At 33.7% G+C, this 72,089-nt stretch overlaps 1 protein-coding gene across 1 annotated transcript; it reads right to left on the bottom strand.

Moving 5' to 3' along the window:
- Nucleotides 1-15,315: 15,315 nt before the first annotated feature.
- MS3_00001435 (uncharacterized protein) lies at nt 15,316-28,156 on the bottom strand (the record flags this gene model as incomplete). Its single annotated transcript, XM_012941995.2, has 5 exons — nt 15,316-17,475; nt 20,110-20,214; nt 23,944-24,048; nt 24,727-25,219; nt 27,812-28,156. The coding sequence occupies 5 exons, from the start codon at nt 28,154-28,156 to the stop codon at nt 15,782-15,784; spliced, it is 2,742 nt and encodes a 913-aa protein (XP_012797449.1). The 3' UTR covers nt 15,316-15,781.
- Nucleotides 28,157-72,089: the final 43,933 nt, after the last annotated feature.

Here is a 72,089-nt window from a genome sequence, read left to right as displayed (position 1 = left end):
TGAAATTTCGACTACACACATACGTTAAGAAACAGAATGAATAATGTATTGTAGTGTGTGTTACTTGTAGTGATATAAGTAGTATATGACGCGTGTTATAAACGTAATGTCTGGCAGCAGAAGATAGGGAAGATCAAGAAAGGAAGAGCGGGAACACAATGCAATTCGTAACATAAAAGCATGAAAAATGAAATGTGATACAATGGATTGATGTTTGCTACAGGAACAGTCCAGGTAGATATGATGGATTAATATTTTGCAAATTAACTATTCACTATATGGTTGTTTTATTTTACCGAATAACTCTGTTCTTGCGCTAAAGTGCATTCGATTGTTCCCATCCGTGTTCTGCTCACTGCATTTAGTGTCGCTACCAACCAGAAGAGGGTGAGGGTCTTGTTCTGCGGATGCCGTTGCGGGCCTGGGGCTGAGGTGCTAGTTGAGGCAGTCTGGTCTGGAGAGGTGGCGTCGAGTGGAGTGTTCTGGCGAGACGGCGTTGGCTGTAGCTGTGCTGTCGACGGAGAGAAGCGGTGGGACGTGCGGCTGCTGGGTGCGGAATTATCAGCGTCAACAATTCATAAGAGAATGAAATGATCATTGTGATAGGCGACATGGTTAATTTCCATGTCACGTGACTATGTTTGTATTATTGATCACGCAGCTTGATGAAGTTGTTTGAGAATCAGCATCATGTCAATTGAAACATGGATAACATGCACAGTTTTTTGTTGTTCACAGATGATCATTGGGTGAATTAATGTATGAGTGATGACTGCATGACCCTCCAAATACTACTTCGTTTAAAACAATATAGTATTGTCAGAATAGAGCTGTTTAATGAAATTTCGACTACACACATACGTTAAGAAACAGAATGAATAATGTATTGTAGTGTGTGTTACTTGTAGTGATATAAGTAGTATATGACGCGTGTTATAAACGTAATGTCTGGCAGCAGAAGATAGGGGAAGATCAAGAAAGGAAGAGCGGGAACACAATGCAATTCGTAACATAAAAGCATGAAAAATGAAATGTGATACAATGGATTGATGTTTGCTACAGGAACAGTCCAGGTAGATATGATGGATTAATATTTTGCAAATTAACTATTCACTATATGGTTGTTTTATTTTACCGAATAACTCTGTTCTTGCGCTAAAGTGCATTCGATTGTTCCCATCCGTGTTCTGCTCACTGCATTTAGTGTCGCTACCAACCAGAAGAGGGTGAGGGTCTTGTTCTGCGGATGCCGTTGCGGGCCTGGGGCTGAGGTGCTAGTTGAGGCAGTCTGGTCTGGAGAGGTGGCGTCGAGTGGAGTGTTCTGGCGAGACGGCGTTGGCTGTAGCTGTGCTGTCGACGGAGAGAAGCGGTGGGACGTGCGGCTGCTGGGTGGACATTGGATGTAGATGGCTCAGCAGGCCAGTGGAGCACGGGTGTTTAAGCGTCCCAGGTGCCGGGTGGATGCCGGATGTTGTTGCTCCGCTAGGTCGACGGAGCTATGGAAAAAGAATTTCCTTTATTCAAAAGTGTATTTATAAGAAAAATGGAATGGTTGAATGAATCAGTGAATCGAAACGTCGAAGGAAATATTGTGGATACTAATCGACGAATTTCATACGCTTATAATTCTTGTGTGCTCTTTACTAAATATGTGCTTATGAACTCATGGAATCGGTATTCTGAGAGGTTACAGGATGACAGGCATATGGTGTGCTTGATAATTCGGAAGATCTTATTTGCATTGTTTAACGTAGAATTGAAATGATCACATTAACACTACCATTGCGAATCGCATATGTATAGGTGTCCATAATGTGATGCGAGAAAGCTACTTTCGTCAAGAATGTGATGTGAAATAACACAACCATTCATTTCAGCACAGCCGTCCATTATCCAGTTACATTTGTTAGCCTACATTACCTATCTATAAATGTGTAGATTGATTGGTTTAGTAATACTCCAATGATCAAAAATGCTTCAAAGCACCAACTATACATTACGGTGTTTTAGAGATGACTGGTTGCTGAATATTTAGACGTACTCTGTCATAATACACAAAATTACCTAAGTAAGAAAATAACAAACACAGTATCAACCAGCTTATCAACTTATTCTCACATGTCATTTTTGACATTCAAACTGGTACTTTACTTACGCCTGTTAACCCTAATGGAGCATAGTCCGTCGACCAGCATTCTGCAATCCATTCTGTCCAGGCCTTTCCTTCCTAGTTCTATCCAATTGTTGTTCATTCTTCTCATGTCTGTCACCATTGCTCGACAAAATGTGTTCTTTAGTCTTCCTCTCCAGTTATTCATGACCATAAGCTGGAAAAAAATGGATTTATACAGAAACATTGATGAAGTAACTTGTCGTATTTCCTTATTCGTATTGTACGTAGGACCGTCGCATACAACTTCTAGTTGCTTTTCATATAGTTCATTTAGTTGTTGTATGACAATATCATTTCGATGGAGAATCACAAACTCTGGATAAATTCTCTCAATAACATATTCTGTCGTGACAAACTAAACAAGTCATACTGAGAACAGCCAATCTACTAATATTTAGTTATATATTGAATTTTAGGATCCTAGAATTCATTTTCTAGACATCACTGACATTGACGTTATTGTGAAAACCGTTCGTCGCATATTTGCTTACATCATCCAATGTTGACAGTTTTTGTACTGAGGAAGCTGTGTTTTCCTTCTCTTCATCTGTAATTTTCGAATGAATGGATCACATACCATAAATCGTATGGAACATAAATGTTTGTTCATCATCTCGAAAGACTATATCGCATAGTAACTTTTGCGTAAAGTAACTCAAAGCATAGATTCAAAACCGAGATATTTTGACCTACATTGTTAAACAATTACACATTCTTACAATTTTTAAATAATTCTGGAACTGCGTAAAGATCTCTCTATCCTTAACGTGGATTTAAAAACAATACATAAGTTCTTTCAAAGTCCAGTATGATTTTCCGCCTCACTGATGAATGAAGTAAGGGAACCTTATCTGTATTACTTACTTGTTGGAAATCGTTGAAGCCTTGTTTGATTTCTTTTTGATTGTAGGAAGTTTGATCAAGCAATTGATGTCGGGAAAGAATGTTCAGGCCTACAGAAGTTATATTAGAACTAATTTGTGCAATCGTACTACTACTATTAGCCATAGATTAGAAGCAACAAAAGCAATGCAGAAATTTTATTCAGTTCCTAAATGTAAACAGCAAACGGTAGTTCAAAGGATTCACCAACAAAATAAATTATACAAATTATTTGATGTTTACAAATGCACGAATACCATTAAAAACAAGGAAGAAAACAATCTAACAGGCCACATCTTGATATCAAATTGCTAAATGGCTGGAGTCACCTCAGTCCTTCAATATCAATGAATCTAAAGAGACGTCATTTTAATCAGGGAATTACTTAACTTATACCATATAAAGCATGTATTAAGTATAGTAAGTATTAGGTAGTTGCACAAGTTTTGAATTAATTAAGTATGATGTTCCATGTTTCACATAAGATAATTAATCACTATCATATAGGTTAAAATGAAGTTTATAATAAGAGGAATATAAATATACACAATCTAGTTATTGAATAGTTATACAATAAGAATACATATATATATATATATATATATATATATATATATATATATATATATATATATATATATATATATATAATATTAGTCCATTAATAGATCTCAGAAGTTACTCTTAATTTAATATTCACTAGGATATAACAGTTTATTTATTTACTTTGATGAAGTGGCTTACATTAAGTTACAAAAAATCAGGAGTACAGTTTTCTACTCATTGGGATATGAAAATGGTTATTAACGATTGAATAGTTTTACAGTTCACTTTTGTTTGAACTGAAGATACCAAGCAAGAGTTTTGCAGAAACAGCAGTATGTTTTGAGAATCTTCCTTATTATATTTAGTGTTCCGAATGATTTCTAATATTAATCATCATGAGCTCACTAGTGACTGACTTCAAGAGGTATTTCCTGGAGTTCTAGTGTGAAGCAGTGACCAGTGGAGTTCAACCAGGTCTGTTGTGAGATAGTAACTCACTGAAGACAATGGTGGACGGTGGCGCAATTTGGTGGATTGGTTGAAGTTAAACGTTAACACTGTTGGATGCTGTCTGACTCAGTGGTCTAGAAGTTAAACGTTCACACGCGAGACCAATAGGTCCTGATTCTAAATCCCACAAGCGAGCTCATGGATGCGTACTTCTGAAGAGTCCATTACTAGAATGAAACAGATGTCTAATGTTTCCAGGCTTCACATGGTGGTCTAGTTTCAATTGACTCATGAATTCAACTACCAAATTACTACAATCTCCACAAAAGCCCCTTCTCAAAACTATTTATTGACATTCAAAAGAAAATGAATATTTTCCAATTGAGTTATTCATGAAATTCAGTCACAATTTCTGTTTGTCACTAAAATCTATTAATGTTAGCAACATCAACAATTTCACACATTTTGTTTTACTTATAAGGTTAACTATTACTTGTGTTAATAGTGTATTTTTGTTCTATTGGCTACTGTTATATGATTTACTATTCTTAGTTTATTCCCAACATATTAGTTACAGTCTCTTATACTAACACCCACTATTGGCTTGGCTTGGTATAATATTATGTGTTCCATTTTATTCGTGTGATGTGGTCTAATCTGCTTGCACATAAGCCACGTATGCCTGAGATATACGATTCATATAGCGAGGGCTGATATTTATGTTCTGAAATGAGAATGCCAGACGAGAAGCTAATATACAGAGGACTACTAAGTATTCAGAGCTTACTCAGGGCTGATAGAGATTGACGTCATTGGTTATGCACAGGACAAGGTCATAGAAGTCGGTTTTCTGGTTATTGACCTTGTCATATGACATCTGTATAAGAAATATCACTACCCCACATGTACAACTGTAGTGAACAAGAACACCAGTGGGAACAATCTAACGTATTTAACACAAAATTACAGGACTTGTTAATAAAATCTAACAATCATAAAGTAAATGTTTAATTTGCAAAATGTCCATCGACTGTCTCGAAATGACTCAGACTTCATTGTTCTTGCATTTTCATACAAATTGCATTTTGTTTCCATTCTTGACTGTTCGTTCCTCTTGTCTCTCTGCTTCCATACCTTCTGTCTACGACTAACATCATATACTACTTATGTCAATATAAGTAGCACACACCACACAACTATCGCGTGCCTCTGATGTACTCGATTGTACACGAAAGCTTTCTCCAACAGATAATATCACTTCACTGAACTCATGAACCGATGAATATTAGACCACCACTGAAAACCCTACGAGCGGTAGACGGCCATCTTGTCCTAGTACGGTGCCACGACTACACAAGTGGATTCCGAACCCAGGACCCTCCGTCTCGCACGCGAACGCCCAGCTTTTAGACCACAGAAATGCTGTCAAAAAGTACTTGTGTTTAACTTCAACCAATCTACGATGCACAACATACATAATATTATGCCTGCTTCGTTGTGATTTTTGATTCTATCACCTCCAATATAGATGCGTCCTGCAATTATTGGAGAGCAATCTACATCTGCGATGAGCCCTGTTTTTGTGATAGCATGTATATCAGGACAAATTTATCCATCATGAGGCCTAGTTCAAACTTTTTATTTCTCAGACTAAGAGATTTTGCTTAGCACATGTTCAAGGTGTTTTAAGAAACACTTGTTCTTTACACACAGGCGTCGGAAATATTAGCTTCCAAGACTTCACTACCCAAAAACTTTGAATCTTGGGATTTGTCTCACCATTTTACTTTCGGGTATTTAACTCAATAATAGAATTTTTCCACTTTATTCGACCAATCTGATAAAATAAAAGTGTTTTACTACGTCTCTTGTATGAGTTATCTAGTATAAGGTCCCTTTTTTAAAAACTTTTGAGTACTAACTTCAAGATTCTTTTTGTTTGTGCCTGGCTACCAACCCACTTACCTAGTCTTTTAACTTCAGTAATACGTAATTTAAAACCTTTTCTGGCAGTACACTTCTGATGACCGATTCCACCAACTTGAGATCATGTGAATGTCTTTTAGCAGTGTCGTTTTCTCTTGATTCTTTCAAATTCTCAATAATAAAACTAGGAACAGATTTGACTTCTTTGAGGGTCGTGCTCACAGCTTTCATTTAGGTTATCATTTATTTCTTGTTAACTGCTGAAATTATCACCTTGGTTGCCCTCCTGGTTTCAACTTATGAACGAATCCGTTAATTTGTAATATCCAGTTGTTATTGTGAGAGAGGTTTCCTGTCTACACATCACATAGATGCATTCACCGTATCAGCAGTTTTTAGAAAATATTCGCTTTCGATGAATGGTTTTCTCCTTGTCTCGACAGTGCAGGACTTATTACGGTTACACTTTATGGTTATGACAAGAGTTGTCTCCTCTATAAATGTATCGACAATTGTCTAAAACTTTGCGTTATATTATCATGGCTGTATGAATGTGTAGTATCAGTTTCTATGTTAAATCCGCATAGCTTATTCTAGATTCCAGACAGGAGAATCTATCCATTCTTCTTGAATTATGTTTTGACCTTGTTAATTAATTATTCACCAACCTTGACTGTTTTTATATGAGCGTAAGTTAATTTAAAACGCTTAACTAGGTTAAGAGCTATTAGTTACCTGAATTTCGGTCGTTTATATACCTATCGATGGTTTGTAAACGTATTCGCAAAATATAAAGCACCAATTTCAAATCCGTTCGATCATTGTTTAATTGAAGCAAGTTTGGTCTCACTGAACTCTGAGAAAACCACAAAGATGGTAATCGCTTGTTGTGCAACTTTTGTAAATGCTGAGAAAAAAAAATCACAAGTCAAACGGGTTTTCCTCGATTCTGTTGATGAATATCTTAAATAACTAAATTTCTGTTTGCTTAACATTTGTTAGCGCTACAGATATCAATGTTTATAGGTTGACTATGAATGAAATGGTCAGTTTAACTGATCCTTCTCCTCTACATCTGTGATATTGTTATATCTTGTGACCGCCGATTAGTGGGCAGCGAATTATCGATCGGACCAAAGACGCGTAAAACACGTATGAACAGTTCTGATTGGCCCTGCTTTCTGCCTAGCCCAGCCAGTTAAGTCCAGAACGCAAGTCTCAGCCTCTGCGATATGAATCATTTATTTCAAACATACTCGGTTTATATATCAACCAGACAGACCACAACGTACCATAAAATAGAAAATAACATTTGTACAAGATTTGACCAACAGGAAAATGACACGTGAAATAAATATTGATCAATAAGAAAGTGATACCATTTCAAGTCCAAGGATAGCATTAGACTTAACAGGATAATTTTTTTGATATTTTTCTGAATATCCCAACAGATATGTGCTACTGATGTCGATAGATATAAGTAATATGTATCATCATTCTAAAGTGAAATACCTAGAGATACAAGGTTAAGAAGATCGAATAGAAGAGAACGAGAACAGAGCGTGATTGGTGTGGAAAATAAGAACCAGTCAAGTTTGTGACAATTAGTTGACATTTTGCAAATGAAGAATTTACCGTATGATTCTCAGATTTTACTAATGGTTTCCGTAATTTTGTCTTCAAATACATTCAGTTGTCCCAACTGTTGTTCTCATTCACTACACATCAATACAGAAAATAAATTTCCCATTCTGACTTTATTCTCAGAAATTGATAGTCCATACTTTTTATTTAATTATTATTAACAGTGTCTTACTGTTAGTTAACTAATTTCTTCTGAGTTTTCATCTAGTAGCATGGTGAAAGAATGTTGTACACATCATATGATCACCTGTTTGGAAAGCGGAAATTGTCGTAACATTTATTGTTAGTTATTTGCCAGTATTCTCTCAAAATTTGCCAACACAATGTGTGATATTTTTTTCACTTTTACTTCGAGAATTCTATCCTAAATATGTTAGATGTTTTTATGTATATCTTAGAAGTGGTGAGTGCTTTGATTAACGTAACAGACGATTGAGTTCATTATACATCGACAAGTGTAAATAAAGTATTCAACCAGTACGTACACAGATGAAATTAAGAGAATTCTTATGAATTTAATTTAAAAGAACAGTACGCTTTCATTTATCTTTTACTGTAAAAGCTTTTTAACGTCCTCTGTCCTTATACTCTACTCGTCGACTGTTTTTTGTATATTTTTTTATGCTACTTATTAATATTCAGTAAATAGTTGTTTCCCTTACAACTTCTATGTATATGTTGTAGCGCGAGTTTGTCGCGAAATTTTCTTTCAGATTTATGGGCTTTCTAAGCATCACAGATACTTCACGAGTCGAGGTTTGTAACTAATTGATGTTTATTCCCCAATGAAGAACCGCTAATTATACAAATCACTGCTTTATGAAATTTGATTTTGCGCAATTGTAATTAGACACGTCGATAGAGTTAACGGGTACTAGATATTTTTTTATTTTGATCAAGAAAACATGTTGGATAAATCCCAGTTCACTTCCAAAACTCTTATTTATTTACAAATAAATCTAAGTTCGTTGTTCAAAGTGGGCTACAATATTCATTAGTATGATGAAATATTAAGGTACTTCCTTTGAAGAATAATGGTAGAATCGACTGTTTCACCATGCTCAATTTTCCTTCGATTATAGTTTTTCATATGAGGTTGATAACCAAAGAACAAGCAGACACTTTACTTGAGTTCATGAACCGATCAATATAAGACCACCACTGGAAACTTGAGAGTAATGGAAGGCCACTCCGTCTCAGCGACGCTCACCAACGATGCCGCCTAAGGGACCCGAACCCTAGACCGTCAGCATCGAACTTATGCACCCAATCTCTAGACCATTTAGACAGCATGTGTGACTCAAGATGGTCCAAAACATTGCGTCACCATCTTCCATTGTCTTCGGTGCGTAACTAAGCTTGGACACAATGTTTTCTTACCATAGTAATAATAATGTTAGTACAAAGAAGAATAATTGTACAATAATAAGCGTGTCTATTCTAACTTCTAATTGTTGGTAGATTGATTACAATAGTAAGAAGTCATCTTAAAAGTTTCATTTTATATGACTCCCAGCGTACATTCCCTAGTGAGTCATCAGTATATTATTCTCAGCAGTTGAGTTATCAGCTATCAGAAGGCATAGTGTGTTGAACCATTTATCTTCGTTGGGCGTGTCAATATTCCGTTTTCTGGCACCAGTATCACCATATTGTGACCTCGTTTGTGGCTGTATCACGTAGGATCTGCATTTCGTAGTTGGAATCCCGAGTTAGCGAGAATACATAATGAAAGTTTCAGTTGTGATTGAGATCGTTCCAGTTGCTGAATAAACGGATTCATGTGCTACTGATCGTTCAATAGTTTTGGTTTCTCAGTTGACGATAGTTAATACACTGCATTTTATTGTCTTCAAAAACATCGACATTACAACCGCAACACAAGTAACGTAAACGCTGAGTAGTTTCATCCTTCCAAAGAACCCAACTTTTTTTGTTTAATTCACAAGTTGATATCTTTTCACAAGTCTTTGCTGAACAGTCATCTATGCTTAACATCCGTTATTAGTGCCTCAAGATAACAAAAGCCTGTGATGATTACTGAGTAAAACATGTGTGTTTAGTAAATCACGAATGAGAGTGGTTAAAGCTAGCAGCAATGACAGACCACTTTAAGTGTCTTGTATTTGTATGCAGTCTCCAATCTCTGAGGATGTTGATATCAAAACCAGAATTTTAAGTAAAATTAAACAGTGTTCGAACATAACTATACACGAAGTACCCATGACGTGCCAGAGAGTGATAATCTTGAAACATTATGCCTCCAAAGTTGAAAATAGTAGCCGGCCAATATGCGTTCATGTTGTAAGCGAAAAGAAAGATTTCGGCTGACGGAAATTGTCACTCACAGACAACCAGCCCTTATCTGCACGTGGAGTTCGGCAATGCAAGAGGTTCTGCTCATACAAAGAATATTGTTGCACTGTCATCGTAAGAGCCATAAAGAAACCAGCCGCAGAAAAAGAACCCAACGACGTCATTCATCAAAACCGTACTTCAAGAACTGCAGCCGAGAAGGAATTCACCGCCAAAGAAAATATGTAACTTTGGACATTATTAAATACTGTATTTGTTTTCAACTTGATATGGCGTCTGATATTAGAATACCCATAGTTCGCTCGTCGACGCAACTAGCACACATAGTGCATCTGGTGGAAAGCTAAATGTTATTGGAGACGTATCCCACATTGTTTTTAACGGTACTGCAACAACGAGTGCGACAGTATACCTTACAAAGTATCCAGCATTTGATCTATTGTGATCAGATCTGATAGAGGTACTAGAACTGGCAGATCATTCGATTAAAAGGAACTGCAGCCACGCCATAACTGATAAATCCGTTCGATAGAACAATGAGAAGACGAAGTTGATCTGAAAAATGTGATGTATTTGCGCTATACATTTCGAACAATCTGGTTACACATATACTTGTCAGGGCATTTTTATATGAAAATTAATAAAGGTCAAACAAATAAAAGTTCAATTAAAATAACTAAGGGGAGAGAATCCGTATTATGCTGCTCAGTTGGTAGTGATTGAAAAGTCTAAGGCCATGATTCCTAATAGACCCAAACAATGCACTAATGATTACATCACATCCCATTGTACTTACCAATTTGCATGTTTGTGTGGACACACATACATAGGGAGGAGTAATCGAACAATCCACTCAAGGGTCAATGAACATGTGTCTAGATGGCTTCAAAATAAATGTGTGTCAAATCATCCTATCAATGTAGGAGGTAGAAAACCAAGTTCATCGATAGCGAAACATATAATTGAGACGGGGCACAAAATTGACATTAATACAGCATTTAGAACGTTGTATAGAAATTGTCAAGATCGAATTCTTAAGTTTATCGAAGCCATAGCTATTCGTAAATTTAAACCCCCCTTAGGTGTACAAACACAATTTGTCGTAACCTTGAATTTACCTTGGTAATTCTTAAGTCATTCTACGGCCTAGGATAACTCGACAATTTCTTATTCTTTCTCTCCCCTTAGTTATTTTAATTGAACTTTTATTTGTTTGACCTTTATTAATTTTCATATAAAAATGCCCTGACAAGTATATGTGTGACCAGATTATTCGAAATGTATAGCGCAAATACATCACATTTTTCAGATCAACTCCGTCTTCTTATTGTTCTATCGAAATTTATAAAAGGGACTAATTGCTTTAAATTCTTCATAAATCCTTAGAGATGAACCAGAAAAACTCCATGTTACAAATGCACCACAACGTGTTTACAAAATTTACGAAAGTAAAGCATTACTAACCCCGAATCTGGAGCTGTCCCTATTTTTAGACCTAATAGAACTATGCATAATGCTGCCCTTCCAGAAGTTGAGCGGGAACTAGAACGGCTACAGAAAATGAATGTTATTGAACTTGTGAACTTCTCAGTTTGGGCTGCACCGATATTGGTTGTCAATAAATTAAACGGTAGCGTTCACTTATGTACAGATTACTCTGCCGGACTAAACGAAGCTCTAGAATCTTACCAGAATTCCTTAACTTAACTTGAAGATCTCTTCGCCAAGCTGAATAGTGGCCAGTATTTTGCAAAATTGGATTTGTCGAGCGGCTATTTGCAAATTCCTGTAGCGAGTGAAAGTAAGGATCTCCTAACGATCAACACACACAAGGGTCTGTTTTGATATAACCAACTGCCATTTATAGTAAAGATGGACTCCTCTATTTTCCAGTAAATTATGGATGTCAAGGTAAAAAATATTCCAGGAGCGGCGTCTTATTTGACTGATATCATAATCATGGGAGCAGACAAAAAAGGCTTGAGGAAGACTACTGACTATATGTTAGCACGTATAGTTGTGTATGGTTTTTACTTCTGCGATGAAAAGCATGATTATTTTGTGCAACAGATGCGATACCTTGGTATAATAGATAAAGATGGGATACGACCAGACTCAGAGAATATAGAAGATATAACAACTATGCCTACTCGACGGTCTTTTTATAGTTTGGTCAGTCATTACTGAACTCTTCTTCCTGATCTTCAACGTCTGTGTACCCAGCAGAATTGTTTACTAACAAAGAATACCAAGTGGATCTGGTCAACAGAATGTCAGGAATCATTCTTGAAACTAAAATAGCTCCTATCGTCAAATCTTCCATTTATACACTAGGATCCAGTCATTCTTATTGTGGTAGCAGTAAATGCATCAAATTATGGAATTGGGGCAGTGGTTCCATATATCTACCCTACTGGATCTGAGAAAGCAATTGCCCACGCCGCATGATCACTAACAAAGACAGGAAGGATTTGTAGTCAGATAGAGACGGAAGCCCTCTCCATTGTCTTTGCTGTAAAGACCTTTCACATGATGCAGTTCGGCAGATAGTCGTCGTTACTAACAGACCACAAGCATCTACTAGCAGTTTTTGGATCCAAGAAGGGTATACATGTTTATACAGCAAGCCGTCTACAACGATGGGCAACCACACCTCTGGGGTACGATTTTGAGATAAATTATCAACCGGCAACGGATTATGAACAGGCAGATGCTTTCTCGAGAATAATTGGCTCCGATTCATTTTCACTAAAATCTAGAAATACCTGAGCGTTTTGTATTGTTTGAAATACGATTCCTTCCAACTAGTATTCTGACCTGCGATTTGGAGGGGTTCAAGCGTTCAAGTGCTCAATTTGTAGGCGGTATAGCAAGAAATATTTAGGCTACAGACTTAACAGTTATTAATCAAATTCCTACTAATGTGCACTCTTTACAGAGCGTCACCTTGAGGTAGGTAAACTAATGAAGACACTTAGGAACAATAATGTTTTATAAATCAACAGAAAAAGTCATACTGAATATTAACTTGTTTCTCCTCAAAATCTTAAAAAACAATCACCATCTTAGGATAATTGCATTTTCATTAACTTTCTACTAAATCTTATCATCTTAATTTCGAAAATGTACTTAAAAATGCAGTCGTGATACTTAAGCATAGTGGGTAGTCAGAAATAACCTTTGAACCTAAATTTATTTGGTATTCATAAACAAGATATGCCATCAATTTTGAGCGAAATAATGAAGGGTGATGAAATTAAAATTGCTCTGTCCACTTCTCTAATCTCAGTGGTTGGTATCAGCTCTCATTCTTTAGTATCGAGATGTCCATGATAATTGGTCACTGTGTAGCGTTCAATGTCACACTTCACCATAACTTAATGTTGTACAAATAAAACAAACCAAGAGGTAACATCAGTGTTTTTTTAGCTGAAAAGTAAATTAGGAAAAACACTGACAGTGTATAGAATATAAACAGAAGAAATTGTCAAACTGTATTATAAAGGAAACCCTAAAATAGAATTCTGGAGGTAAAAGGAAAAGAAAATGAACAAAGAACACATTGATACAGGAATCGGAGGTAGACATCAAAGGAATGAATAGAAATTGAAAACAATAGAAAAGGTGAGCTCTGGACAGAGACCTGATTGGAAGCCTACACCCATCCACGAGGTGTAACAGGCGTAAGTTAAGTAAACGATAACGTCTCAGAATATGAACTTCGGGGAAGGTCGTTCGAATACAACACTGACAATCATCTCGCTCAAGATTGATGGTTCACAAGTTTTAGCCACCACAAAAGCTAGGTTCATGGTTACTTGATGAGAATCTTCAATCATCTAAGATTTTTAATCACTTAGACTAATAGGCATATTTTAACTAGATTGATAGTATTCGATAAGGATTAATAACTAAACTAGCGCAAATTCAGTTAATACTCCTTAACTATCTAATTTTTTATAAGTTGTTGGAGTTATAATGGTTTTATCTTAATACCTGATTAATATTATAAAAACATAGAAATGCTATATGTATATTCTTCAAATGTAATTCTGTTGTAGAGGCAATTACTCACTGAAAACGATGGTGCACGGTCGTTCAAAATCATGGATTGATTGAAGTTAGACATTAACACTGTAGGATGTCAACTCAATGGTCAAGAGGCGTTAGGCATTCGCTTGCGAAATCGAAAGTCTTGGCTTTGTGTCTCGTGTGTGAGATCATCTATACGCACTGCTGAAGAGTGCCATATTAGGATGAAACCTGACCGTTGTTGCTACCTTGACGTGGTGGTCGGGCTTGCCTATCGTGATGAAGCAACCGAGCTATACTGGCTGGAACAACCGCCCCTCAAGAGCCTACCATATCAGACAGGTCGGTTGAAGAGCGGTATGACTAAAAGCAACGAACTCAAGGTCCGAAGGCGAAGTCGTACTGCTAACCGTACAGAGATGTGACAGCAGTAAGGTGTTTCCTTCGGGCAACCAGCATGACAGCGATGCTGCCTTTCCACAAAGAGGGGTGGGGTTAGAAAAGGTCGACCCCAAAAATGCACACCTCGCTTTATCCCACGGATATCCGTCTCCGGCGGTAAGGTCTCAACAAGTACGGAGCTAACACAAAAATTACTCATAAAAAGGCCGTGTGTGACCGACCTCAATCAGTTGTCCCTTGGGCACTGCGGTCACGCTCTCAGGTCACCAAGGCCACCTCTAATCCTAGTTCCTTTTCAGGTACCTCCAGAAGAACCCTTCCACGGTGTGGGCAACCGGGAAGTGATAACCGCCCTCATACCTCTAACAGCACTCAAGACCACCTCTTAATGCTTTAATACAACAAAACCATGTTACCAAACAATTTGAATCAAGAACCATGATAACTGTTTTTTTCATAAAGAAACAAATAATTTATTTGGTTATTTGTTAGTTTATAACAAAGTATGAAATTCAGAAATTATTTTTTTGTTTAAACTTAAAAGAAACAACATTATAGTGACGTTTTGTCCACTTTTTTGTACGATTCATTATAAGTTAGTCATATAAATAAGAATTTGAATTGTTCAGATCATGAGTCAATCAAGGCTAGATCACTATGGAACATCACCTGGAAGCACTAGATAACCATTTCGTCCTATTGCACGACTCCACACCAGCGCACATCCACCAACCCACCTCATGAGATTCGAACCCAGGACCTATTAGTCTTGTACACTAACGTTTAACTTCTAAACCGCTAAACAATCCTATCATAAGACGAAACAGCTATCTAGTGTTTCCAAATTTTCCCTAATAGTCTAACTTCGATTGATTCATGATTTCAACTATTAAAGTTACTGTAATATCTACAAACGAACAAACAAAAAATCCCTTCTGATATAAATAAGAATTTATAAATAAAGTTATAATTACATATCAATCAAGAAATATAAGTTTAGGGGTTGTGCAGATTGTTACGTTCTTGATTGAGATCATGAACCGATTGGTGTTAGACCACCATTGAAAACCTGGAAGCACTAGACGGCCATTTCGTCCAATTGTGGGACTCCTCAGCAGTGCGCATCCACGATCCCGCCTGCGGGATTCAAACCCAGGGCCCTCAGTCTCGCGCGAGATTGCTTAACCTACTGGACCACTGAGCCGGCATCCAATGGTGTTAATGTCTAATCTCAACCAATCGTGGATGCACACTGCTGAGGAGGAGTCCCACAATAGGACGAAACGGCCGTCTAGTGCTTCCAGGTTTTCAATGATGGTCTAACATCAATCAGTTCATGATCTCAATCAACAAGAAATATAAGTTAATACAATACAATATAATATACATTAAAAGTTACATAGTTAGTTATTAATGCACCGGATATATAGTAGGATTAATATTTAATTCCTGAATATCATTTTGATTATGTAATCGATCATTAGAACTATCATTAAATTGATGAAATTCACAATTTCGATGTATATTATTATTATCATTATTATTATTATGTAATGAGGTTTGAATATTGATTATTTCTAATTTCTCATTCGATTTAATCAATGATGTTTCAGAATTAATCAATGAATTATTTGAATTTTTCGATGTATTTAATTTTTCATGATTATTATTATTATTATCGATTTCCAATGAAACCAAATGTTGATTAGTTTTAAATAATTGATTGGATTCAATAGAATTTTCTAATTTTAAATTACCCTCTAAATTACCTTGGATACAATTTGTATTGATTTTTATATTTGAATTTAATAATGTATCATTTTCTTTTAAATCAATATTTATTGATTTATGAATAGGATTAGAGATCATTGATAAACGATTTGATTGATGTGATGATAAACTATCCGTTTGATAATGTTCATTTATTGTTGTATGAGTTGGACAAAATAAAAATCCAGATTCACCAGATGGAAATCTAACTATTAATGGTGTAAGACATGATGATAATTGATTGATTGATTGATTAGTAGTATCCTGTGATAAAGAATCAATTGTAGAACTATTTCTAAATGTATAATTCGTTAAATCTTGATTAGTCCGTTTTTCTGTTATTAAATGACATGTTTCATTATTTTCAATATCATTTGAATGAGATAATTCAATAGTTGTACATGATTGACGGTCTTTTTGTTGAGTAGATTGTGAAGAACTATGTTGATATATACTATTGGTATTACTATTTGATTGTGTAAATGGATGATATTGTTTCGATTGTTGTTGAAGATCAACTTTTCTTGTTAATTTATCAGATTGTTCACCTGTACATAAATATTGCATACGATAAGTTGAATAAGGATTTGGTGATACAATGATATGATTTGGTATAATTACACCATTTCCATTTGTTGTATCAGTTAAACTTGTTGAATCATTTGAATATAATAATGATCCATTTAAACTACCATTTTGACCAGTAATAGTAATACTACCATTTTGAAAACAACATTCAGATAATAGAGGATGATTATGATGATGATGATAATTGGATTGTTTAGAATAATTAACCGATTGTGAATGAAATAAATTTGTTCGTTTTATTGAAGTTGGATCTGATTCTAATGAAACACCAGAACTACTTTGACCATTCTGTTTATGATATTTGAATAAATCATCTGGATTCATTGTTGATGAATTACTAATTAAATGATGAAATGTTGGAGTTGTTGATTTATATGAAACATTTGTATTATGTGTTGTTGATAATGGTAGAATGGATGTAGTTGGTTGAAATAGATTTGGTAACATCATATTACTATTCATAGGTGGTAATAAATGATTATTTTCATTCTGTGTATAATGTCCAGATTTATTATGATATAATAAGACAGATTCTGTTAAACTATCATCAATTTGTGTAGAATAATTCATGAATGTTGTATTAGGTTCAATGATTTGTCCAACATGACATGATGTCATTAATAATGGTTGATGATTCGATACATTCAATGATTTATTCATAGATGTTGACATGTTTAAATTAGATTTGGTTTGTATACATAATACACATTTTAAGTAGGAGTTTACTTTTCCATGTTGGGCATCATCTGAAAACATTTCAATGATTCAAGATAAATCTATTAATGTTTTAAAATTAAATTGGCGGTATTTTGACATGAAGTTATCAGTGAAATGATTACTTTGAACTGGTATATATTAATCTAGTTATATGAATTAGTTGAAGTTAAACATTAATATCGTTGGAAGCTAGCTGGTTCAATGGTCGAGACCGATAAGTCCTGGGTTCGAATCTCGTGAGGTGAGATCGTAGATGTACACTGCTGAGAAGTCTCATACTAGGATAAAACAGCCGTCCAGTGTTTCCAGGTGGTCTTCCATAATGGTCTAACCTCGATTGATTCATAAATTCAATGATTAAATTACTAGTTATTATATCTTCATGTACTTTCCAATTTGAGGTATCTCTACCTCTATTTATATAAATAATCAATAAATTGTGCCATATAAACTTAAAAACTCAAATCTTGAATAATGAAACTCCTTTGATGGCTAAAATAACTTTATTTTTCCGACACAGAGTTTAAACAAGAATGCACTGTGATATAACGTGTGATTTACAATACTTTTTTCCTCCCTTACACTTATATTAAGGTGATACTTTAATACGTTTATAAGACCAATCATGTTGTATTAGAGTCATGATTCGCGATCCGAAATAGACAATCGGTATAATACTAGAGATTACTTTAGTCAATCTGATTACAAGTAGTCGCACACAGTGAGTTCAGAATAAAAACCAATGACAAGAAGGAACATCACATATATTCACTGTTTGTTTGAGAATGAAGTCATATGAGTTTTGCTAAATCCAGTTATATTATTCGAAAAATTAACACAGCGAGATGTCTAAGCCGTGTTTGGGCTGATCAATCATTATCTGGTGAAGCCAGTTGACTTCTTTGGAAATAATTTTCATTTCATAAGACTCACAAATACACCACGTAGATGTGATTTTGTGAGAAAATCATTACTCCCATTTATTGGCGCACAAGCGTCGCAACATGGACAAACATAGTCTACATGCATACTGGTAACACATAAGTTTTCATCTATGGATGCCTTGGCGTACACATAAGTATACTGACCTTGTAAGAGAATATACGTTACATGCACCCTGGTATCACATAAGTTTCCCCTCATGAATCTCATAACATATGCATTTATATATTCACTCACTTGGGAGGATAGATAATCACCACTCTCTTTGGACGCATTTGCTACGCCTAGATGTTACTTATGCATCACATGTATATCATTGGTATAAAGACGGTTACTTCTTCACTTCTTGACATACATATAAGCATGAGCACTCTTTCAGGAAAGGTTGATAGTCACCTCTTTCTAGTATTTGTTACCATATTTTTTATTGTCTTTCACCTAAAAGATTAGGCCGCTGATTTTATTGGACATATGAGGACGGGGCAGCTTACGTCCTTAGTGCCAACCTAGACGCATACCCTTTGGATAAACCTTAACACATAAATCACATGAGCCAAAACTTGTGAAGTTCACAGATATAAGCATACACATCGAGCAGCTCGCAAGATTTCAGAGAACCTCTAGAATGAAACTCAATTAGTCTGGTTTACAGAAGAGTGGTGGATAAGTTCGATCTCTTCCAACCGCTCAGGTTAGTTAACAAGTTGCTCATACTACCCAGCAGCACCGTGGTAATACTTTAGATCAGATATCAGTGTAGTATTTTTGTCACAGGTTTCACTATTTAACATTGAATTATCTATCGAAAGCATATTATGTAGTGAAGCTTTATAAACTCATCGTTTACTACAGATGTCCAAGTTGTCCAATTGATCTTAGAAATACTATTTTCACATATATATTAGTTTGTTTTTAGGTTTAAAATTACAGAAAAATAAAGCTGCAGTTAAAATGTAACGTTTAATACTAGAAACTTTTTAGATGAAATCTTAAAAGAGAAACACACTAACCACATATAAAATACTTATGTTTTATATCCTATAAACATTGTGAACAGTTTGTTCTTTCAGACCTTAACTCCCCTAACAACCAATTAGAAATTACTGTTTGATTTTGTCCGGAAGCTTAAAAAATCCTAATGTTTGACATTAGCTTGTGAACACTATTTTATTCAAAAGTATGAGACGTCATATAATGTTTAGGATTTAATAGATCTGGATGATCAGTATAGGGTTGTGGAGATTATTAAGTTATTATTATTGAGATCTTGAACTGATTGATGCTAGACCACCATCGAAAACCTTGAAGCACTGAACGGCCGTCTCGTCCTACTGTGGGACTCCTCAGCAGTGCGCGTCCACGATACAATGGAAGATGGTCGCTCAGTTTTGTAGATTGGTTGGGGTTAGATATTAACACCGTTGGATGCCGGTTCAGTGGTTCAGTAGGTCTAGCGTTCGCGCGTGAGAATGAAGGCACTGGGTTCGAGTCACGTAAGCGAAGTCGTGGATGCACACTTCTAAGGAGTCCCACAATAAGAGGAAACGACCATCCAGTGCTCACAGGTTTTCAATTGCGGTCTAACACCAGTCGGTTCAAGATTTCAATCAAGATCTGAAAGGACACCAATACTCTGGGTATTTATTAACTGAAATTTTATTAAATGCCTTTTATTCACCTATATGTTTTTTGATGAATAAGTTAGTATGAAATTGATTTACCTAAATAACTCTTCAATAATAAACATCGAATTATTAAAATAATATTGACGATCAGAGAAATAGCCAATATTCCAATCAAACTGAGTACCAATTCAGGTCGGGTCACTATAAAGAGAGTAAAATATGAGATAAAAGTATAGGAAAACATGAATGACTTCATTATAAACACTTATCTATTATTTAAATTAAAGTACAAAGTAAGCATGTCTCAAACATAATTTGGCTTCCTATTCAGTAGAAAGTATTTGATGATAAATGTTCTTTCATTTAATTAACGTAACGTAGTGTAGAAGTGATGGGCCGCCTATGCTCTTTCATTAAAAGTAACAGGTGTAAGTGAACAAGTAAGTGTAGAAGCGATTTACAAATTAAAGTCATTAGTCGAAATGTAGTGTTCCAAAATAGATTAGACGGTATAATGAATTCCATTCAGTAAAGTACATTCTAAATACCGATTTGTTCTCTGAGAGATAATAAACTAAACCACTAAGTAACTTCAGTTTAATGTTATGGGAGAACTTGTGTTCACATTCTACCGTAGATTGGTTTAGTAAAACAAATATACTTCTAACTTGAAATGTGTACTTTTGAATATGTCTTTAGAATATATGTTCACCTCACACTAAAGTCATTGTATACGGCACTGTTAAAATGATACCATAGGGTATTAGATCCATCTAATGATGAACTAATACGAAGTTGATAAGAGAATATGTTTCTTTCTAATCTAACTAGGAATTATTATGTGGTATTATGAGGTAGATTTTGCAAATACTGTAAAAGTGGAATAGTACTAATTCACCGTATCCATAGTACTTGTGTCGGAGGTTCTAAAAGGTTAAAGTATGTATTTGAAAGTTTTATGTTTATAACAGTTGACTTGCTTACTGAGATATACTCAACCTTATATTCCAGTAAAAACAAAACAATCTATCATATTGAGATTTAGATGGTGGTTGGAGGTAGTCAACAGGACACCCTGAATCCGGTTTCGTGCTACTGGCACTGTCAGCAAGGTGTACCTGTAATCTTGAGGGAACTGGTGCTCCTGGCGGATTCGATCTCGTGTCACCCAGCTTCACAGTCAGAGACGTTACCATTGAGCTATCCGTGCCGTGGTAACGTCTCTGACTGTGAAGCTGGGTGACACGAGATCGAATCCGCCAGGGAGCACCAGTTCCCTCAAGATTACAGGTACACCTTGCTGACGAGTGCCAAGTAGCACGAAACCCGGGTCCAGGCTTTCCTGTTGACTACCTCCAACCACCATCTAAATCTCAATACATAGTGCCCGTAGTGTCGAGTAACCTAGACTGGTGGCCACACTGCAACATGATCGATAGCATTCGATCTGCACTAATAAGGACTAGACAAGCATGACATTGATCACCACCCAGTGATCAATCAATTGTGAATCTATCATATTACTATTCATAGATGTCCCAGCTCAGTTAACCAGAATTGTCTACACAGTATACTTCGATTATACTTCAGTATGATAAGTTTACTTTCTGATAAATTCCGTCATCGATTTCTGACTTCTATTAAACAGCATTATATTATTCACATTCTATTCAAACTTCATACTGAAAACATCAAGAACCATTTACATAAACTTCGAGATTTATTAGGTCAATCAAAAATCGATAAGTGAACGTGATTGTCCAAGAAATGACTTTAATTTCTGAAGAATAATGCTTTACAAAACTAAGCCACCGATAATATATAAGTTCACATCGTTGTTGATTCGCTTAAGGCAATAAACTCTATCTTTTCACGTGAGTAGCCAATTGATTCGTACATAGAAAGATTAAGTATCATATTCAACTCTCAAGGATTAGCAAAGCAAGGACAGTGTTCCTACAACTGAAGAATATGTGGAATGCAAGATAACTGTTACTCAAAATCAATGTCAGAATCTTCATTATAAGATTCAAGACAGTTCTACTGTACGGAGTTGAAACTTGGAGAGCTACTACAACTACCAAAAAAGTACAGGCATTTATCAACAATTGTCTACACAGAATACTTAATATCTGTTTGTTGGATAATATCAGCAACAACCTACTGTAGGAGAAAATAAACCAGCATTAACTGAAGAGAAAATTAGGAAAAGACGTTGACGGTGGATAGGACATACATTGTGGAAATTTTCAAACTGTATTACAAAGAAAACCTTAAAATCCAATTCTGGAGGTAAAAGGAAAAGAGAATGAACAAAGAACACATTGATAAGAGAATCAGAGCTAAACATCAAAGGAATAAATAGAATTCGAAAACAACAGGAAAGGAGAGCTCATAACGGAGTTGACTGAATAAACCTGATTAGTGGCCTATGCTCCTCGATTAGGTGTAACAGGGGTAAGAAAAATAAGTAAGTAGTCAAGTTACGGATACCGCACTTAATAACTATTAGAACTATAAAAGCCTAAAGCGATATATATAAGTCGTAAATGGAGATCATAGGTAGAAAGTAATATCAGCTATATTAAATTTGCATGACTATCTGATGTGTGGGCGATGATGATTTCTCAGCATATACATTTTTTCAGGGTCGTGTATAATGCCTTTGTTTCATCTTTGACCGTATCTAGAGAGCATACGGTCTTGATTGTATGATACAGTGTCTTAATAAGGTTCCATTTGTATTGCAGAGGAACAAAATTAAGAAGGTTTGCATATTGTTTATGTTTCTTCTTAGTTATCCGTCTTTTCTCCTTGCAAGTAGAACATATAGAAACGCTATTCTACCCCCATTTTTCTTCTCACATGTGAATTTTGTGGACTGGTGAACTGTATTGAATCGTTTGAGTGTTTCTATGAAGTCCGTATGGTCGTTACAAAGCATAAGTGTATAATCCATATATCGGCAGTAAAATGAAAAATTGTCGGTCTGTTGTGACAGTGGGTTGTTTTCTAGTTTAGATAGCAAAATGTTAGCCAATATGGGACCTAGAGGTGAACCCATAGCGACACCATCTATTTGCCTATAGATTTCACCACTGAATTTGAGATGTACATTCATAGTACATTTTAGTAGTAATTCTTTGATAATCACAGGAATTATAGTTTCTACTTCATGTTCTTTAAGCTGTTCACAAATATATTCTACAGTTTCTTTGAGTGAGACATTTGTAAACAATGACGTTACGTCAAAGGACATCATCGTTTGACCTGTCGTGTTTATGTTTTTAATCTTGTCAACGAACTGGGATAGATCCTTAATACTATGCTTTACTAGGTGTTTAATGAGGGGTTTTTTCAAACGGTTACTAACCACTTTGCTACAGTATGATAAGGGGAATCGTAAATGTCCAAAATTGGTCTCAACGGGATATCCGGTTTATGTACCTTCGGTAGTGCGTATAACCTAAGTAAATGGGTACCTATCGGCTTAATCAATTCATATTTGTCTGGTGGAATCATTTGTTGATCTCTGAGCTTTTTTAAGGAACTGCTCAGTTCATTCTTTATATTATTATTGACATCATTTTGGTTATTCAGTTTCTGAAATTTTTAGTGATCATTCAAGATGTTATTCATCTTGTCAATGTATTTTTTGTTAAGTAGGATAGTTTCTGCTCCTTTATCAGGTTTTGTGATAATCAATTGCTCCTATGTAGCAAGTTATATTGACAGATGTTCGAAGAATTTATACAGTCGGGCTCGTGAGCACCTCCCAATATGGTTAAGTTAAGGTGTAATCGAAACGGCTAACAGTTCCATTTTGATCCATTCAATTCAGACGGACATATGAATATTTATTCAATAAAGCTGAATTCTTTGAATATAAGATTTCAATTATAATAGTAACAATAATCTAAGTTAACTTACATTTAAAATCAAGTAGACGTTGACTTTCTTGTTTCTGTGCCAAACGAATATACTTTTTATCCATAGTGTCATTTTTCAATTCATCAGTTGAATTCATCAAATTATCTGGGTTTTTTTTAAAGAACAAACGGTAAATCTTTCATGCGATTTAAACAATTTGCTGTGTAATTCACAATTTAATAATGGGATTCATGAGTCAATTAAAGTTAGACTATCATGGAAGACCACCTGGAAGTACCGGATGGCCTTTTCATCCTAGTATGGGACTCTTCAGCAGTGCGCATTCATGATTCTGCCCGCGAGATTCGAACCCAGGACTTATCGGTCTTGCGCACAAACGCTTAACCGCTAGACTCATGAATTCAACTACTAAATTACTGTAATCTTCAAAAGAGTTTATGATTGACAGTCAATAAGCTTATAGACCTAAAATTTAACTTTAATCATGCTTTTTATAGAAGTAAATGATTATGGAGCTGTTATTTTTTATACTTATATTCATACATAATATCCCTTAAACAGATTAGTTTGTGTTAGAAATTCCTTGAAAGCGAATTTCTTAAAGACAGTTATTCCAATACCTTCATAAGTTGCATTAAGTTTTGAGTCCTCATTCATGAAGAGAACTTAACTACGACGAAGTATAATAACAGCTCTCTATAAGATATAATATGAGGTATTCAATTCTTAAATGAAATACATTGCTAACCGAATTCAGTTTATGTTAGTGGATGATGAAGAATGACCTCCAAATAACACAAAAGCTTTAGAAGGAAACCTTACTTTGATGCATTGTCTCCACGGTAGCTTCATCGAAATTATTCGGATTTTTCCTGTTTTCAGTCATTTCACTCTTCGTTGTAATTGAATTGATTTTATTGAATTTAGATTGACTTTTGATGTTTCTGTGAGACTGATTTATAATATCGGTTCTATTTTGTTTCAATAAGCCATTCTTAATCTGAATATCATTATTACTGCTGGTAATATTTTTATCAGGATTATTACTAGCATCACTGATATTTGTTGGAAAAGTTTCTGCAGCCTGTAATTCTAGCGATCTAACTGCCCGTTGTCCACGATATTCACAATTCCATAGGCCAGTATGATCAAGTTGTTCCATATTAATAATATATTGATATTGGAATGTGCTTGCATTGATCCTTTTAAATTGACATCCTTCAATAACTTGTGCTATACTACGTGGTATTGTACAACCATTTTCATTTAATAAACAGTTTGGACTACAGTCCATATAACATATGGAAGTTGAAAGCTGAAATACAAAAACGTAAACCGTAAGCAAATGCGTATTTAACTTTACTATTAAAATTACTATAATATCTACAAAAACCCCTTCTGATACTAATCAGTATATGCTCACCAGCGACTAAATTCAATAGCTATTTCCTGGAATTCTAGTGAGAAGCCATGACCAGTGGGGTTCAACCGGGTCTGTTGTGAGACAGTAACTCACCGAAGACAATGGTGGACGGTAGTGCAATTTGATGGATTGATTGAAGTAAGACATTAACACTGTTGGATGCCTGCTCAGTGGTGTAGATGTTAAGCATTGGCGCGCAATACTGATAGGTGCTGGGTTCAAATCTCGCGAGCGGGGTCGTGGACGCACACTTCTGAGGATTCCCGTACTACGACGAAACGGCTGTCCCTACTTACAAGTAAACGACGCAACGATAAAATCTTTTGTTTTTCATTTGATTACTTCTTCACAGTGTACAGAAATGGCAAATTTTAAGACCGAATTTTGTTGTCGGAAATATTTAACTCAAATTTTGATTAAAATTGGATGGTACCTAGCAGTGGAATCAACGATCACCGATTAGTTCTGTTTAAGACTAGTTAGTTGAATATACCTGCAATCCAGTGTTGATATCCATAGCGAAAATAAATCATAGTACCTTTCACTTTAGATGCCGACACGTTAACTACAGTTTTATCGAATTGAGATAAACGTTGGCTTATTTAGCTGAGCATGATTTCTATTTGTAAGAGCCTAAACACGAATACCTTTTTTATTATCAAACTGACATTAGCATCTTTAATTCAGTTGTGACAAAATCTTTGATCAGTGAAGTTAATCGTTGTAGAGTGTTAGGCATTTACCACTGAAGAGAATGAAAGATAGTCACCCAATGTCGTGGATTGGATGAAACTAGACATAAACATCCTTTGGTCCTGACTCATTAGTTTAAAGATTAAGCGTTTGCACGAAAGACAAAATGTTCTATGTTGGATTCCTAACTACGGGGTCATGAATGCTCACCGTCGAGTAGCCTCATAAAAAAAACGAGACCAGGATCCAATAATTTCAGGTTTTCAATGGCAGTTTAATCTGATCTCATCCTAACCAAAGTGAGTAGTCACTTTACTTTGATATTAACTGATAATTTAACATTTAATACAGTAGAAAAGTATAACTTGTTTCTAGTAATCATTAGGTTCATAAAAAGAAGTAAGCAAAAATAATGATCTAATAAGAGATCCATGTGAGGTAGAAATCATTTCAATGTACATCATTGAATAACATTTTGTTTAAAATAATTTCATGATCTGATTATAAGTGTTCGGATTTCAACATTTAAGAAAACGACAAGAATTGAACCCTTACCTATTTATACATATCATTTGCTCATTTACTAAATATTGAGGAGTTTATAAAGTATCCTAATAATTGAAATGTATTTGTTGAATACTTGAATGTTTTCCTACGTTTAACTTAGGATGAATAAATATTTATCAAGTTAAATGTATCCAGATTGAGAAGATAAAAACACATACGTCTTCTTGTTTCAGTGGGGGCTTTTCAAAATATGTACGCCTTAGAGGAGACAACTACCATCACTATTCAACAGGACGCTTCCTACCAGTTGCTATTCATCCTTTTCATATCTGCTTCCAATTCCGATGCAATATGTTCTTTAGCCTTCCTCTTTTCCGCTTCCCTTCAGGATTTCAAGTTGGGGATCGCCTCTTTATGCAGTTTGGTGATTTCTGTAATCTATGTCCTATCCATTTCCATCGTCGTTTCCTAATTTCCTTTTCAGCTGGAAGTTGGTTCGTTCTCTCCCACAATAAAGTGTTGCTGATGGTATCCGGCCAATGGATGTTGAGTATCTTGCTTTGACAATTGTTTATAAATACTTGCACCTTCTTGATGATGGTTGTAGTTGTTCTCCAAGTTTCAGCTCAGTACCGTAGAACTGTCTTGATGTTTGTATTTCAGTTTCTCACTATGATGTTGATTGACAGTTGTTTTGAGCTTCATATGTACTTTAATTGTAGGAGTGTGGCCGTTGCTTTGCCAATCGTCGCCTTCATTTCTGCATCTGATCCTCCTTGTTCATCGATGATACTTCTCAGATACGTTAAAGATTCCACATCTTTCAGAGTTTCGCCATCAAGTGTGATTGGATTGCTGATTACAACTAGCTTTTTAAAAAAAAAACGCAATGTCAGTATTCTTGACAAACGTAACGTATTAATTTTATAAATACAATTTAACTGATCATTATCCAAAGGAAAGTTTGGTGAGACTATATTTTATGGACGACCTATGAGTGACGCTAAAGTGACCTTGAGAATGTCCACCCAATAACTAGAACCAAATGATGTAAGGAATTATAATTATAATTTATAGTTGGTGATTAAGGTTAGGAATTAAATTTAAGGTTTTCATTACGAAATGACATCAGCTATAATGCCAAAAGTCTATTTATCCAAATGGATGAATGAATTTCACGCCGGAAATCCGAGACCTATTATCTCATACCTGATTAGTTTGTCTATAAATTATAGTCTCACCAAAAGTTTTTTTAAATTCTTGTTTAGTTTTAAAATAACTTACCTGTGGACAAATTAAATATACCGTACTTGTTGGTTTCATTTCAATCATTGATTCATTGATGAATTGTGTTTGATTATGTATATTTTTGTTACTATGGGAAAAATCAATTTCTTTTATGTTTACTTCACATGTCATTAAACCTTTTCTATCAGCACGAATTCGATAGAATATATTTATAATATTAGATAGAATAGAATGATCTAAATTAGAATTACTATAATCTATTATACGTTTTAATCGATTTAAAGGCATAGTGTTTCTAATCAACACATTGGTTTCATATGATAATATTGAATGATAATTTATAACATTTAATAATTGAATAATGATGATTACATAATACATGATGTAATCGATAATGATGAATCGATTCAAGTTACCAAGGAATGTTAATATTCAATTCAATGATGAGTTGGAATTTAAGTGTTCGATCAAATGAATTTTATTCAATCTGTAAAACAAGAAAAAAAATTGAGAAAAAGAGGCTAAATGATTAGACTCTCTTTTTTGTTTTATTTTTTATAATACTATTATATATCAGAAGGGGTTTTGTGAATATCATAGTAATTTTAATAGTTGAGATCATGAGTCGATTGAAGTTAGATCAACTTGGGAAACCTGGAAACACTGAACGGCCGTTTCGTCCTACTGTGGGACTCCTCTTTGGCAGTGCTCATCCACGATCCAACCTCGCAAGATTTGAACTCAGTAATTTAAAATGATTGAAATAGAATGGACAACAGTTAAAGTTACGTCATATTATAAATTGACATCAATAGGTAGCGTGGTGTGTGTTATTTAAATCGACATAAGTAGTATATAAGGCTAGTCAGGAATAGGATGTCTGACAGCCGAAGGTCAAGAAGATCGATTGGGTAAAATAAACGGTAACAAAGAATGATTGGTGTGGTAATGAAGGAACAGTGAAGTTTCAGACAATTAATTGACATTTTGCAAATGAAGTATTTGCTGTATAGTTCTTAGATTTTACTAAGAGATTCTGCGAATTTGTGTTCAAATACTTTCGATTGTCCCGATATGTGTTCTTGTTCCCTACAGTGGGACTGTTTAATGAGAATCAAACTGTGTACTTTTAGATTTTATAAAGTAGGTAACAAAATGTGTAAGTACTATTTCGCATCACTGAACAACATTGGTAACATGGTTGTGTAAATAATTAAGCATAAATTTATATGTTTTGATCTTTTCCATACGTTCATATTATTTTCTCCTTCAAGAAACATTAACGACCAAGTGAATTTTACCATAGCTCTCAATTAAACATACCACAAGTAATGAATCTGAGTATAGATGACTGGATATAATGAAACTGATTTCAGTGATGAACGAGTTTATTCATGTAACAAAACTGTAAACATGACAGAGAAAATATTATAGTTTTTGGTGGAGTTTTGTTCTCTGAGCTGGATGGTTCCTGTAGTGTGCATCCGTTATCATTAGGTGTACCATTTTTCTTCCACTTTGCTCGGCAATTCTCCATCCTAATGGGCAGTTGATTGGAGGTCTATATCTTACACTTGTTGGTAGAACATGCTGGCGAAGACACTTATGGAGAAAATATAGTTGTTCTCGAGTGGAAGCCTGCTCAGAGAACAAAACTCCACCAAAATCATCCACCTGAGCTACAAATCTTCTCCACCATCTCAAAATATTATAGTTTTATTGAGCAGCAGTGAGGCAATTAGGTACCTCAGATAATAAATGATTGTTACACAATGTCGAGAATTGATCTACATGTGATATATAAACCATTGGATGCCGGTTCAAAGATTTTAAGTTTAAGCTATTTCCAGCATATCTTAAGTTTTTAGGTTTAATCTATAATGGAATTGTGGTTGCACTTCACCGGGGAGCTTTATACTAGGATAAAAAATACTGTCTAATGCATCTTGATTTTCATTGGTTAACTAACCTAGGTAAATTCATTATCTCAGTATCATGGTTACTAATTTATTCTCCTTATTTTCATACAATATAGAATAAAATGCACCTTTATGACTGATACAAGTTTAGTTAGATTATTGATTTCAGTAACCAGTTATGACTAGTTTTTATTGATTATTTCAAATGTCAATGTTCTACTAGTTACGGTTACTTATTGAAAATAAAGGCTGTACCAGAAACAAAAAAAACACAATTGATAGTTTAATAAGTTAAAGAAAAATCTGTGAAAACTATACGTTGTATATCTTTATTAGATTGAAATAGCAGGAACATAATATTTCGCTTATGACAGCTATACCAATATAGTCTAGTCCATAAAACAAAATACAAAACAGTAAAATCTTATCATAAATCCACTTGGTATTGTTTGTCTGAATGTTCTCATTGATGTTTAGGACTGAATTTGATGAGTCTCTTAATGGCATATGTGCATATTGTACAGATTGCCTTGATATAGACTTAAGTCACAAGCATTCTAAACAAAGATCAATAGTGGTTAGCAGTGGAATACAAGACGCGTGTTTCGTTCCACTTGTAACTAGTCAATTGGATTAACCTGAATCTTAGAGTTGATGTTCATTCTGAGATTCAAACCCAGTACCGTTCGCTTCAAATGCCATCGCGTTTTTCATTAAGCTACTGAGTCCTGATAGCCACTTTGCATAGGAAAATCTTATCCTCTTGGAATAAACACATGAGCTACATTTTACATTCAGGATTGGTTTACAAAATGGTATTTATCTACTATGACAAATAACAGTTCGTATTGTAGATATCATCATTAAGGTTTGATTAGGCATTGATTAGATAGTTATAAATAAAAATAATATTTATTTGTAGATAACTCAATGAGTAGAAAAATTAAATTCTCCGACATTTTGTGAGTCAATCTAAGTCACTGAATCAGGATTGCCTTGATAATGCCATTAGGTTATCGGGATTTTAAACAGAGTTAAATAGTATCTGGCAATGGAATCTTGGAAGTGAGTTTCGTTCTGTTTGGGAGTCGTCATCTGGATATACCTGCACCCTGTTATTAATGTTCATACCGTGACAAAACCTGAGTTCAAGTCTTGATGTGTGCATATTCAAATTAATGCTATAACAATCGAAACAATAACTGTATCTTTGTCATTTTTGGATTTTTGGAATCAATAATATTTCATAATCAAATAAGTATTATTATAGGATGTTATGGAAATTGTTATGTAGCACATATCTACTTGATTGTGACAAATAATTGAAAACAGGAAGATATTAGTAATGTGTTTGATCCTGGTATAAAATTTCTCAGCTGTATACAATCACTATCCTATCAAGCACTGAGCTCAGACCTTACAGGTCTTTCAGTGAATTAAGTTTGTTTGTATGAATTTGATTAACAGTCAGTTTTCTTTTAATAGTTGAGATCATAAGTCAGTTGAAGCTAGATCACCATGGAAAACCTGGAAGCACTGAATGACCGTTTCGCCCTACTGTGGGACTCCTCAGCAGTGCGTATCCATGACCGCGCTTCGTGAGATCCAAGGACCTATCAATCTCGCTCGCCAGAGTTTAAACCCTAGACCACTCAGACGGCATCCAACTGTGTTAATGTCTAACTTCAACCAATCCACGAGATTGATCGGCACATCCACCATTGTTATCAGTGAGTTACTATCTCACAACAGACCAAGTCAGTTTTATTAGAATTCTAACCTAATAAAAGAATAATTTACAGCTAATATAGATAGGTAAAATGTATTTTACCTCCTACATTTCAAGTGTTGACTTGTATGTTATTTGCAAATACATATATCCTTTGAACATGACAGCTACCTTATCGATGGCTTCCATCTGACACTCATTGATATAGTCATTTTTCAATGTCTACATATTCAGTCTTAATTATTACACCACACATTCAACTTTTTTTTAAAAAAAACACAAAAAGAACACAACTGATATTCAATACTATTCATGTCATCTATCAAAAATGTCATGTCAATTATATGGATATACACTGGTAAACTAATTTATGCAAACATTTTACAACCAAATGATAATCTTTCATTTAATATACAATAATAAGATAACATTTATATACGATTGTCTGTAACCATAGTGATAGTAGTACTTCTTTAAGATTCAGTAGAAAACGCCAATAGCTTCAGGGGGGAGGTGAGAAATAAAACGTCACTATATAGCATTCTGTATGAATGAAATGTTTTTTTATGTAGGAAAAATATTAATAATGGTAAATATGTATTTGACCATAATGAAAAATACAAAAATATTACGTCATAAGTAATAGTGTAAATCTTGATTGATGTCTGTATATCCTGCTGTTTTTCTATAATTATAATCATCATTCTCTATTCAGGAATCATTGTTGTATACGAGAATCGAATTTTCTTACTGTATTCTTATAGTATTTCATTCATGTTACAGTATTTTTGTTTGTAATGAAAGAAGCAATGTGCTCAATTGATTATATCACCTATTTTTTTCTACGATGTAAACGAAACTGAACATTAAAGTAAACAAAACAGATTACCAGTTAGAGTAAATTATGTAAGATAACAATAGAGTAGTTAGTAATACTTATCTAGTGATTAGTTATCTTCGGTATCATCACATGATAATCTTGAAGCGCTTATTTTAAGTAAATAATGTTATCACCTTGTTGAATTATAAAATAAATGATAATAAGAACGCGATGGCATTTGAAGTGAACGGTACTGGGTTTGAATCTCAGAGTGAACATCAACTCTAAGATTCAGGTACATCTAACTGACTAGTTACAAATGGGATGAAATGCGCGTCCTGTATTCCACTGATAACCACTATTGAACTTTGCTTAGAATGCTTGTGACTTAGATCTATATCAGGGCAATCTGTACAGTATGCACATATGTCATTAAGAGACTTATCAATTGCAGTCCTAAATAACAATGGGAAAGTACAAGTAAAACAACACCAAGTAAATTTAAATGATAATGTGTTTTGTATAAGTTAAATATTCAGAGAGAATGGAAACAATAGCTCAGTGATGTCTGTTTTTTATCGACACTGTCTTATTCACATGATTCGTTTCATTTCTTAGTAGTTCAAAATAACTTTAAGATTTAGTTGAAGGTCAGTAATCAGACGTGTTCTCATGTTTTGTATATTTTCATTAATCCAGGTATGACTGATGATATCTACACTGATTTGTTCATATTACTCATTATGAAGAGAAGTAGGATATTAAATATAGAGCTACATATATCGATACTATTCTTTACTTATATATTTGATGTGAGCTTTGAAGTATTGCTGGTCGTCAATGCTTGGACATACTGATAGTGTCATGTCAGCTACTTATATCTACATAAATAGTATATAACAATAGTCAGGAATGAGAGAACGGGGAAGGGAACGGAAAGCAATTGGTATGAAAACACAGGAACAATGAAATCTGAGACGATGGAGTGAGATTTGCAAATGAGACAGTCAAGTTTAAGACAACTGATTGATATTTTTCAGATTATGTATTTACTGTATCTTTCTCAGATTTTAGTGAGATGTTCTGTAATTTCATAAGATGGTGGTTGGAAGTAGTCAACAGGAAAACCTGGACACGGGTTTCGTGCTACTTGCCACTCATCGGCAAGGTGTACCTGTAATCTTGAGGGAACTGGTGCTCCTTGACAGACTCGATCCCGTGTCACCCAGCTTCACATTCAGAGACGTAACCACTGGGCTATCCGGGCCGCGACCAACCTCCTGCAGGACTGTGATGTAGTCACAATTGATTGATCACTAGTGACCACATAGCAACTTGGTCGATAGCATTCGATCTGCGCTAAGAAAGACTTGACACACATGAAATTTATCACTACCCAGTGATCAATCAATTGTGATTACATTCGATTGTCCACACTCGTATTCTTATTCACTAGATTAGTACGGAACATGTTTTATATCAAAACGAATGCTTTATTTTCAGTTGACACAATGACTCATTTCTGAAATGATATTTGAAATCTTCAGAATTTTACTATTCATTTAAAGGAGCCATTTTACGTGAATATCTTCATCTTACATACAATGGAGCCATAGTAACCTGATGAAAACCACATGTGTTAAAATTAACGCTTTTAATTTAGATGTGACAATTGTTTGTTTATGTTTGTTTATTAGTTTTATTCATTCACTTACCTTCTTTTTGTTGAAATATACAACAGGTGAAAAAGATTAAATCAGGTCGTTTAGGTAAAAAATCAACATCTGTTATGATGTAATAAGTTAAACTTAATTCCATATGATATCCATTCTTCAATTGGATATTATTATCATTAGTACTCACAGAAAATACATTTATGGACTTATTTAATTAAGTGTAGAATGAAGTTAAATTAAATGTTTGACAGAAACTGTATTACTAATCTATATTATTAGTTTTATAAGCAAAGATAGATAGTGGTTAACAATAGAATCCAGGATGGGCGTTTTATCCTATCTACGATTCGTCAGCTCGATGTACCTGCATCTGAGAGTTGATGTTCACTCTGGAACTCAAACCTAGCACCGTTCTCTTCAAACGCCATTGTGTTATTCACTATCTGGACTCAATAGCTACGTGAATAAGGCGTCCTGGATTTCACTGCTAGCCACTATCCATCTTTGCTTATAATACTTCTGAATTAAGGCTATATCGAATCAATAGGCACAGTATACATGTATACCAATAAGCGACTGATCAATTTCAGTTCTAAACATCAATGGGAAGATTCAAGTAAACAATGCCAAATGAATTTATATTTTTAGTAGTTTAGTCCTACCAATCATTGAAATGTATTGGATTAAATCAAAGTATGAAATATAAGAAGTTTTTCACTTTACAAATTTAGAGTTAGCCTTAACAATTCATCTATAAGTTGATATCCAATCCAAATGAATTCAATGTTCTAAGGATATTTCTTGATTAGAATCAAGGGAAACAATATGCTTGAAATATAAATGAAAATTTCCACTATGGTGTTCTAAAGATTATTGAATCTGAATAAAATCATGCACTAATCAATGTTAGATCACAATTGAAAATCTGGAACCGCTAGACAGCCACTTCATTTTATTATTAGACTCTTTAGGAGAGCGTACACATGATCTCACATATGGGACTCTAACATAAAACTGATCGGACATGAACACTGTTGTATGAAAAGTCAGTGGTTTGGATGTTAAGCGTTCGCGCAAAAACGATTATCTGGGGTTCGAGTCCTGGATGAGTAGTCGTGTGTGAAAACTTCTGAGCAGTTGCATACTAGGGCGAAATGGCTGTCTAGTGATCTCAGGTTTCGAATGGTGGTTTAACTTATATTGATTCATGATTTTAGTAAAAATGAGAAGTGGGCTTAAGCACTCTCCTTGGCTAAAATTGGTATGTGTTGAATGAGTAGAGAATACAAGGCGAATGAAATCAATCAATCGCCAGTTTATTACTATAGTTATTGATAAGTTAGCTACAGGAAAGCCTTCTCAAATCCCTAAAACACGTATTTTACAGTTGTGAATAATTTTTATTTTTCATACAGTTTTTGCCCAATTAATTATGAATTTTAACTCCCTTATGTACTCTAACTTATATATATATATTGAAGTAATGGTGCAGAACCTGTTCAAAAGTAGTGAGACGGTGACTAACTTCTTAGTTTTCCTTTTTATAGAGAGAAGAGTAGAGATTAAATTGAAGTGAGTGTATCAGATGCACCATGTGATCTGGTCATAAACTCGTACATCCTACGATAAATAGTCCATAATCAATGTTAAAGAACTATTCCAAATGAGTGAGATACTTTGACCCTATCTCATCACAAATTATGATAAACTACATTCAGTGGCCTAGAGGTTAAGCGTTAGCGAGCGAGACCGATAGGACTTGGATCCAAATCTCGCGAGGCAAGATCGTGGATGAGCGCTGCTGAAGAGTCTCATACTACGATGAAACAGTCGTCGAGTGCTTCCAGATTTTCTATGATGGTCTAGCTTCAATTGACTAGAGATCTCAACTATTGAAATTAAATTACATTCATTTATATTACAGCGAATTAGTTCATGATGATCATTATTTAGAAATTTTACAGAGTAAACACTCAAATAATCTAAATATGATCTGATATTGTCTTAGACTTCATTGATTGATCTTCAAAGTGATTTTACTAATTGTCCAATAGTATACCTGTTCACAGAAATTTACTATCTTACCAACTTTTACATATCCTAACAGAAGTTATTCCAACAAGCCATATAATTCTTTTAATATTGTCTTAAGCTCCACAACTACTACCAATCAATAATGGTATCATTAAAAAAACAATGTTCAAGAAATATAATTACCTATTCATGAATTTCATTGTTTGTTCAAACATTGCCTAAATTTATTAATTAATAAACAATTTAATAATTGAATTCATGAATCATTTGAAGGTAGGCCACCATGAAAGACAACCTGAAGCCATAGGACGGTTGTTTCATCCTAGTATGCGACTCCTAAGCAGTGCGCATCCACGATCCCACCTCACGAGATTCGAACCCAGAACCTATCAGTCCTAACAGTTATTTAATCAATAATTGTAACCCATATTCTAAACATTAGTCTAGAACACAATTCTGAAATACAGCTCAAGCGTAATCTTCAAAATATTGTGGTACGGAATAACTTGGTAACAAAGAATAAAATGAGATTGTACTATATTTCTCACTTGATGACACCCACCACTTAAGAAACCTGTGTCCGAAATGTAGAAGGATTATTATAAATGTTTTTCTATCTTTCGTTCAGTAATAGAGTAATATTCTATTCAAAGTTTGTATTGAACATTTTCAATGTTTGTATGTTTGTATAAATAAAAAAAAATCCCATTAATAATTAGAGTTGCTATACCCGAAATATTTGTCACATACTGATTACATAATTTAAATGTTCACATTTTACAATAAACCCTAGACAACATAAAAAAGAAATATCAATTTGACTATTCGACAATGTATAAAAATCAGGAATAGTAATTACACTATCTAAGAGTATAGGTTAACATTCAACATGAAAATGTGAAGAGATAGTAACAACGTGAAGAGGGGGTGGGAAGGAGAAGAGGAACAAATGAAAAAAACAAAAGAGAGACAATTCTTGTGCTAGATGTTTTTCACTCGACAACACAGTGTATTTCATATTGAAGTAATAGAGAATCAACAGTCAATAATTTTATTACTTATGCTAGTGTAAATGTTGTAAGCATAAACGGATACATTGGAACACAATAGTAATAACAACAAGAATAATATATATTATATGTAGTGAATAATCTTAGCTAATTATTTTGTACTATTATGATGTAACAGTTTTCTTTCTTCTGCTCTTTAACTCCATAGCTAAATAATCATGTATATAATGATGAATAATACAAGGAATTTGTTAGTAAGTGTTACTTAAATAATTCATTTCAGTAGACAATATAAATATAATAAAAATTATAACTTGTACTTTTCAAAAGCATTATATATATATATGTCTAACTCATAGAAATGGCAATGGTATGAATCTTGTTCAAAGTCATTATCCTGTGAAGATAAATTATGTGTAAAGACAATGCCGAAAGGTAATTTTAAATATCCCACACTTGGAAAATACAACTGAAACAATTATGGATTACAGTTGTCGAAAAAAAAACCCAACTACCTTTAATTAGATAGATTTGGATTCAGATGTAAAGATCATTAGTTATCCATTGAACTGAGATTAATCATAATGCTTGAAAGTAATGGGATCAATTTAATCCCTATCAGTAAGCGAATAAATACACAGAACTGTGAGTGTTTGTTTATCAGTAACAACATTACTAAGCATTAGTAAGTAAAATACATGACCAGATAGTTTTAAAAAGAAAAAGGCTTTTGTTCTCTTCATTATACAAAACAAAATCTTTTAGACGTTATGACAACGTTATCTACAGGTTCATTACGTAATATAGTCGACTTATGACTTATAATGTTATAAAGAAATTTTTCAAAGTCAATGTAGAATCAAAGAATGTAATGCGAGTAATAAATCCAACTGTTTAAATATTGTGATACTCCCTGATTCAAATGAATTGGCTGTTGATCAGTACTGCATTCATAGAATTTATCATTCCTAACAAAAATCATGTGACAATTTTGGCCTTTTGATGTAAGGTGGATAAGTAAAAGAAAGTCTGAACTTATCTTTTATGTTTGAAAGTATCAACAACCAAGATTTATCCATAGTATTAAAGAAGTAGATACTCCCTTTAACATTCAAATCACACTATCCAATTTAAGCCCCCAAATGCCCTGGTACGGCCGAGAGTGAGGAGGGTTCGCTCTCTCTCCCTCTCAAAAGTTTCTCACATGGCCATGAGTATACAGCCTTTGTCAGAGAAGTCCTACTCACTGCCTTCTCGTGGTGGGGGTGTTGTTCACCAAATTGAGAGGACGAAAAGCGAATGTTCGGTGCCTTAACCAGGTGGGTGGACACGAATAGTTCACCTGGTGGAGTTGGAAAAGCCTGATTCCAAACCAATGGCACACATGGGCTCCAGGATCCTGAGGGAATAAATGGGGTATAAAACAATTGTTGGTCACCGGTTACCATGGGAGTGCATCGCCCTACGTTGCCCCACTGTCTTATGGACCAAATCTTTAGGTCGAAGACTTTGAGTGTGGCTTCCTAAGAAAACCAAATATCTCGGTTTGGGTACCCGGTCAGTATCCCAACCCTTAAACAAATTGAATGATTTATGTAACGCATATCTATTTGGTGCCTTCTTGTACCAATATTTACGTGTTTAAATAAAAATAAATAAATAAACCAAGACTCATGTCACCAGACATTTTAGGCTTCCACAATGATCTTGTAGGAACGAGATTTTATACTAAATTATTAATGAGTAGTAATCACTCTGATGTTCCATGAGCTTTAACGCTTAAGTGGCTTGGAATAGCATTACATTCCATCTAAGGTTAGTTGAGAGCTATTTCTGCGAAGTTGTTTAGTGAGGTTTCGTACTCATTATCTTAGAAACTTTCTAAACTTTATTGAACAGTTAAACTTCAAGAAATTCGATCTCCTTTTAACTAGCTTCCATATTCAACGTGGCTGACTTAGCTTAATAAGTTTATAAGGCCAGATAACCAGATAGCTGAGTAGTTATTTAGCATAAAATGCATACGTCATCAAATCTGATTTATTTATCGAGAGAACCTATTGAGCTTAAAAGTTGTGAAACAATCCTCTAACTACCTAAGTGACTACTTTCTTCTACTTAAATTATCTATAAATCAAGTAGTGATTACAACATTCTAAACTAATGAAACCTTATCTGTTACCTATAAACTTGGACAGCATATTTACGTATAATCCTTTGAAGTTTTTATCTAAATATTAGGTCTAAAGAAAAGTTAACTTTTCTAATTCATTACAGGATACATTTTCAAATATGAGATTATTTGGATCTTAAAGTTCACAATAATTATGATTCAGATTACAAAATCATTTTTAAAGAATATTTGTAAAGTTACCTACTGACTAAATACAGAATATTAATTGACATAAGGAAATCAGCCAGGATATATATACACACTAGTAGCCTCATAGTCTAGTCTTTGTTACGTGATTGATGGAAACAGTTGTCTGAATTGTAACCATGTACTTATTTAAACATATTCTTAAGATTATTATTATTATTATTAATATTATTATTATTATTATTAGGAGTACAACATGAAATTGAAGGCGAATATGACCATACTACTGAACCAGTTGATTCTTTAATTCTGTACAAATTCATATGACACCAATAATAATAATAAAGAAAATGAAGTTAACACGTCTGTTGTTTAACATAAATGTACTGGAAATTCCTCCCCCCCCACATTGTATTTAATCCTTACCTGATGTATAATAGGATTATTCATTTGTACACAAAAAAAATTATTTTAATTAGTTAGATATGACACTTTTCATTCACTGATTCATTTCCTCTTTCTGTCTATTTAGTAAGTTAACAGAGGTTAACTGAAATGTTTTAAAGTTCATTTAACGAGACTCTAGCGGTTGGCACTGTGTCGAATCCCTATAAGTCATTCTAACTTCTGGACAAACTAAACTATCCATTCTCTTCAAACTACATTTTGATCTTGTTAATTATTCGCTAGTCAACGTTGAATTGACATATTGCCAGAGATTGGAATTTTGATAAGAATTTATCAATTTATAGACCATAGTTATATATCCTTAAGTAAACACAATTGGTGTGATAATCTTTATAATCATTGAGAATAAGTTAGATAGGAAAATGAAACTGTATTTGTGAAGTTCAATTGTATGTAATTTACCATAAGTAAAAGTATATGTAATGGGTATTTAAAGGCTGTCTTGAAATAACAATGACTAGAATCATGTGAATATTCTTAAGAATTCTTTATATGACACTTACAAATAAGTACAGAAGAAGGCGTGATTAGAATTTATGGACGAACCAATCAGATATAACATAACGAATCACAAATTTTGGCACGTAATTCATCTATACATTTGGCTAACTAGAGTTTTGGAATTATATCTGTGCAGAATAGCATGAATTCATAATATTTCATGGTTTCTAGTTAGCCACTGACAACCAAATATGTAATAGAATTTTACACTGAGATAAGAAATAGTATGAAACAATTGACATAAATGAATGTAAATGATTGGAATGACAAAGGAATACAATAGTATATATATATATGTATATGCAAGAACAGGTCAGAGGTTAATTAGTGTTAGAAATAAGTAAATAATTCAGGATGGGTGGTGTAATAGTTTAGTGGAGTTCATAAATTGTATGGTAATTTTAGAGGTAATGAAGGATTCATGGAATTAAAATAGTGATAAGATAGGTTACGTAATAATTAAATAGAATTTGGAAAGTGCATGTTTGCATTTCTGAGCATGTTCCAAAGAACTTGGGGCTCTAAGGTTCTCAGTAGTGCAACAACCCGGCATTTACTTGACACCGGGCATACCATCAATATTCTGCACGCTTTTGAAATTATCAGTAGACAAAAAAGTACGATTCCTCTCCGTTTTGCCGAAGCGATCGCGATAAGAAAACTTAAATCGGATTTATGTATTCAGAAAGAGACAGTAGTTAATTTATCATTACACTGGTAATCCATTTTTTTGTTATTTGGGTTATTTTATTCATTTATTTATTTTAAAATATTTATTTTTTGTTATATTCCTCACCCATTACCTAATTCTTAAACCAACTATTCATTCACACATTTCCGCCAACTGATCCTTTTACATTATGTTAACTTTCCAAATTCTATTTAATTATTACGTAACCTATCTTATCACTGTTTTAATTCCATGAATCCTTCATTACCTCTAAAATTATCACACAATTTATGAACTCCACTAAACTATTACACCACCCATCCTGAATTATTTCCTTATTTCTAACATTAATTAACCTCTGACCTGTTCTTATATATATATATATATATATATATATATATATATATATATAAAAATATGCTAGAAACAGGTCAGAGGTCGAAAAAGGGGGGTTAATTCAGGTTGGGTGGTGTAATAGTTTAGTGAAGTTCATAATTTAATACAAATTACTATTTCAAATGATTACTAGTAGGTAATAAAGGACTTTACCAGGTATATAAGTGACTGAATAATTCAAAGATAATTAGTTACTAAATATTACAAACATTTCAACAACTCATATAGTCATACAAATATGAAAATTACCAAAGACAATCATTTTAATAGAGCATATGAATGAGTAAATAAACATACTATTTATAAAAATCACTTGATATTGTTCACTTGTATCTTCTAATTGTTGTTAAGGACTGTCATTGATCAGTCTCTTGTACAAAGCAGTTGGTAATCAGTACTCAGTAGTTAAATGGATAACATAATAGCTTATAATTATTTACCCTATCCTGCTAGTTAACAACATTTAATGGATACATTCACTCTTACTTGTAGAAAAATATACTTAATATAAAGATTTACAGTGATTACGCCTACATGGTGAAGCTATGCAGTTCATATAATGTTCTCTCCTTGACTTTTATTATAGCCGTTTCTCACCTGAAGTTTAAAACTCGCTGTAATTCCATTGTCACTACATTCTCACCAGATGTTTTGCGGATCAAGAGATGATACCAATACGAAAAAAGGGATACGATTGTTTAACAGCGTGAGATGATGTGGTCTCTTAGGTTAGAACTGGGTATGTGAGTGGCTTGAAGCACCAGTTCTTGGTTATGCAATATAGTTTGAAGCGAATGCTACTGAGTTCGAATCCCAGAGTGAACATTAACTGTGAGATGCAGATACATTCAGCTGATGAGTCACAAATAGGACGAAACATGCGATCTGGATTCCACTACAGGCCATTATCTATCTCTGCTTATTAAAATACTATTTATATACTTGAATTCAAGGTAATAGTTTCCATTCTCTCTTTTACTAACTAAAATACAAAATACGTAGTTTTGCAAATTTTATTTAACGGTTTTTTTCTTTTACTACATATAGTCAAAGAGTCGGAAGAAAAAGAAACTACAACAATTAAATGTCTAGTCCCTGGGTGAACATCAACTCTGTGATGCGGGTACATCCAGATGATGAGTCACAAATGGGACGAAACGGGCGTCAAACCTGATTCCATCGCTAGCCACTATCCAACTTTGCTTAAAAATGTCTAGTTTGTTTAACACAAACCAAATAGAAACTTATGTGAATGTTATAAGTTTTTAACCAAAGAAAGAAAAGAAAACATGTCTCTTCTTGCTTCACTTAGTAAAATACTATGAAGTGAATATAATTACTGTATACACATTTAATAATAATGGTAATAGTAATAGTACGGTTATTCTTTCTATACAAATAAATGTATAAACATTGCCAACTGCATATTAATATTCAAATTCAAGAAAATGAAAAAAGTAGTATAAAAAAATACTTCCGTAATTTTATGGTGTTTCTACATATAATTATTAAGTTGATTCTTAATGATAAATGAAGTTATACAATGATTCTTACATAGATACACATAAGTAAAGCATTTATCATTTGAATTCATATTGATTCATTTTATTATAAGTGAAAGGATAATGGATAGATGATTCATATAATATTATACTTAACTAATGAAACCCGACTCACACGTTCGCGTCTTACCTCCTGGATAGTGGGACGAATGACCTATGAGCTAACTTGAGCGATAACTTGGGTGATAGAGATAGAGCTATCCACCCACTCAACCGATACCTTCAAACTGATTACGAAATCCACAAAGAATCACAGCACAATTACTTCTGGACCGAATAACGACAAAAAATTCATAAAAGTGGTATGTGGAATGTACGGGGTTGCTCCTTACGAGGCAAACAGCTATTCTAGCCCCGGTAGTTGTGCCGTGATTCGATGTGGCCTGTTTCTCTTCAGAAGGGCCTACCAAGTTTCACCAACTTGTTTGGCTGGAAAGGGGAGGGATAATTTCCAATATCATACTAAAATAAAATCCAATAAACTGAGTGTTCAGTTCATTTATTCTAAAAAAATCCAAAATCTTAATGATTTCAACCTTTTGAATTTGCTTTATCGTTTATTCTATACATAAAATGATAATGATATCATGAAATAGTATGAATTTGTAACTAATACTGTGGCATGTACTATTGATGTCGATAGAAATAAGTAGTAAATATCATCATTAGAAAGTGAAATGCTTGGCGGTAGAAGGTTAAGAAGATTAAATAAAAAAGAACGAGAACAAAGAATGATTAGTGTGGAAATGTAGAAACAATGGAATCTACGACAATTGATTGACATTTTGCAAATGAAGTATTTACTGTATTTTTCTCAGATTTTACTAGGATGTTCTGTAATTTTGTAAGTTGTTACTTCATAGTAAATGAATTGGTATTTTGACAGTTTGTGCGTACTGACTACTAAACACAGATATTAGTGATAAATTAGCTAATATTTCATTCGCCTTCATAGAATTTTATGTTTCTTCATTTGGTTTTACTGTGTAATAGTCAATTTATAATCTGTTTTACTAATAACATTACTGTTGACTAACTAATAAGGGTGAAAACCTCTGAATAGGGCGGAACATCCATCCTGGATTCTTGTACTAACCACATCCTATTTTTTTCTATATAAACGTATATTATATAATGGGTATATTAGAAGGATACGTAGAAGATGTACATTTCCCAACTAACACTGATCAAAATCTTAGCCGAAATATTAGCAATAGGATAATTCAGATCAATATAAATTAAATTACTGGCCAACAATGTTAAGGGAAATAGTCTTAGTTTCAATAAATCTTTATCAGTATAAAAATAGGCCTCTGAGTTACATAATCGGTTTACTAATTTACCGTAACAACCAGTTAGTATTTGACCTCTCGGTAGTGTGTATAAATAATTGCATCCTTGATGAAATGCATAGCATTTATGCCTTGTTTTGAGGTCGTAAACTTTAGACTACTAAGTTGATAATCAAATCTTTACATTTGCAAATAAAATAAATCCATATTTTCTTGTTTCTAAGAAACATTAAGGATGAAAGTGCTATGTTTGAAGACATTACTACTTCACCTAATCTGAGAAAGGAACGAAGAGTCTGTGACATAATGAACAATAAGCTAGCTATTCCAACGCGTTCCCGCCCCGCTAACTAGAGAGAGAAGTTCAAGTTTGGAAGAGGGAAAATATATTCCACGAGCAGCCAGAAGCACGAACAACAACAATAAGCCCAAATCAAGCGTATATATACAGCATAACAATGTCCTTGGGAAGCGATACAAATTACCATAATAAAAGATACAGCGAACCCATACCGTTTAAGATCCTCCCAGTTGGGAAATAAAACAAAAGTTTCAAATGTGTGCTTTTGGCGTGAAAAAAAACTTCGAATTTTTAAAACAGAATTACAAAAATAAGGCATTTACCAAATGAGTTCTGGGGATCTAACATCCTTAACAGAACGGTTTAGAACGGAGCTGAAATGATTTACTATGTAAATTCTATTTACGTGATATAGGGTTAGCGTCACATAGCTCTTAATGAATCAGTAACAGCACTATGAAACCAAATGTTATTTTAATGCAGATTTTAATTCAATATCTGTTCATTTAAATAATCGGGATTTATTATAGACAGAAGAATTATTTCAGCATAACGATATAATAATCAATATTAGTTGAAGTTAGACATTAACACTGTTGGATGACGGCCAGCTCAGTGGTCAAGAGGTTAAACGTTAACGCGCGAGATCGACAGGTCCTGGGTTTGATTCTCGAGAGGCGGGATCGTAGATGCTCACTGTTGAGGTGTATCACAGTAGGACGAAACAGGCTTCCATTGCTTTCAGGCTTTCCAGGGTGGTCTAGCTTCAATTGACTCATTATCTCAACTTATAAAAATAACTGTATGAAGATATATCTAGATTTTTCAACGTAATGCAAATGCTAAAATAGATCCGGATTGCTGCTTATGTAACAAATTGTATGTAGTCTTAGATTTCAATTATAATCTTTAAATGAAACTCATAATATGGTCAGAGAATATGCCAAATCAAAGTCATTGGCGGTTTCTTTTAGTGTACCACATCAATGCTTCGAAATAGGTAACTTTGAAATGAGAGTCGAACCAATCATTCATTCAACAATAAAGATTAAACAACATAGTATTACTAATCAGTATACTGACGATTGTTACGAAAGTCTTAGGTTTTTAGGAAGCTAGTAGTAAGCTGAATAAGTGTATGGAGCTTTCATCGATTGGTGGACTGGGTGACACTGGGCTGAAACTCATGAGAAGAAATAAGTTTCATTATATTGCAGAAATATATAGCTGACGAAAACCAAAATGTATCACACTATATGATTTTTTGAATAGGTTAACTACTTAAGTCACAAATTTTATAAGCAAAGATAGACGACGACTATCAGCAAGACCCAGAACGAACGTTTTGTCTTATTTGGAACTCGTCGTCGGAGTTAACGTCCGCTCCAGGACTAGAACCCAGTACCTTTTGCCTCAAATCTCATTGCGTTATCCACTTAGCTGATCAATTCTAAACATCAATAAGAAGATACAACCTAGCAACACCAAGTGAATTTATATTTCACCCCATTGCACAATCAGGTGACTATCAGGACTCAGTAGATAAGTGCATAACGCAATGGCGTTTTGAGCGAAACGTAATAACTCAAATTATTCTGACATCACCTCATACCTCTAACATCACTCAAGATCACTGTGTTCATAGGAAACAAACACATTCAGCTGATGAGTTGCAAATAGGACAAGGTACGCGTCCTGTATTTAATTTCCATTCATAAATAATATCATTATTGTTAATATGTTTCATAAAATGCATTCATGCAACATTCATTATATTATCATGTGATTACTAGCTTCTAAGTCAAGAAAATATATAATTATAATCAGAGAAGGGTTTTTGTATATTTTATAGTACTTTCAATAGTTCAATTCATGAGTCAATTAAAGCTAGATCACTATGGAAGACCTGAAAGTACTGGATAAACGTTTCGTCCTATTGTGAGACTCCTCAGTTGTGCGCATACAAGATCCCTCCTTGACAGATTCCAACACAGGTCCTATCAGTTTCGCATGCGAGTGCTTAACCACAAGAACACTGAGCTGGGCGTCATCAAACGGTGTTAATGTCTAACTTCAACTAATCCACGAAATCGACCGATAAATCCACGATTGCCTTCAGTGAGTTACTATCTCATAACAGACCCGGTTGAACTCCACTGGTCACTGCTTCTCACTAAAAATCTAGGAAATACCTCTTGAAGCCATTCACTAGTGAGCATATATTGATGAATATCAGAATAGGTTTTTGTGGATATTATAGTAATTTCATAGTTGAATTCATGAGTCAATTAAAGCTAGATCACCATGAAAAACCTTGAGACACTAGATGACCGTTTTGTCCTAGTATAAAACTCCTCACCAGTCCATACTTACGATCCCGCCTTGTGAGGTTCGAACCTAGCAACTATCAGTCTCAAAAGGAAGTGCTTAACCACTAGACCACTGAGCTGGCATGTCTAACTTTAATCAATCTTATATATCTATAATTGAAGGAAATCTCTATTTCTGGTTTATTTCAAAAACTCCATATTATTTTAGCTGTCAATTATTATAAATTAAAATTTATCACAGAAAAATTAATTATTACATACAATTCATGAATGTTTTATTTCATTTTAAGAAAAAATGGAATCTATTTTCTTCTCTCTTTTTTTCTTTATTTTTTTCACTTCCATCAACCAAATCAAATGCACTTTTAATTTAGAAAAAAAAGAAAAAGAAAAGTAAAGAAAACACATTATTCTCCCTTTATTTTCAATTATTAAATTCATCGATGAACTGGAAATGGTTTAGTTATGTATTTTCTTTTCTTTCCTTTTCTTTTCTTTTTTTCTTTAAATGTTATTCTCGTTTCCTCTCCTTCTGATTTTACCATTCATATGAACTACATGTGCATCTATACTTTATTATTATTATTATTATTATTATCAAAGTAATTTATCATTAATTGGGTGAAAAGGTAAAATAATTTTTTTCTTTTCATTTTCCTTTTCATTAACACAGCATGAATCCATGTAACATGTGATGGAATATCCAAAATATCAAAATGCAGTTTTATTTAAGTAAGTGATTACATATGAATAATTAAATAAGTGTAGTATAAGTCAAGTAGGTATGTTAATTAATAACGTATAGTATTAATATTGTTATTATTATCATCAGAGGGAGTTTGGTGGATATTATAGTAATTTTAACAAATGACTTCATAAGTGAACTGAAGTTAAACACTAACAACGTTGAATGCTGGATCAGTAGTCTAGAGATTAAACGTTCATGCACGAGATCGATAGATCCTGGGTTCTAATCTCGCGAAGAGAGATCATGGATATGCACTGCTAAGGAGTCCCATACTAGTGTGCTGTGTGCTACTTATATTGACATAAGTAGTATATGATGTTAGTCAGGAAAAGAATATCTGGCAGCAGAGAAACAAGAAGATCAAATAGTAAAGAATGGAACAGGATGAAATTTATATGAAAATGCAAGAACAATGAAGTTTGAGTCATTTTGCGACAATTGGTGAACATTTTGCAAATTAAGCATTTACTTTATGAATGTTAGATTTTATTAACAAGTTCTGTAATTTTGTGTTAAATACATTCGATTGTCCCCACCCGTGTTCTGTTCACTACATTTGGTGTCGCTGCCAACCAGGAGGGGAGGGGCGCTGTTCCGTGGACGCCATTGCGAGCCTGGAGCTAGGTGCTAGTTGGGGCAGTCTGGTGCGGGGAGGTGGCGTCGAGTTGAGTGTTCTGGTGGGATGGCGTTGGCTGTAGCGGGTGCTGTCGACGGAGAGGAGCGGTGGGACGTGTGGCTGATGGGAGGACATCGGATGTAGATGGCTCAGCAGGCCGGTGGAACACGGGTGTTAAGCGTCCCAGGTGCCGGGTGGATGTCCGAAGTTGTTGCCCCGGCAGGTTGACTGAGCTGTGGAGGTCAGCACGCTGCAGACTCGACATTCTGAAGGAGAGCGTAGCACAGACTGCGGAAACGAAGAATGTGGCACGGCGAGCGTGAACCACCGCAAGAACGACTGCTTTGAAGGGGTGGACGAGTGTGGTGTATGCTACTTATATTGACATAAGTAGTATATTATGTTAGTCTTGAACAGAATGTCTGGCAGCAGAGAAACAAGAGGATCGAACAGCAAAGAATGGAAACAGGATGCAATTTATATGAAAATGCAATAACAATGAAGTTTGAGTCATTTTGAGACAATCGATGGACATTTTGCAAATTAAGCATTTAATTTATGATTGTAAGATCGATTTAATAAGTCCTGTAATTTTGTGTTAAATACATTCGATTGTTCCCCACTGGTGTTTGTGTTCACTACACTAGGATGAAACGGCCATTCACTGCTTCTAGGTTTTCCATAATGGTTTAGTTTTAATTGACACATGGATTCAACTATTAGAATTATTCTTATTATTATGATTGATGAAATTAATAATGATTGTATGATAAAATAAGTGAATAATCAACGAAATTAGTGCATACATTGGAGTAATCATGATGTTTGGTTATGTAATGAATTACAAACATTTGTTTTAATGAAATAATTTGAAAAACCAAAAAAATGTTTAAATTCACTTGGTTTTGTTTACTTGTGTTGTGGTGTGTGCTACTTATATTGATATAAGTAGTATATAACGCGAGTTAAAACTTAATGTCTGGCAACAGAAGATGGTGGAACATCAAGAAAGGAAGAGCGGGAACACAATGCAATTTGTAAGAAAACACGTGAACAATGAAATGTGAGACAATGGACTGATGTTTATAATAGGAACAGTCCGGTTTGATATGATGGATTAATATTTTGCAAATTAACAATTTACTATATGATTTTTCTATTTTATCAAGTAGCTCTGTAATTTTGTGCTACGTACATTTGTTTGTCCCCACCTGTGTTCTGTTCACTGCAGTATCTTCCAATAGATGTTTAGAACTGTACTTGAGCCTATGTGCATCCTGTACAGATTGCGTTGATATTACCTTAAGTCGCAAGGTTTATAAGCAAAGATAGATACATCCAGTTGTTGAGTCGCAAATAGGGTGAAATGCGCGTCCTGCATTCCACCACTAGCCACCATCCATTTTTACTTATAATGTTGATCATTTAAAAACAATAAATGTTTTGTATGCTTGTATCTTGTATCACCCCATTGCGCAAGCAGGTGGCTATCAGGATTCAGTAGCTAAATGCATAACACGATGGTATTTGAAGCGAGAGATACTGGATTCAAATCCCGGAGTGAGTATCAACTGTCAGATGTAGTTACATCCAGTTGATGAGTCGCAAATACAACTAAACGCGTGTCTCGGATTCCACTACTAGCCACTATCCATCTTTGCTTACAAAAAATCTTTATTCTTGTAATTTTTCTCATTTTGAATGGAAAGTAATAAATAATGAAAATAACTTTATTTTCTAGTAACTAGTTACAGCTTACACCTTAATGATTAGCTGTGTTGGTTTTTGGCTATATGTACGAGAAAACAACTGTTTTTCAGTTTTTCTCACGAAAATATAAGCATTACTATCCCACCTGGCTTTTTATAGATATACATAAATATATTTTGTTTATTTTTGTTATTCTCTCATCATTATGAAATACAAATCAACAACATTTTAATTATTAGTATGGGGTTGCAGAGATTAGTAATTATTTTATTGAGATCATGAATCGATTGATGTTAGACTATCATTGAAAACCTAGAAGCACTGGACGGCCATTTCATCTTAGTATAGGACTCCTCAACAGTGCGTATCCACAAACACACACACTTGTTTCGTACTCAGGACCTTCGGACTCGCGCGCGAACGCCTAACCTCTAAACCACTAAGCTGGTACCCAACGGTGTTGCTGTGTCCTGGATTCGAATACTGTGAGAGGGGTCGTGGATGCTCACTTTTAAAAAGTCGCACAATAGGACGAAACAGCCATCCAGTGCTTCCAGGTTTTCAAAGGTGATCTGACGTTAATCGATTTATGATGTCAATTAAACAAATGTCTTATTTATATAGTTGTTGAAATCGTTAGGATCTGAGAATGATGAAATCTTCCTGAACAAATAAAACCTACTCATTTTAATAATAAACGTACATCTATACAACTGTTCTATTGTTACCAATAAACTTTATAGTTGAAGAAAGAGTAAATGGTTTTGTTTAAATCATTTAGAAATATGATGAATAAGTAAACTAAGTCACATGTACTGAAGATGTGTTGTATAGGATAATCAAAATATTAAGATCTAAACTACGGCTTAGTGTTCATCAACCTTAAGATAACTGTGTTCAGAAGACCAAATTTATTTACAAATAATTAGAATTATCTTAGGCTAAAACAGAGACCGATAGGTCCTAGGTTAAAATCTCGCGAGGCTGCATCGTGAATGAGCACTGCTAAGGAGTCCCACAATAGAACAAAACGGACGTCCAATGCTTCTAGGTTTTCTATCTGGTCTAACATCAGTTGACTCATGATCTCAACCATTAAAACAGATTTACTGACTAATTTTCCAACTGATACTTCACTTAAAACTTCTTCATCTTTAATAAAATCAAAAATATAACTAGTAGAAAGCAGGATATACCATCAAAATAAAGTTTTTGTTGTATGTATTGCTTCACTTATTCAAAAGCTTACATAATACTCTCCACAGCGGGAGGAATATATCACTACGACCAAATTCATAGTTTATGATAAAAAAAATTAACCCAATTAAAAATCACATGAATATACAATAAAATCACGAGACAGTTTTGCTGGATTTCTCTTTTTTTCCATTTTCCAACCAAAATGTAATATTGCATCAGTTTAACTATATTCTTTTTCAAATATACAATTATATATGGGGATATATTAGGAATAAAAATTTCAATTTCTATAGTCATTTTAATTTTAGTAGACGAATTGACGAGTTCATTGAAACTAGACCACCATGGAAAATCTGGAAGCGCTGGACCTATGTTTCATCCCAGCATGTGACTCCTCAGCAGTGAGCATCCACGATCCTGCCTCGTGAGATTCGAACGCAAGACCTATCAGTCTCACGCGCGAGCGCTTATTATTATTATTTTATTCCCAATAATAATTGATGTTATCCTGAATAGTGTTTTTTTTTTTTTTACATAAAGCAGCAACCTATGTAATTATTTCATACCACCATTTTTCTATGGTACATAGTAAATGTTGTTTTCTATAAAAACTGTATTGTTCTTTTAATCAGGTTAGATTAAAAATATCGATATACAGATTTATAGAAAAGAGTATATGAATGACTTTCATTGATTACGATAAAATGTTGGTAAATAATTAATCTAATAGTTGAGATCATGAGTCAATTGAAACTATACCACTATGGAAAACCTGAAAGCATTGAACGGCCATTTCTTCCTGTTGTGACACTCTTCAGCAGTGCACATCCACGATCCCACCTCTTGAGATTCGAACCAATGAGTCTCGCGCAAACACTTAACCTCTAGACCACTGAGCCGGTGTTAATCTGCTTGTGAATTAAGGCAATATCGAGGCAATACTCACAGTATGTATATATGCCAATAAGTGACTGATCAATTGCAGTTCTAAATAAGAATGGAAAGATTCAAGTCAACAATACCAAGTGAATTTATTTTCAATAATGATATTGATACATTTGCAAATGTTCATTATCTTAAGGTAATAATTTTTCTTGATAGTCTAATTATTGTCTTATGCCACGTTATTATTGACATATGTATATGCATTATCCGTCATTCTGATCTACAGAACTGTCAAATGTAACAAATTTATTGGTGCAGTCTGCTTAACAAGCATTCGAATACTATTATCTAAGGAAATAAGTTTAAGGAAATGAATATCTGTTCAACTAGTATTCATTACAATTATCTTGTTATTGACCTATGGTTACTTTTCTAGATGATGACCTAACTATATCATGTTAAAACAAAAGTATGTTGTATGTGTTACTGCAAATTAATACAAATCAATATAACAATTTATCAACCACCCTATTACAACAATTGATATAATTCATTTGGTGCTGTTTCCTTGTATCTTCCCAGTGTTTTTTTTTAGGACTACAATTGATCAATCTCTGATTGATATATGTACATTCTGTATAGATTGCCTCAATATTGCCTTAAGTCACAAGTTTTTTAAGCAAAGATAGATAGTGACTAGCAGTGGATATATGTAATTATGAAATAATTCTTCAGACTGATTTCCTGCGAAGTATTAAATACGCCTTAATTGTTTGTTTGTTTGTTTGTTCATTTGTTCATGTATAATAAGTATTTTGTTAGATTTAATATCGTAAATAACAGAGTTTGATAAATTGTCTATTGAAAGAGGTATACAGTTTTAGTTATGTTTATGTGATTTTTCATGGGCATCTTCCTATCTGTGTATTTACTTTTACTATTTTTGTTATTCATCTACGATCATTGTAACTGATAATGAATTAATTGAGTTGTTTACTTCGTTCGGTTTATTAAGTTCATTTCAATTGTTAAGATTAATCATTTCGTATATAATTATGGAATATTCACATTGAGATAGACTCGGTCTGTCAACATGTACGTCAATGGATAACCAATCATACAATCAGAGGTCAATCAAACATGATAGGATAGATAACCTTAATACAAGGACAAATGAAGACAGTAAAACTAATGAAGACAATCATACACAAACAAGGTCATCAGAAAAATGTGATTTAAAAGTTGTGGCAAAAATAAGAAGCTTACTTTTACGCAAACTAGGGGTTAATGTTGTTTAGTATGATAATGAAATCTTATCAAATTCAACCACTAAGCTCAAAGAACTCAACAATACCTTATATATATTTAGACTTGTAGTCTGTTAAGATAGAAAGAAAATTATTTTCTGAATGAAGGTTTATGAAAATTGTAGTGATTTTTAATGGTTGAATTCATGAGTCGACTTAAGGTAGACCACTATGGAAAATCTGGAAATACTGAACGGCCGTTTCGTTCCATCAGTGGACTCCTCAGCAGAGAGCATCCACGATCCCGAGCACAAGATTCGAACCCAGGACATTTGGTTCCGAGGTCGAACTCTTAATCTCTAGACCACTGAGCTGGTCATGGATGCTCACTGCTGAGGAGTTCCGAACTAGGATGAGACGGCCGTCTAGTGCTTCCAAGTTTTCCGGGGTGGTCTAGTTTAAATCGACTCATTAATTCAAGCATTAGAAAATAAATTGAAAATGTTTTATCTATTACTAAAGGTATTGCAGTGTATGCTACTTATGTTGTCTAATATAAGTAGTATTTAACATCAAGCGGATGTAGAATGCCTGTCAAAAGAGAATTTCGAAGATTGAAGAAAACCAAAATGAACCCAAAAAAGAATTGTCATAAAAACAGAGTTGGATGAGTTATGAAGGATATAAAGGACAACTGATGGAAGATGTGCAAATGAAGTATATAATGTATGGTTTTCATAATTTATGGAGACACCGTAACAATAAATTGGTTCTCTCTACTAGACATCTTCGTTCACTACAACATCAGTATTCACAGTTATATTGTTAGCTCTCCATTATTAATTTGTGATGAAACATTTCTACTATTTGTATTCACCTAAATTTTGGTGTATATTAATTAACATATAAATTAAAATGTTAACCAAAAAGTGGTATTATACTAATGTTCATTTTATTTGAAACCAGTGTTAAAGCGACTGTAATTTAATATATCATTTCAAGACTTTATTTGATTAAGGATGTTTGATTGAGGAGTGCCACAATAGGACGAAACGATCATCCTATGCTCCTAGGTTTTTCATGATGGTCTAACTTCATTTGACTCATGATCTCAACTATTGAAATTAAATAAAACTTGTAAACTAAACAAGTAAGAAGTCACTTTTGATTTTATAACACCTAATTTCACTTTGTAATAAACTAACCAGTATTATTAGTGATTGTTAAATTAACATCAGATTATGGTGAAAAGTAACGTTAGTTCATACAAGTAGTTTTTTGTATGTTAAAAGAAGATATCTAATATAATTGGATAACGCGATGGAATTTCTGACGAACGGTACTTCGTTCGAGTCCCAGAGTAAACATTAAATCTATGATGTAGTTACATTCAGCTGAAGAGTCATAAATAAGATGAAACTCGCGTCAAACTGGATTCCATTATTAGCCATCATCCAATTTTGTTATAATGCTCGCAACCAAAGGCTATATCAAGTCAATCCGCACAAAATGCACATATACCAATAAGAGATTGATCAATTACAGTCGTAAACATTAATAGGAAGATTTAAACAAACAAAAGAAATTGAACATTTCCTCATTTGTTTCTCATATAAATATGTCTATACAGAACATCTTAAACTAAAAGTTTTAACACGGATTATATAAGAATAAAAATGAATTATATATTTCAGTGGTTAAGATCATGAGTCAGTTAAAGCTAGACCACCATGGAAAACCTGGAAGCACTGGACGGCCATCTCATCTTCAGTAGTGCGCATCCACGACCTCGCCCACTGTGAGATTCGAACCCAGGATCTACTGGTTTCGCGCAATAGGACGAAACGACCATCCAGTTTTCCCAGGTTTTCCATGCTGGTCTAGCTTCAACTGACTCATGATCTTAACCATTGAAATTACTATAATATCCACAACACCCATCTGATATTAATTATATATTTAACAAGTTTAACTTGTTTTTATAGACCACCTACAATCTTATGGATTACATAATACTTCTATTATATGAATATGAATATGTTTAGGTAAAATACATATACATGTCAATTTTACTAAATGATAATCATCTTATATAATTCATATTCATCAATTGGTAAATAGAATAATTGTTTTCTTCTTTTTTCTTTTTTTCTTTTCTTTTCTTTTCTCTTTTTCCATCAAACAATTGTTAACATATAATTTAATTGATACAATGAGAATCTAATACAATTACATTATTCAATTACTTAGAAATAATAATAATAAATACATAGGGTTATTTATTTAGTAAATTGATGTATATAATCGAATTGTATTCAATTAAACGTATGATGATTTGATTCAATTAATGTTATTGCTGATTATTCATAATGATGATGATGATGATGATGATGATGATGATGATGATGATGATGATGATGATGATGATGAATTGATCATTCATCATATTCAATTTAGATTATAAACTCCTCAACAGTGCTTATCCACGATCTCGTTCACGAGATTCGAACTCAAAGGCCTTTGGTTACATGTAGTAGTCTAACGTCAATTAATTCATGATCTTAATTAAATACATAATCATTTCCATAACCATACACTGATAATAAATCTTATATTTGAACAATATATATCTTTCAAATACATTGAACTTGGAAGAACATGAATTGATTATTAATCTTCTGTAGTATCTATGGTGATAACCTACAATTAGATTATAGACTAATTCTGAAAGATTTCAATGAATATTAGAATAATCTGAGTTTCTTTTTTGATTATTAATATAAGTGTAGTATTTAATGAATAATTGACATTTCATATTTGTAATATAAAAATGTATCATACTACTTATAACTGTATTTGAGGTTTATAAAGTTTAAAGATTAAAAAAGAAGAAAAGAAAAACAGGTGAAAAATTAAGTTTATTTTATTCTATTTTGTTGTTGTTTTAATAGACCACTGAATACTTAAATACAATTTGAATGACAGATGGAATAAAAAATGGATAAACAAACTGTGAAAAATGAAAAAAGAAAAGCAAAAAAACTTGATACGACAAAAAGATACTTTGTTTTTTTTTCTCATGGAAACTAAGTTTGATATTGGATTATTATTGGAAACCTAGATTGTTTCATCCTGTTGTGAAACTCTTCAGCAGTGGAAATCTATGATCTCGCTACTAGAATTCGATTTCAGGGTTCTTAATTTACATGTAGTAGTCTAATATCAATTAGTTCATGATCTTAATCAAAAAATATAATAATCTCCACAACCCTAAATCACATTTTCAACAATATTAATCTTAACAAATTTTTCAAATATATTGAGTTTTGAAGAAGTTCAATTGATTTTAATGTTCTGTAGTAGCTAAAGTGATAATCCACTAGTGACTGGCTTCATGATATATATATTGGAGTTCTAGTGAGAAGCAGTGACCAGTGGAGTTCAACCGGGTCAGTTATGAGGTAGTAACTCACTGATGACAATGGTGGATTTGTCGCTCGATTTCGTGGATTAGTTGAAGTTAAATATTAACACCACTGGATGCCGGCTCAGTGGTATAGAGGCTAAGCCTTGGCGTGCGAGACTGATAGATCCTGGGTTCGAATCCCGCGAGGCGGGGTCGTGGATGCGCGCTGCTGAGGAGTCTCATAATAGGACGAATCGGCCGTCCATTGCTTCCAGGTTTTCTGTGGTGGTCTAGCTTCAACTGACTGATGATCTCAACTGTTTAAATCACTACAATCTCCACAAAACCCCTTCTGATATTAAGTTTTAGCAAATGTACTATACTTTTAGTTTGTGTACATGACTTAATCCTTATTATGGAACATTTGTTTTAGATGAATTAATCTGAATGGTTCATAGTGTTGATTTTACATGAATCACATTAATAGACGGTACATAAACGGTATTTCATAAAATCCCACTGGTTTATTAAACTAAGAAACATTATTGATAACTTTATCTTTTTCTGAAAAGTTTTCTTGTTTGTTCATGTAATGGATTGTGAAATTCACTTCATGTTAATAACCATGTGTGAATAGATGCTTATATAACCAAACAAACATATTTAAGCAAATATGGATAATGTTGAACAGTCCAGGACGCATGTTTCGCCCTATTTGGGACTCGTCAATTGGATGTACCTGCAACCCAAAGTTTATGTTCACTCCAGGACTCGAACCCAGTACCGTTCACTTTGAAACGTCATCGCGTTATCCACTTAGCTACTGAGTCCAAATAGCCACTTGCTTGTGAAATGGTTTGAAGCCGAAATTCACTTGATGTTGTTTTACTTGTATCTTCCCATTGTTATTTAGCACTGCAATTGATCATCAGTCTCATGTTGGCATATGTGCATCCTGTGCGGATTACCTCGATATAGCCTTAAATCACAAGCAATTTTTAAGAAAAGATGGATAGCGAATTCAATCAAACATATTTCAAATAGAACTGTAGCCAGAATCTATAGATGAAATTATTATGATAAACTGACTGAATAAAGGATTCATGCGGAACATTAAGAATATTCTTTAACCTAATGTTATCATAACATAATGTTGATCATTGTTTGCTTCTCTTCTCATTTGACGTTTAGCACTGCAATTGATCAGTCTCATATTGACATATATGCGTACTGTACGGATTGCCTCGATATTATCTTAAGTCACAAGCATCATAAACAAAAATGGACGATGGTTAGAAGTAGAATCCAGGATGTGTGTTTCATTGTAAGTGAGATTGGTCACCTGGATGAAACTGCATCTCAGAGTTGATGTTCACTCCGGGACTCAAACCCAGTAGCCTTCACTTCAAATGTCATCGCGTTACTTATCCATTTATCTACTGAGTACAGATAGCCATTGGCTTGTGAGATGAGTCGAATTTTGATTTTAACCCAGTACTGCTCGCTTTAAACGCCATCGCGTTATCCACTTAGCTATTGAGTTCTGATAGCCATCTGCTTGTGTAATGAGGTGAAGTTTAAATTCACTTGGTGTTGTTTGTTTGAATCTTCCCATTGTTATTTAGCACTGCAATTAATCAGTTTCATGTTGACATATGTGCATCCTTTACGGATGGCCTCAATATCTCTATAGGTCACAAGCTTTATAATCAAAGATGGATACATCCAGCTGACAAGTCTCAAATAGGACAAAACGCTCATCCTCAATTCCACTGCTAGCCACTATCTATCTTTACTTATAATGTTCATCATTTTAAGAAAAATAAATATTTTGTTTACTTTTGTTCACGCTTAACATTACACTTATTACAATTATTCAACAATATATATCTATGATTTCTTACAATTATAAGTAACATCGCTAAGTAGAAAACATTTACATACACCATTTAATTTACATAAACCACAATTAATACAAATCACGTTTTATATTATTTATACCCCAACTTTCATAAATGATTAGATAAAGATACTACTGATTTCCTGATAAACATTCATTGTATTCATTCTAATAGGGTTTTCTTTTAGTTTACCATTATTAATCAAATTGATAAACTTTAAATGATTTAAAGTATTCAATTATATTTAATTTCAGTTTATGTTCACACTTTTAAATGTTCCGCGGTTTTATTGGACCCTCCAATTTAAACAAAGTTAAGATGTTTTTTTATTATTTTTTATTTCTTCTGTTCAAACGTTTATAGGGGGAGAAAAGTATTTTATTTCAATAATAATAATAAATGAGATTACATTGAAATGATTTGTTTTATGTTAATAAAAATGATAGATAGAATCTAAATTGTTCATCGAGATATAATTATGAAAACGTAATAATGATTCTTGTATTCTCATAGGGAAAGTAATTTTTTCCTCATGGAAATATGTGGGTATTCAAAGATAATAGGGGTTGGAAATTAGTAAAAGCTTTGGTTAGACACTATCAGTAACAATCTACTATGAGGAAGAACAAACTAGAATCGAGCAGAGGAAAAAATCAAGAAAAAGCAATGGAAGTGGATAAGAAACAGATTGAGGAAAACACAAGGCAAGCCGTCACGTGGAATCCTCAATGGCAAAGGAGAAGAGGAAAAGTAAAGAACACATTATGTCGAGAAATGGAGAGAGACATGAGAAGAATGAACAACAGTTGGATAGAACTAGGAAGAAAGGCTCAGGACAGTGTGTATTGGAGAATGCTAGTCAGTGGCCTATGCTCCATTAAGAGTAAAAGGTGTAAGTACGTAAGTAAGTATAACGTTTTCAGAAAGTAATTTATATTAAAAAAAACATAAACTGAATACTATGAGAGTTTATGGAAATATTTTCAATCTCTTAAATAAATTCAAGGAATGATGTTAGTTAAACAATCATTGAAAACCAGGAAGCATTAAACATCTATTTTAATATAGTATGGAACTTCTTTGAAGTGAGGATCTATGATCCTGTCACTATGGATCGGAATGAAACACCTGTTTTGCGCGTAAATTTCTAACTACTACATCATTTGTCCGGGATCCAGTGGTTGTTAAACTCAAATTATTATATGACATTGACTGTGAAATAAACTAAATAATGAAAAAATAATATAAAAATAGGTGTAAACATGAGATTTTTGTAAAGCTTTGATAAACATAGTGAATTCCAAATGCCTTATGACGTCTAGTGAATTATGATAGCTTGTGGACTTAAATTAAAACAGTACAATAATAAAATGTTGAATCAACTGAAATGAAAAAGGTGTCGAGGGGGAAGTAATGGAATAGGGTAAAAATAAATTAGTGATTTGATAGTTGGTTTCATGAGTCAATCGAAGCTAGACCACTATGGACAAATAGAAGCACTGGATAGCCGTCTCGTTCTTTTGTGGGGCTCCTCAGATGTGCACATCAACAATCATGCCTCGCGAGATTCGATCCCAGAACCTGTCGGTCTCAAATGCGAACGCTTGACCGGCCGTCATCTAACACTGGTAATGTCTAACTTCAACTAATCCATGAAATAGAGCAACACGTTCACGATTGTCTTCAGTGAGTTAAAATCTCACAATTGACCTGGTTGAACTCCACTGGTCATGGTTTCTAACTAGAACTCCAGAAAATACCTCTTGAAGCCAGTCACTAGTGAGCATATGATGATTATTATCTAAAGGTGGTTTTGTGGGGATTTTAGTAATTTATTAGTTAAATTCATGAGTCAATTGAAGCGATTTAGCGCGAGACTGACAAGTCCTGAGTTCGAATCTCGCGAGGTGGGATAGTGGATGCACGTTGGTGAAGAGTTTCGTATTAGGACGAAACGGTCGTCCAGTGTCTCCAGGTTTTCCTTGGTGGCCTAGCTTCAACTGACTCATGAATTCAAATATTAAATTACTAAAATCTCCACAAAAGCCCCCTTCCGAAAATCATTTTATCGAACATAGTTTTATATTAAATTTCAAAACAATTGAGTGTAAGGAGTCTAAATACAATAAAATGATGTATGTTATCATAACACAATACAAATCATAGATTGATTGTTTCCAATAATGTAATCAACCACAGTAAAGTTTAACATATTCGGCTAAGAAAATGTGTCTTGGTTCAAATTTCCAGTTCCTATATTTGCTTAAAATACTAGAAATAGATTTAAATACAACGAAATGAACAATTGAATGCTTGAATAAATATTCTAGGTGATCTATATACGGAGAATCAAGTTTCCAGTATATCATCAGCTATTAATCCGATACATGTTATTTTTATTTTAGTAAAATGAGTAGTTCAAGTAGATTCTGATGTGAGTGAATTGGTAGTCAGGTCTTCATTATTATTATGATATTCTGAATTCCAAATGATTCTGCATTATGACGAACAGTGAATACAATGAGATTTTATATTAAAAGAATAGAGGTTTAACAAAGATATATAAAGAGTCCTAGATAACTGAAATCCCAAAGTCTTCAATTAAATGGAAATAACATAACAATACAATATCATTCACTTGGTACTTGCATCTACTTATTGTTATTTAAGACTGCAATTGATCAGTCTCTTGTTGACATATGTGCATCCTGTACGGATTGCCTCAATATAGCCTTAAGTCACAAGCTTTATAAGTAAAGGTGGATAGTGGCTTGTAGTGGAGTCCAGGATGCGCGTTTCGTCTTATTTGTGACTAGTCAGTTGGATGTACCTGCATCTCAGAATTGATGTTCACTCCGGAACTCGAACCCAGTACCGTTCACTTCAAACGTCATCACGTTATTCACTTAGCTACTGAGTCCTGATAGCCACATGTTTGTGTTATGTGGTGAAGTTTAATTCACTTGGTGTTGTTTTACTTGTATCTTCACATTGTTATTTAGGACTCATATTATTATTAGTCTCTAGGACACAATTTCTTATCCAAGAAAACAATAGTAAATTAAATTAAGAAACAATTCTTCTTCAAAATGAGTATAATTTCTAAGAAAAAAAAACCGGCGAGACTATATTTTGTGAACGTACCAACCAGATTTACGATAACACGTCTTGAATTTTGGCGCGGAATTAATTCATTCATTTGGTTAAATAGAGTTTTGACATTATAGCTAATGTCATCTGGAACTCAAAACAACTGTCAATCAACACCGAGGTCAGAATTTTCAATACAAATGTCAAGACAGTTCTACTGTATGGGGTGGAAACCTGGAGAACTACGAAGGCTATCATCTAGAAGATACAAGTGTTCATTAAGAGCTGTCTACACAAAATACTTCGGATCCATTGGACAGACGCCATCATTAACAACCTACTGTGGGAGAGAACAAACCGGATCCCAGCAGAAGAAGAAATCAGAAAGAAGCACTGTGAGTGGATAGGACACATATTGAGGAAAGTACCCAACTGCGCCACAAGGCAAGCCCACACATGGAATACTCAAGGCCAAAGTAGAAGAGGAAATTCAAAGAACACATTACGTTGAGAAATGGAGACAGACATGAGAAGAACAAACAAAAATTGGATGAAATGGAAAGGATTCCCAGGACATAGTGTTCTGGAGGATGCTGATCAGCGGCCTATGCTCCATTGAGAGTAACAGGTGTAAGTACATCAGTAAATAAGTAATCTAATGTCAGTTCTTTATGAAAACCCTATATCTGATTCCTAACCGTAACTATCAGCTATAATTATTAATCCTACTTCGTCATACTGGTTTTTTAAACCTTGTAGTGTCAGTTATTATGTTAAGCCTATATACCTTATTCTAGCTTTCAGACATCCCATTCTATTCATTCTACTTGAGTCATATTTTGACCTTGTCAATTATTCACTTATCAGTTTTGACTGTTTTTATATGAGCGTATATGTGTGTACACTTCTTATCCCATGCCTCATTACATGTCTGTAGCTTATTTTTGTCTGCCTATAAATATTAATTAACGCCTGACTAAAAATGTGTTGGCTTACCAGCCATCTCCACTCTGCATCGCTTCTCTTCCTGCTATTCCATTCACCTCATATACAAAATATATGTATTCAAAATCCCATTCTCGTTATTTGACTTATTTGATTCCGTTATTGACTAACGTGATTAAAGTCGACGATGATAATACGAGAATAGGCGATAGCAAACATCCATACTATCTAAATAGAAGTCAGATCCACGGGCCATTAAAACCTCATTTAGCTGTAATATTATATACATGAACATTCTCAAGATCTCTTTAACATCTCTAAACGTTCATTCATAAATTATAGTCTCCTATTCAAAACTAAAACTCATTAATATCTAGAATGTTCTATTCACTATTCCATTTTATTAGTTTCCAATTTTTTTTTTTCACATTACAGACTACAAAACTTGTTTTCTTCTAATTTAAACATCTGTAAATAATTTGCAATGAAACAACTAAAAACTAATAAAATATATATCTATATCGTTTTTTTCTCTTTTCTTTCCTTTTTTCCTTTTTTCTTTTCTTTTTATTATATTTTTTCTTGTCATTTGGTTATTCATACACTCTTTCACTCATTCTCTCATTATTTTTCTCTATACCTTCCCCCTTCTCCTTGAAAAAACCCCATCGATTCCTATCATTCATAACCATTATGCTTACTATGGATAATATAACTTACAGATGTGTGTAACATAATTACATTTAATGGTGTTAATTTTTAAAAAAAATTAATTTCCATTCCATTTCATTCTTTTCTAAATTTAATTCTCTTTTCTTCTTTTTTTCTTTTACACCCAATTAACTAACAAAATGAATATGGATACAGTTGTATGTAGAAATCGTTTGGTTTTCTTAAACGAAATTCGGTTGTTATGCAGATTTATTGTAAAAGATGACTGATTATGTTTGTTAGTTCGTTTGTTTGTTTCTTTTCTAAATATCAATCCTTCAAAATCTTTTTTATGTATCTATTTGATGGGATCATGGTTATTGAAGTTTCAACAATTATCGAATCCCTTCAACAAAGATGGATCTATCTTTTGTATTCACTTGGTATTGTTTTACTTGAATCTTCCCATTGATGTTTTTAGGACTGAAATTGATCAGTCTCTAATTGGCATATGTGCATAATGTGCCTATGCCTCGATATTGCCTTAATTTGCAAGCATTATAAGCAAAGATGGATAGTGGCTAGCAGTGGAATCCAGGACGCGCATTCTGTCCTGTTTGGGACTCGTCAGTCCTAAAAACATCAATGGGAAGATTCAAGTAAAACAATACCAAGTGAATTAAACTTCACCCCATTGCACAAGCAAGTGGCTACCAGGACTCAGTAGCTAAGTGGATAACGCGATGTCGTTTGAAGCGAACGGTACTGAGTTCGAGTCCCAGAGTGAACATCAACTCTGAGATGCAGGTACATCCAGCTGACGAGTCCCAAACAGGACGGGACGCGCATCTTGAATTCCACTGCTAGCCACTATCCATCTTTGCTTATAACTTTTGTATATTTACAGATTCACAAAAGTTAGATCATGCTTGAATGTAAAATGGTAAAGTGATAAGAATATTAGTTCAGTATTAATTTTTCCTACAGTCATAAATTGGTACCAATTTAGAAATGAAATTTCTATTTTTAAAGATATAATTCATGATACTAAGTAATGTAGAAAGTCAGATTGACAGAATATGGATCCTTGTTTATTATTCCGAATAATTCGATATGGAATCAGTCGGTTTATTTATGTTATTTAAACCATATTTGTCAGTATTCTATACAAATCACTATTGTAAATAGATATGTGTTTTATGAGAAAAATTATAGTTACCCTAGCACTGAATTCCAAGATTTTTCTGAAGTGAAGGCTTTAACATATACTGATATAGTATGAAATAAGTTTGAGCTTAATTCGTCTGTATAGTTCATATGATCAGAGAGGGATTTTGTAGATATTTTACTAATGTAATAGTTGGATTCATGAGTCAATTGAAGCTAGACAGCCATGAAAAACTTGGTAGCACTGAACGGCCGTTTTGTCCGAATATGAGATTCTTCGGCAGTGCGCATCCACGATCCAGTTCGCGGGATCGGTCCTGGATTCGAATCCCTCGATCTTTTCTTCTTTATGAAACATTCAATATAATAAGACCAACAAATTTGTAACTAAGTCATCAAGTTATTTTGTTTCGTCTGTTGTTTATAAATAATTCTTCTTATTTAATTCACTAATTATTATATCCACAAATGTTTCTAATGTCTATTAGATAAGTCGAAATAGTACTAATCATAATATAACCATTTGTTTGACAGAAATTGTCTACAATCTGTTACTTAGAATTCGTTATCAAACGTAAAATATAGTGCTTAACTGGTGTTAATTTCAAAAAAACTAGTTTTAGGAAATGGTAAAATATTAGTGAATACATGAAAATAGCACGGTATTTATAGGATTCACTGAATTAAAGGTTAGTTAAGTAAACTCGGAGAAACTATTTTGATATATATCCTGAGTCTTCTAGGTTGGATCCTTCATGGGAGTGATTCATGGGCACTAATGAGGAGTCGTGTAAAAAGATTAAACAGTTATTCATTACTTCCTAGTTTCCAATATTTGTTTGTATATAGTCAGCTAGTAATGTATGCTATAACAAAGAGATTAAATTACTTCTATATACGTCTCTAAACTATTTAACAATTGAACTTCGTTTGAAATAATACTATCTCAATAAAATTGAGATTATTTGTTATGATTGAGGCAATGATTTGGATACCTTGATCCCAATTCCCTCGTTTCATACGTAGTTTTATATTTTTTAAGAACACAACGAATTGTCATAATTTAAGTTGAACAAATTTGCCATTATAAGTAGTAAATGTAAGATTATGATAAAGACTTTTTTCTCCCTATTTAATTGAATTATGATCTCAACTATTAAAAAGATTACTAAAATATCCACAAATACCCCTTCTGATGCTAATCAGCATATGTTCACCAGTGAATGGCTTCAAGAGGTATTTCCTAGAGTTCTAATGAGAAGCAGTAACCAATGAAGTTCAACCGGGTCAGTTGTGAGATAGTAACTCACTAAAGACAATGGCTGACAGTGGCACAATTTCGTGGATTGGTTGAAGTTAGACATTAATACTGCAGAATGCCGGCCGGCTCAGTGGTTTACAGATTGAGCGTTCGAGTGCGAGACCGAAAGGTCGTGAGATCGAATATTCTGAGTAAGATCGTGAATGAGCACTGCTGAGGATGAATCGGCCTTCCAGTGCTTCCAGGCTTTCCATGGTGGTTTAACTTCAATTGACTCATGATCTCAACTATTAAAAAAATTATTATAATATTCACAAAACCGCTTTGATATTAAGAATAATAGGTAGAAGTAGAATGGGTTGGGTTATGCTAACCTGAAATACCAATTTAAATTGTCCTAATCTATTGCGTAATTAAAAAGAGATTTAATCATTTTAATGCTCACAGTATGACTTACCGCATAACACAAGAAGTTCACTTCAAACTAAGGAAGTTATTTATGGCAGAAACAGTTCATGAAAAGAAATTTTAGGTTATTCATTATCTTGTTACTTCATACTGATAATTAGATTATATGGAAGATAGAGGAATTAGATAAAGTGAATATAAACGTGTTTAGATATAGATTTATCATGTTAATTATATGTAAAAAGGTTCACTTTACTATCGTTACTGTTAAGATATATCCCTTAGCTAATATCTTAAAGTAACCTGTAATATTTTAATAAACGGAACACAACCATTAAAACATTAAACCATGCAGTATAGGGTCGCGGAGATTATTAAGCTTTTGATTAAGATCCTGAACTGATTGATGTTAGACCGCCATTGAAAACCTCGAAGCACTAGATGGCCGTTTCGTCCTCTTGTAGGACTCCTTAGCAGTGCGCTGAACTAATCTTTCTTATTTAACCTGTTATTACAAATTTTATTATATTTTGAATTGCGGTTAGTAAAACAAACCAAAAATAGCCTATTTTGTTATATTTGACATTCATTAACTGAAAGTTTGTAAATTCAACAATATCAAATCAATTGTAATGTGATAAGTGCCTAGTTCACCGATGCGTTTTGTGTCTCATAATGTAAGAAATTAGGCATATTATGGCTACAATCGAGAAACAATGTGATTGTTATTTGGTTTACTGCACACTACACTTGAGTTTTGGATTACTCATCGTTGAGAAAACACTTCATTCCCTCTAAGAAAGTCAGTTGGCACTGATCTTGAAAAGACGTTCCAAGTATATGTTCTTGTAATGATTATATGCCATTTAAGTAAAATGAGATTTGATAACTTTAGGGAAACATTCGAGATGAAGCATTTATTTTTTTAAAAATCAACTGCTTTACAAATCCAAATAAAGATAGAACAATGGTTGTTATAGAAAAATGTGAATTCAATAGTTGAATTCATGAGTCAATTGAAGCGAGACCACCATGGAAAACCTAGAAACACTGAACGGCCGTTTCGCCCTAGCACAAGACTCTTCATCAGTGTGCAACCACGATCCCATCTCGCGAGATTCGAACCGAGGACCTATCAGCCTCGCGCGCGAGCGCTTAACCACTAGGCCACTGAGCCGGCATCTAACGGTCTAACTTCAACCAATCAACGTAGTTGCGCCACCAACAACCATTTTAGTTTTTTATATATTTTGACCTTTCATGCATAAGTATATTTGTCTGAATCATAATGTATGCTGCAATTGTCATATTCCAGAGAAGATTATATTATAGATAACTTTTGGGAACTATTATTGGACTAATATTATACATAGATTCTCATAGCGTAACTATTGAGTAGCTAGAATGTGTTTTTAAAATCCTCTTTATCATAAGCTTTATTTCTACCTATAGACTACTATTATACGATTTACTAATCTTAGGTTATACCCAATTTATTAATTACGGTCTCTCATAATCAGAGCCACTTTTTGTCTTGACGTCGTATAAATGTTATTTCCTATTTTATGGTATGATATGGTCTGGCTTCCTTGTATATAAACCAAGCATGTTTGAAATATATGATTCATACAGTGCAAGATGATACTGTCATTCTGGTCTCAACAGGTAGGGTTATGCGGAAAAGGGATTAATAAGGATACTAGGCAACTCATACCGGCGAATGCGTCATTGTTTTGGCACAGTAATATAATTGTATAACTCGTGTTCTGATTGATGAATAAGTCACGCGATATCCAGCAGGCAACAAGACATAACAGCGATTATTTTATTGTCATTTTTGAAGAACAATGTAACAAGCATATGTCAAGTTTTTGTTTGTGACAATACAATTCGTTGCAAAGTTAAACTGTCTTTCTAGCAGATTCGTAATCTTAGGCTACGATTTCTAGTTTTTAATTGAAAAAATTACCATAATCTAACTCGTGTTATTGTTAGTTGTTATTAATTCCTTTCATTATTATATGAAAGTGTATTCTATGCGGATACAATCACATTGGATCATACTTTCTCTTATTATTCTCTTTTTCATCTTCCCTTATGAACATTATTCTACACTCTACTCCATTATAAAAATTAGTTTCAGACTAGACGCTAAATGCTGTATCTGTACCATCAATTCTTGGAACCTGTTACCCGTAGCAGTAGTGTCTGTAACTTCAAACAAATCATTCAAGAGAAAATTAAACACTCACAGAAGCATACTAGACAAGGAATAATATAGGCCGTAGGCCTTCTGTCCTTACTACAAAAATCTGAATCTGAAACAAAAAGTCTTATGGTAGAATCATAAGTTAATTGTAATTTGAAAAACTTTTCATTCCTATTATTCAAGATAAGGGGTAGATGCAGAATTTGAAAAAAAAGACATGAACAGATAGAAAGTGTTCTTCGTAAACTGACTCATCATTGTCATATCAATTGTTGATATCATGAGTCAGTTGAAGTGAGATCACCACGGAAAACCTGGAAGCACTGGACGGCCGATTCGTACTACTGTGAGACTCCACAGTAGTGCGCATACACAACCATGCCTCGCGGGGTTCGAACCCAGGACCTACTGGTCTTGCGCTCGAGCAGTTAACCACTAGACCACTAAGCTGGCATCAAATGGTGTTAATTTCTAACTTCAACTAATCCATGAAACTGAGCCACATATCCACCATTGTCTTCAGTGAGTTACTATCTCACAACTGACCCGGATGAACTTCATTGGTTACTGCTTCGCTTCAGAACTCCAGGAAATACCTCTTGAAGCCACTCACTAGTGAGCGTATGTTGATTAGTATCAGAAGGGGTTCTGTGGAGATTGTTAGTTCTCCAATTATGATGAATGATATATTTCATGAATGTTACAGAAGAAACAGAAGCTACCTCTAGGTATACACTTTATGAATATAGTTATAGACATAAAAATTAACTAGGTAATAGAATCGTTTAAGTAACCTGGTGGTCAAGACAACCTGTCAGTAGTTCAAAAGAATATCAAATTAATTATTAAAGCTTTAGGTGATCTTATATCAGAAATCTTGAAACAATTAATAATACACTTGAATAGTATTATGTACAAATTTATAGGTCATAATTAAATAGTTAGTTATAATGACGAAACTACCCCTTGAATTCTGTCTGACTATATATCAGATATGTTTGAATTTTACGGGGACTTTTGTGGCTGACAAACGAAGGTTTGCTTTAGAACATTCACCCGACAAAACTGTAAGATACTAATCAATCCTAAAAGTCATGTGTTTACTTTTATTCAGAAATTTAGCTCTATGAATCACTGATAATCTCTCTCACTATAAAGATAGATCTCCTATGAAATCCTTTACTTGATTAGTCTCCCTATTATGATTGAAGTGTATATATTCTTAACGTTCTTCTATCAATGAGTACTTTTAAACATATTGCAGCGTTATCGCTACTTTGGTCAAAGTATTTCAGTCTGAATAAAAGAATCGTAAGTTTCATAAACAATGACACTTAATTCAAACTATTTGTTATTACAATTATAATGAAATCATACATACATACATTGATGAAATTATCAAACTACATCAAGAAGCAAACGCTAACTTGTAATTCTGAATGAAGACGAAAAAGAGGAAGACAGAAGAACACAGTACGTTGGGGATTGGAAGGAGACATGAAAAGTATGATTATCAATTAGAAAGAACTGTAAAAGATTGCCCAGAACAAGAAGAATGCTGGTGGACGATCTATGCTCCTTCACGAGAGTAACAGGCGTAAGTAAGTAAGTAATTATGATGAGATAACTAAGGTTATTCTATTTAGCTTAATTACCTTGAAGAATGCCTGATAAATCAAATAATTCTAGCTTAAACATTTATTATACAATAAGTTATCCAGAATAATGTGTCCATCTAGAAACATTAAAAAATAACTACAACTGACATACTGTATAGAAAGTTTTCTCATTCAAACACTTATGATAGGATAGATTATTATATCTCAATTCTACCTTTCAAAATACTCTTATTAAATCAATGGCTAATTCACATAGCGACAGCGGTTGGGTATTCAAATATTGTCAGCATAGACTAAGTCAGTCAGTCAATCCTAACGTAGGACCAGTCACATATGTGCATCGGTTCAAGTTCCCATACCTCATTAATACAACAAGATTAACACCGGATTTATAGAAGTAGTTAATTCAGTGTTGGTAATATATAAAAGATTGCATAAGAGAACATAGTACAGGATGAAAGAATTAGTTCGTAGAATGAAAGATATGAAGCGATTTTAACCTCTTAATTTAAAGAAAGACAGAGAATGTGATCGATTCGAAGCCATGTCATCCAGAGTCTTCAACCATTGGTCACGAAAGTCACGCAGACCCCAACCGAGTAGTCTGCATCTATCAAAATGGCTCAGACAAGACTGCTGATAAGTAATAAATCATAACAAAAATATTTACAGAGAAAGATATTCTCACTGAATTCAATTTTAACAAATTATTCAAATTAGAATGAAATAAATATTATATAAAAAACAGGGAAAAAAATGACATAATATATGGGCACGAAACAACACAACTTACTTGTCGCCATGGTAACCAAGTATTATGTAAACATTGAACTCTAACGTTAGATACATATTGTGAATGAATAGTATAGAATGTTTAATACTCTAAAATATTAATCTCACATCAGTAATTCTTCTTATTTTTTTCTTTTTGTGAATGGTTTTCTTTTATTTTTTATTTTCTGTAGGGGGGGTCTTTTAGGATAAAAGATACTTTTCTTTTCATATACATATTATAATCATCATTTGAATAATAACAACAGCAACAAAAAAAATTGTTTCCAGCTAATCTGACAATTTGAAACCAAATGTTAATTGAAATGAAAAAACAGAACAGAACAAAAACAGAAGCTTTTTAAAACAGTCAAATTGATTATGTACAGAATCTTGATTATCAGGAATATATTTCCTCTTTAGTTTAAACATGATTTAGCACACTAATATTTGATTGGTTTAAATATTGCTGTGCAATTTCCCATGATTTAAAAAAAAAGTAAGAAGTCAGTATAACATTTGTTACTATTGGTTACTAACGGATACACTAGTCAAATGAAGTTTGAAAAAAAAACAGAACAAACTTGTTCAGTTTTTAATTAAAACCAATATATATATTCATATTTGTATGATTATTAAAATGATATAAAGTTGTACAGTCATCAGGGTGAAATAGCCTACATTGTATTAGATGTTGTATCTTTGAATCTAAACAGTAAACATAATAAATTTGAATGAATAGGTCAGTAAATTTTTTTTAAAGGAATTTATAATTTAACATAAGTATCCAGGTTGTATTACCACCAATCTTCAGGTTTGTATGATTTTACAGGTTCCTGTATGCTACTTATAAAGACATAAGTAATATATAACACTAGTGAAGAATAGAATATTTGGCAATAGAAGGTCAAGATCGAAGTAGGAAGAATGAGAACAGAAAGTGATTGGTATGGAAAAATGCAAGAACAATGAAGTCTGAGATAACTGATTGACATTTTACAAATGAAGTATTTATTGTACGGTTCTCAGATTTTACTAAAATATTCTGTAATTTTGTGTTTGAGTACATTCGATTGTTCCTATTTGTGTTTTCCTTCACTATAGTTCCAATTTCTTACTAGAAAGCAGTAAAAGTTATCATAAATATGGTTACTAGCCACCACACCATTTTCGCTATTTATTATATTTTCCCAACCTAAAAATTGATTTCATAATCCTTAAAGAACAAATAGAACTTAAAATATCATTCTGACTGGATTCATAGTTAAAACTACTTAGATGCTAATGAAGATTATATAAACTCGTCCTCTGTGGGTAGTGACCATAGGTATACTTTGTCGCTTTAAATTAGAAATGCGATGAAGTAGAAACTCTGCAATTGTTTTGAAGGCGAAAACCGAAATAAGTCTTTTAGTGTAATACTTATTCAGTCAAGTGAATACATTTATATTT

This window comes from Schistosoma haematobium, chromosome 1 (assembly GCF_000699445.3).
Source record: "Schistosoma haematobium chromosome 1, whole genome shotgun sequence".
Classification (NCBI taxonomy): domain Eukaryota; kingdom Metazoa; phylum Platyhelminthes; class Trematoda; order Strigeidida; family Schistosomatidae; genus Schistosoma; species Schistosoma haematobium.
Note: the sequence above shows the minus strand (reverse complement) of the source record. Positions and strands in the feature narration are given on the sequence as shown.